This window comes from Bos mutus, chromosome 2 (assembly GCF_027580195.1).
Source record: "Bos mutus isolate GX-2022 chromosome 2, NWIPB_WYAK_1.1, whole genome shotgun sequence".
Taxonomy (NCBI): Eukaryota; Metazoa; Chordata; class Mammalia; order Artiodactyla; family Bovidae; genus Bos; species Bos mutus.
The window spans coordinates 7317615-7388883 of record NC_091618.1 but is presented as its reverse complement, the minus strand read 5'-3'; the positions used below and the strand labels follow the sequence as shown (position 1 = coordinate 7388883).

Genomic DNA, 71269 nt, shown 5'->3' with positions numbered 1-71269 from the left:
TGGGAAGATCCCCTGGAGAAGGAAATGGCAATCCACTCCAGCACTCTTGCCTGGAAAATCCCGTGGATGGAGGAGCCTGATAGGCTATACAGTCCATGGGGTCGCAAAGAGTCGGACACGACTGAGCGACTTCACTTCCCTTTCTTTTGCTTAGCATAATGTTTGCAAAGTTCACCCTTGTAGTTTGTATCAATACACAATTCCTTTCATTACTGGATAGTATTCTGCTGTATGGATATAGCACATTTTGTTTATACTTCCACCAGTTGTTGGAAAGTTGGGCTGCTTCCACTTTTTGGTGACTACAGATAAATGCTGTTCTGAACATTCGTATGCAGTGTTTGAGTGGAAACGTTTTCAGTTCTCTTGGCTGTATACCCCAGAGTGAAATTGCCGAGTCATATCATCACTCTATACATAACATTTTGAGGAACCACCAGAATGTGTTCCACAGCAGCTGAACCTTACTACACACGCATAAGCTCAGATTCTTAACCTTTCTGAACCTCAGTTTCTCACTGGCAAAGCATCAGTATTGATACTTACCTTATAGACTGGCTGTAAGAAGTAGATTTGATAAAGTAGCGAAGGCAGTTGATACATAGTAGGTGATCAATAAGTGGAATTATCATACTCAGAAAACCTATAAGATTCTGAGCCTGTTCCTTTTGTTTCTCTTCAAAGATGAGCATCAGCTCCACATTATCCCCATTTGTTTACCTACTTCTTGAATTTCCCTCCAATTAATTTTATTGTAGAGCAAAATTCCTGCTGATTGTTCCCTCCCTCCTCTCTCTCTCTCTCTCTCTCTCTCTCTCTCTCTCTCACACACACACACACACACACCATTTTAAAAGGACTGTGTGTCCTAAGTCACTTCAGTCATGTCCGACTCTTTGTGACCACATGGAGTGTAGCCCACCAGGCTCCTCTGTCCATTGGATTCTCCAGGCAAGAATACTGGAGTTGGTTGTCATGCCCTACTCCATAAAAAGGACTCAGTTCAGTTCAGTTCAGTTCAGTCGCTCAGTCATGTCCGACTTTTTGTGACCCCATGAATTGCAGCATGCCAGGCCTCCCTGTCCATCACCAACTCCCGGAGTTCACTCAGACTCATGTCCATCGAGTCAGTGATGCCATCCAGCCATCACATCCTCTGTTGTCCCCTTCTCCTCCTGCCCCCAATCCCTCCCAGCATCAGAGTCTTTTCCAATGAGTCAACTCTTCGCATCAGGTAGCCAAAGTTTCAGCTTTAGCATCATTCCTTCCAAAGATATCCCAGGGCTGATCTCCTTCAGAATGAACTGGTTGGATGTCCTTGCAGTCCAAGGGACTCTCAAGAGTCTTCTCCAACACCACAGTTTAAAAGCATCAATTCTTCGGCACTCAGCTTTCTTCACAGTCCAACTCTCACATCCATACATGACCACTGGAAAAACCATAGCCTTGACTAGACGGACCTTTGTTGGCAAAGTAATGTCTCTGCTTTTGAATATGCTATCTAGGTTGGTCATAACTTTTCTTCCAAGGAGTAAGCGTCTTTTAATTTCATGGCTGCAGTCACCATCTGCAGTGATTTTGGAGGGCAAAAAAATAAAGTCTAACACTGTTTCTACTGTTTCCCCATCTATTTGCCATGAAGTGATGGGACCAGATGCCGTGATCTTTGTTTTCTGAATGTTGAATTTTAAGCTAGCTTTTTCACTCTCCTCTTTCACTTTCATCACGAGGCTCTTTAGTTCTTCACTTTCTGCCATAAGGGTGGTGTCATCTGCATATCTGAGGTTATTGATATTTCTCTCAGCAATCTTGATTCCAGCTTGTGGTTCTTCCATCCCAGCGTTTCTCATGATGTACTCTGCATATAAAGAGGATTAAGCTAAGCTAAGCTAAATGGAAAGGAAAAAATTCTCCCACCCTGCAACCTGTATGCTAGAGCTGGAATCCATTACTATGGTGGTTCTCAAAGTGTGGAATCCAGACTGGCAGCACCTGAGAACTTGTTAAAATGCAAATCCTCAGGCCCCACCCCAGAAATACAGAATCAGGCACTCTGGGAATGAGCCCCAGCAATCTGTGGTTTAACAAACCCTCAGGGTGATTCTATTGCACACTAACGTTCCCAAATTACAGATGAGAAAACCGAGGCCCCGAGAAAGGATGTAACTTGTGTAAGCCCATGGAGTGGTTAAAACTGGAATCTTTGGAATCATGTGGTCCCGGCTGCAGATTGCAGCTTCCCCATTTCCAACTGTGGAACCTTGAGCCTGCCTCTCCCTACTTCAGTATCTGTCTTAGTCAATTCAGGCTGCTATAACAGAATACCACAGATTGGATGACTTAAACAACATTTATTTCCTCACAGTTCTGGAGGCTGGAAAGTTCCAAGTGAAAGTCACTCAGTCATGTCCAATTCTTTGCAACCCCATGGACTACCCTATGGAATTCTCCAGGCCAGAATACTGGAGTGGGTAGCCGTTCCCTTCTCCAGCGGATCTTCCTGACTCAGGAATTGGACTGGGTCTCCTGTGTTGCAGGCAAATTCTTTACCAGCTGAGCTACCAGAGGTTAGTTCAAGGTGTCAGCCAATTTGTCAGCCAATTGTGTCCCTGCTGAGATTGCTCTTCACAGTCTGCTGACAGCAGAAGTCTTCTCCTCTTACCCCCACATGGCCAAGAGGAAAATGATCTCTCTTGTGTCTCTTCTTCTTAGGGTGCTAATCCCATTCACGAGGGCTCCATCCTCATGAACTTATTACCTCCTAAAGGCCCCATCTCACAACTGCATCACTTTGGGGGTCAGGATTTCAACATATGAATTTGGGGTATAATCATCTATAATATGGGAACAGTGTACACCTGCTCCCAAGATGGCCATGATTCTGTGTTAAAGGCAGAACGGGGGCTGGAACTCAGGCCCCCAGATTTCCAGACTGATGCTTTTACCCCTAGAAAACTAGCTGTCACCCCAACACCATCCAATAAGAAGGTTCCAGAGATAACATTTGAAAAGTTGACATGGAAAGGAGGGCTTTGTTTTATTTTGAGAGGCCCCAAAAGGAAGAGCTAGAGGACAAGTGAAAAATTACAAGGTGGTAGATCAATTTAAGAGAAAATTTCCTACATGGAATTGTTCAGAAACAGAATTGGCAGCCCCAAAGGATTCAGCACTGGAGAATTCCAAGCCATGTCTGAATGCCTACATTTCCGGGGTAGGAAGTTGCTGTGGATGATCTCTGAGGTCTCCTCACATGTAACCCTCTGTAGTGGAAATGTGCTATCTCCTCCACATCCATTCTTTGGGGAACTGCCCATTCACCACCTCCACGTGGTTGGACGGGCTGTCAATCAGGGTGTTCCATTCATGCCTCACACCCCAGGGGAGGGCAAACTACCCAGACTAGTCAATTAGCCTGCCCCATGAGCCCCATTCCCAACCACCACCCCATCCCTATTGTTTTGTAGCTGTGTGCCCAAGAACTGATGCTTTTGCACTGTGGTGTTGGCGAAGACTCTTGAGAGTCCCTTGGACTGACAGGAGATCCAACCAGTCCATGCTAAAGGAGATCAGTCCTGAGTGTTCATTGGAAAGACTGATGTTGACGTTGAAACTCCAATACTTTGGCCACCTGACTCGAAGAGCTGACTCATTTGAAAAGACCCTGATGCTGGGAAAGATTGAGGGCAGGAGAAGGGCATGACAGAGGATGAGATGGTTGGATGGCATCACTGACTCAATGGACATGAGTTCGAGCAAGCTCCAGGAGTTGGTGATGGACAGGGAAGCCTGGCGTGCTGCAGTCCATGGATCGCAAAGAGTCGGACATGATTGAGTGACTGAACTGATCCTGACCACACTGGTTGGCTCAGGGAATAGCACCTGCCCCAAGCCAAGCCAATCAGAATCTTTTTCTGCCAGAGCCTTCTCAAAGCTACATCCATTCTTGAATTTCCCAATCTGGTGAGCCTGCAGAATTCCCTTTTGGCTTAAGATAGTTCAGGGTTTCTATTCCTACCATTGAAAAAAGTTTTAAGTAATACTACCATTAAAAGACGCTTACTCCTTGGAAGGAAAGTTATGACCAACCTAGATAGCATACTCAAAAGCAGAGACATTACTTTGCCAACAAAGGTCCATCTAGTCAAGGCTATGGTTTTTCTAGTAGTCATGTACGGATGTGAGAGTTGGACTGTGAAGAAAGCTGAGCGCTGAAGAATTGATGCTTTTGAACTGTGGTGTTGGAGAAGACTCTTGAGAGTCCCTTGGACTGCAAGGAGATGCAACCAGTCCATTCTGAAGGAGATCAGCCCTGGGATATCTTTGGAAGGAATGATGCTAAAGCTGAAACTCCAGGACTTTGGCCACCTCATGCGAAGAGTTGACTCATTGGAAAAGACTCTGATGCTGGGAGGGATTGGGGGCAGGAGGAGAAGGGGACAACAGAGGATGAGATGGCTGGATGGCATCACTGACTTGATGGACGTGAGTCTCAGTGAACTCCGGGAATTGGTGATGGACAGGGAGGCCTGGCGTGCTGCGATTCATGGGGTCGCAAAGAGTCAGACACAACAGAGCGACTGAACTGAGCTGAACTGAATACTACCATATACAAAACTGGACTTTCTGTCTTTGTTTTGAGGCCTGCCTGGAATTGCATTAAAACAGCAAGAGCAACAAAAACAACAGACAAAACAACAATAGTTTCAAACATTTAATATCTTTAGTCTCTTGAAAATGCCAAAAGAGATTCCAGTCCCAACACAGAACAAAAAGTTTTAAAATCTATTTTCTCCATCTCTCTCATCTCATAGTCACCGCGACTGGATCCTAAATTTGCTTCTTTCTTCTCCAAACACCTAAGGCCCAGTTGGCTCTTAGCTTTTTCCTCCTCATCAGCATTTTCCAGTGTCCACAGATCCTGATCCAACCTTGCTGGATCCTGGAAGCAGGAAGGAAAGAAGAAAGGTGTAACTCCTTGTACAGTAATGTGGATTTATGCAAATCAGTCTCGGAGTCAATAGAAGAGGTGTGATTATAAAATCCCATCTATGGAGCAAGGCATGACTGTGAAATCATACTTTCAGAAGAGATACTGAGGTCTTTCAATTATGAGTCATACGCCAAGTACAGCTTAATGAACATTTATAGAGTAACTACCATGTGCCAGCTAAGAGCCAGGAGTGGGGCTGAGTTGTCTCAGGCATCTGGAAATGTGTTGCCTGAACTCCAGACATTAAAAGTCTGTTTGTGAACAAACTTACGGCTGCTGAGTGGGAAAAATGGGGGGAAGGGATAGTTAGGGAGTTTGAGATCGACATGAACACACTGCTCTATTTTAAATGGATGACTAACAAGGACCTACTGTGTACCACAGGGAACTCCACTCAATGTTATCTGGCAGCCTGCGATGGGAGGGGAATTTGGGGGGAAATGGATACACATATATGCATGACTGAGTCCATTTGCTGTCCACCTGAAATGATCACAACATTGTTATAAGCTGTACTCCAATATAAGATAAAAAGTTAAGAAAAAATAAAGCCTGTTACTCATCATTGAATACCTACTATGTGCTAAGCTGTGAGGATATATCCAGGCAAAGAAATATTAAAGGTACAAAAATGATTTCTATGAAATGGTGATTAGTACTGCCAAAGGAAACATGTTTGAGGACTGAGAACAAATCAAAGTCAAGGGTTAAGGAAAGTTCCCTGAGAAAGTGACTCATGAGCTGAGACAGGAAGCAAGAATAGGAACTGGCTAAAAGACTAAAAGACGCTGGGGGAGATAAGCTGAGGAAGGGAATCCTGGGCACAGTATTTGAAAGATGAGAGAGAGTGAGAATGAGAGTGAGAGCGAGAGGAGGAAGGAGACAGACAGACAGAGAGAGGCTCCAGGAGGACTCTCTGTGTGGGTGGAGAACAGAGAACCTGAGGGAGGTTCAAAAGGTTAGTGGAAGCTCCCACTGTAAAAGCGTTTGACTGCCACGTAAGGGGTCATGAGTCTGGACCAGAGACTTCAACACGATCCCTATGGGCCACTTAGGTCTTGAGATATAGTTTGTTCAAAACATGGAGAAGCTCAGTTCTGGTTCTTCCACCCACCATGTGTTGTGTAGAAGCTGGCTACCACAGACTCAGAAGAGCCCACAGTGTGCATTTCTTCCCAACTTTGTATTCAGCGACGTCAAACTGAAATTGACCATGATGGAGGTATTTATACCACAGAAACTGGCAAGTGCTACCAAGCAGGGCTTTCCCCTGCCCCCAGAGACCCAGTCCTTAAACACTTAGCAGCACCTCTTCTTTCACCAAAGAGGAAGCTGGTATCCCAGCACTGGTAAGTTTAGTGCTAATGATCTTTGCAAATCAGGAAGTGATCAAGATCGGGGCATTTTATTTTCGTCTGCCCTTAACCATCAGGGGGCTGAGTAGAAGAAGTTTTAAACCCACAGGTCAGACTGAGATCCAAATGCCAGCCCCATCACTAATCCGCTGTGTGACCTTGGGCAAGCAGTGCAAGCTCTCAGTGTCATCAGTTAAAAGAGATATTGACACCCACCTCATGGGATTGCTGTGTGTACTAAAGACTATAATACATGTAGACTGAAGTGCCTTCTGCATAATAAGGACTCCAATATAGAGTAATGCTATTGAATGCTGTTTTAGGTAAAGAGATCTCGATAGAGACACACTCAGTTTACTCCAGAATGGACTTATAATCAGTGTTTGAGATACTGGAAAGACACAGAAGCAGCTCCCTGAGGACCTACATAGAGGCTAGGTCGTGGAAACTAGCTGAGATTTTCTCTTTCATCTTTCTTTTTTCTCAAGATGAGGTCTTTTAACATTTTGAGAGATGCAACTTACCCGACCTCTGTGGTCACAAAATGTCCTTTCGAACAGTTGCAGCAAGGCATTCAGATACACAACTTCCTAATTGGAAATTATGGGGTGGGGAGAAAGAGAACAAGGGAAAGCAAGCATGTGGCAGATTTTGTCAAAAAGAACAGGTGCCAGATTCAGATGAGCCACACATGTGGAACAGGTGGCAAAGGAAGACACTTCTGTGCCCCCTGCTAAACTGCTCCCAGTTCAGTGGGGTTCTGGGTCTGAAAGAACTGCAGTTGGTCAGATGAAGCCACAGTTCCAGGGACGATTCAAAGATACTTAAGTATGCTCCCAGATGAGACTGCTTCTATCTTGCTCACCTTTGAGGTCTGGACATGGCTTCTGTGAACCCATGTTAAGAAGTGCTGATTGAATTCAATACATGATGCAAATCCCAGAAGTCTCCTGAAATGTCTGAACATCTGCACCCAGGGACAAATACAGGGCAACCAGGTCCCCAGAAGATGCATTCTCTCTCCCAAGAACTGCTGGAACACAATCAAATGAGCCCCAGAATTCTCTCTGCAACATCATTGGTCCTAGTTCATGGGCTTGGTCACAACTGATCAACAGTTACCAGGCCCATTACTGAGACCCAGAGAATGAACAAAGCAGTTACCCAGAGGCAGTGTAGCCATGGAGTCAGACAGGCCTGGGACTGAATCCGGAGTTCAGCACCTGCATGAGCTCTCAAGGTTCTCAGAATGGCAGATTCCTCATCTGTAAAGAGGAAACAAAACCTTCTTTGAGAATTGTGGAAGAACAGAAAACAACAGAGTTCATAAAGGAGAGGTATGGTTTTTCTTTAGAATACAAGTGACTTTTCTTGTTCGAAAAGCAATATATAGTAATTAGAAATTAGTTTTGGATTAATTTAATTACTTAACTTTAGAAGTTAGACATAAACAGAAAGAAGAAAACTTAAAAAAAAAAAATCCTCACCATTGGGAGATAACAAAGGCTAACATATTGGTGCTCAGTACAGTTCAGTTCAGTTGCTCAGTCCTATCCCACTCTTTGCGACCCCATGGACTGCAGCACACCAGGCTTCCCTGTCCTTCACCATCTCCCAGAGCTTGGTCAAACTCATGTCCATTGAGTCAGTGATGCCATCCAACCATCTCATCCTCTGTCATCCCCTTCTCCTGCCTTCAATCTTTCCCAGCATCAGGGTCTCTTCCAACGAGGTGGCCAAAGTATTGGAGTTTCAGCTTCAATATCAGTCCTTCCAATGAATATTCAGAACTGATTTCCTTTAGCATGACTGGTTGGATCTCCTTGCAGTCCAAGGGACTCTCAAGAGTATTCTCCAACACCACAGTTCAAAAGCATCAATTCTTCGGTGCTCAGCTTTCTTTATAGTCCAACTCTCACATCCATACGTGACTACTGGAACATATTGGTGTTATACCCTTCCAAATCTCTCTATGCCTATGTGTGTGTTCCTGCTCAGTCATATCCGACTGTTTGCAAACTCATGGACTGTAGCCCGCTAGGGTCCTCTGTCCATGGAATTTTCCAGGCAATAATACCAGAGCGGGCCATTATTTCCTACTCTAGGGGATCCTCCCGATCCACGGGTTGAACCTGAGTCTCTTGCATCTCCTGAGTAGGCAGGCAGATACGTTACCACTCCTGCCACCTGGGAAGCTCACAAATGCTTATAGGCACACAGATTTTTAAAGCGCTCATATTTTGGTACTTGCTTTTCTGCTACTGAGTAAACATCCCCGAGTGACTATGTATGTCTTGGCAACATCTTTTTTAATGACTGTAGACTCTTCTGTGGTGAGGCTTGTTCCATTGTCTGGAAGCAATTACTGTTCCAGTGACAGGTACCACGCCACAGGCTTTGGCATCAGAGGGACCAGTGTTCCTGGGAACATGCCGAGGAAGCTCTGGAAGCTGTCACTCCCGCGTGAAGGATGTAAAGAATAACAGGACAGACCCCGCCCCCGGTTGTCGCTAGAATTAAAGTAAATAACCGGCCAAAGTGCTTGACCTGGAACCTGGCACTTGGAACGCGCCCGGATACAACCAGTGGTGTCTGGGGCTACGTTCTTAAATTGGCCCTGAACTAGTTCGTCCTGTTTCAAGTCCCGTGTTGAAATTCCTGTGGTTATTAACTATGAACAGTTTTCCTCTTCTCCCCTCCCTCCATAGGCGGATTTACTGATCGCCCCCCGACTCCAACCCCTCTCCCGGATCAGGCAGAAAAAAACGAAGTAGAGGCTTTGAGGAGCTCCTGGAGGGTTTGAGCGGGGCGGCCCCAGGGGAGCCCCTGGAGCCTCCCAGGCTCCGCCCTCGGAGGGGCGGGCCCGCGGCTCGGCCTCCTATTGGCTGCCGGTCGCATCACCTGCCGGGTGTGAACCAGGAGGCCAGAGGAGTGGGAGGCCTACCCGGTCCCACCCGGGGCCGTGGGAGGACCGGCATGACGGGGGCCCGACGCTGGGCCCCCCTGCTCCTGTGTCTGCTGCAGTCCGCTCCAGGTAAGGGCGGGGGGCCGCCGGGCAGGCGCGGGGCCGCGGGAGCGCTCCATCCGGTCTGCACCCACCTTCATACCGACCCAGGGAGGGAGTGGCCGGGCAGAGGTCTGTGCGGGGTAACCCTGGTCGTGCGAATCGGCAGAGCCCATTCTCCCCGCCTCCTCCAACCCGCCACCACCAGTTTTCTTCTAACCGGGGACTGAACAGACTCGAGTCTGAAATTCCTTTACGGGAAGGACCTGATCCAGTTTCCTAGTGCCAGCGCAGCCCCAGGTGAACAGAGAAAAATAGATACAGTTCAAAAGTCAGCTGCATTTGTTTATAAAGCGCTTTTTAAGGTTTCCTAAAAGCCCTGTCCGCTGCGTGAATACCACCACACTTGACCCTCATTGGACAGGAAACCAAGCTGAAGTGCCTTGCCCTCGCTGGCGGGGGGACAGGCGTCGGGGGTGGGGGTGGGGGTGTTGGGGGCTGTGGAGGGGTTGGGGGGGTTCCCTCCCCTCCCCTTCCTCCCAACTCAGGGTGTCAAAAGTTCCACCCAAGCCTGAGGGGAAGGAGCACCCGCTTAGTCTAAGCTGTGCTACCGTTTTAACAAGTCACCTTTTTTTTTTTCCTGCACCCTCGCTAGTAAATAAGGTGACAGGGTACAAAATACCTTGGGTGGTTGGGATCCAACCACCAAACCGCAGCCAATCCAGGGAGAAGGACCCCAGATTGGCCCCAGGATATCGCCCTGATCCTAGACTAATAGTTTAAGAGCTTAGAAGGGCCCTTGGACATAATCTAATATTAATGTTAAAAGCCAACATGTGTCTGAGCATCGTCTTTGTGCTGGGCACCACATTATTCTAGTTAAGCGTCGCAACCCAACTGTCCTACAATGTAGGTAGTATTTTCTCCCTTTTCAGATGGGGAAACTGAGGCTCAGAGAAGTTAAGGGAATTACCCCAGAAGGGAGGCATTGGTGAGACACACAGAACAGAGAAGCCTGAGGCTGAAGTGAGCATGGCCAGCTTTGGCTGTGGGGCAGGCGGCTGGTCCTTCTACCTGGGTCAGTCCAGGGACGCCCCAGCTCCTGGTTCCTTCACAGCAGTGTTACGGCAGCTGATGAGGAATAGGGTACCTACGTGGTGGGAGCGGAGGGGGTCCTCTGTACTCCCCTTTTCACCACCAAACTCCGTAGTTCTGCTGTCTAGCCCTAGCTCTCCTTACACTCGATGAATATTTAATGTACAGAACACAAGTTGTGGTGCGAAGGTTTAGGGTGAAGCAAAGCTGAATCCAGGTTCTAATCCTGGCTCCCACACACAATGGGTGTGTAGTCTCAGGCAGTTGGGTTGTGACACTTAACTAGAATAATGTGGTGCCCAACACAAAGAAGTTGCTCAGACAAATATTGGCTTTTGACATTAATATTAGATTATATCCAAGGGCTCTTCTAGCTCTTAAACTATTACTGTGCAATGGGTGTGTAGCCCCTTCTGTCTTAATGGGTATATAGCCTCTTCTGTCTATATATGGAAGGGGAGTGACGCCTACACCACAGAATAGTTTGTCCTGAGGACTGAATGAGGTTTTCATTGAATGTGGATTTGACTGAACTCCACCCTTGTGCCTGGCACCCTTTGAAGGCTCAGTGGAGGGCAACTGGGATTGCCAGGGGGCTCAGTGGTAAAGAATCTGCCTTCCAGTGCAGGAGACACAGGTTTGATCCCTGGGTCGGGAAGATCCCCCAGAGAAGGAAATGGCAACCCACCTCCGTATTCTTGCCTGGGAAATCCATGGACAGAGGAGTCTGGCGGGCTACAGTCCAGGGTCACAAAGAGTCAGACACCATGGAGCGACTGAGCACCTCGAGGGCAACTGCTGTCTGCTAGTTCTCCACTGTGGCCCAGCTCAGATGTGAGGCCTGTTCTCAGATAAGCCACTTGGAGACAGATTTTGGCCTCCTGTGGGCCACCTGCTGGGAAGTCCAGAAACGGGGAGCAGTGTCAGCAGCAGCATCCAGGTGATACAGTTCCAACGAGAGGACACAGGTTGGGGTGAGAGCAGGAGCCCAAAAGGGCGGGGGTGTGGGGCTGAACCGAGGGCCATCAGCAGAATGGGTCCCTCCCTCCCTGGTGCCCTTGTGTAAACTGTATGGATTTCTATCATGGTGCATGTGACCTGGCGCATGTGAATTCTCCGTGGGACCATGAGCACCTAAAGGGCAGGAGTAGAGTTGTAGCCCTCTTTGAAACCTCTGGCATGCAGTGATCGAGAGATGTTCTTGACCAGTAATGAGCCACAGATATTGGAAGAATAATGCTGAACATAGATGGAAACAGTGGAAACAGTGGCAGATTTTATTTTCTTGGGCTCCAAAATCACTGCAGATGGTGACTGCAGCCACAAAATTAATAGACGCTTACCTCTTGGAAGCAAAGCTCTGAAAAACCTAGACAGCATATTAAAAAGCAGAGACATCACTTTGCCAACGAAGGTCCGTCTAGTCAAAACTATGGTTTTTCCAGTAGTTATGTACGGATATGAGAGTTAAGCTCACATAAAGAAGGCTGAACGCCAAAGAATTGATGTTTTTGGATTGTGGTGCTGGAGGACTGTTGAGACTCCCTTAGACAGCAAGGAGATCAAACCAGTCAATCCTAAAGGAAATCAACCCTGAATATTCACTGGAGGGACTGATGCTGAAGCTGAAGCTCCAATACCTTAGCCACCTGATGCAAAGAACTGACTCATTTTTCGGATAAGACCCTGATGCTGGGAAAAATTGAGGGTGGGAGGAAAACAAAACAACAGAGGATGAGATGATTGGATGGCATCACTGACTCAGTGGACATGAGTTTGTGCAAACCCCGGGAGATATGACAGGGAAGCTGGGCATGCTGCAATCCATGGAATCGTAAAGAGCTGAACATGACTTCGTGGCTGAAGAACAACAGGCCCCATGAGAACCTAGGGGAGGAAGTGTGATCAAGAGCTCAGACTTTGGGGATTTCCCTGGTGGTCCAGTGGTTAAGAATCCACCTGCCAGTGCAGGGCACATGGGTTCAATCTCTGGTTGGGGAAGATTCCACATGCTTCGGAGCAGCTAGGCCAGTGAACCACCACTGAAGCCTTCGTGCCCTAGAGCCAGTTTGCCACAACAAGAGAAGCCAAGGCAATGAGAAGCCCACTCACCACAACAAAGAGCCCAGCCCCCACAACTACAGAAAGCCCTCCCATAGCAATGAAGACCTCAGCCAAAAATAAAAATAAATTAAAAAAAAAAAAAGAGCTCAGACTTTGGGATTGACTAGGCCTGCATGGATTTGAATTCCATTTCTGCAACTTATTAGCTGAGAGGGCCTCAGTTTCCTCATCTGTAATGTGATGCTCACAATTAGTACCTGCCTCCTGGAGATGTGGGGCAGATTGAAGGAGAAAGTGCAGATAACATAGTTTGCATCGTGCCTGGCACATAGTTAGGACACGATACACATTAGCTGCTATCACTAGCAGCAGCAGCATCGCCACCACTTCTGAAAGATGTCAGGAAGACTCCCCGGAGGAAGTGACATTTGAATCAAGTGTTGAAAAGATTAGATGGCGAATACCACGCTGTCAAGGACGCTTGGGTTCAAGGACACACAGAGGAATGGAGTGGTTTGAGAAGGGTGGGAAGGAAGATTGGTTGCAGCCTGGTGAGGTGTGTTGGTGAGCTGTCAGGAAGATGTCAACGAGATGGCCAGGCCAACCTGGGCAGGGCTTCACGTACCCTGATAAGGAGCATGGACTTTATTCTGAGAGCAAGGGAAGGGCGGGAACTGGGCAGCTGTGTAAGCAGATGCATATTTCAGAAGATGAGCAGTGAGAAGGAAGAAGTGCCAAGGAGGAAAGTTAGGGGCAAGTTAGAGGCGATCAGGGAAAGAGCCACTGGGACGGTGACATCTGAGCAGAGATGTGAAGGAAGCAAAGAAGTGAGCCAGATGGAATATCCAGGGGGAGAACAGTCTAGGCAGAAGGAACAGCTTGTGAAAAGGCCTGGAGGTGAGTGCAGGCCCATCACGCTCTAGGAACAGGAAGGGGCCAGTGTGGCTGGAGGGGACAGAGTCCTGGGGCATCCTGGGTCAGACTGGGTAGGGTCCTGTGGGTGACGGCAAAGACTTTGGTTTTACCTTGAGTGAAACAGGAGCCACTGGGGCTTTAAAGCAAAAGGGTGACATGATCTGACTTTCATTTTAACCCTTGCTGCCACATGCCATATGGATTGAGGAGACAAGGCTGGAAGCAGGGACAGCAGTTAGGTGGCCTTAGGGATAATCCAAGTCCTCACAGTATTCATTCATTCACTCAACAGATTTCACTGTGCACTTACTGTGTGCATAGGGACCTTTGCAGGCAGACGCTGGGGACATGGCTGAGGACAGGACAGAGCCTCCATTCCATGAGACCCTCGGGGCCATTCCCCCTGAAGTCCAGGGATCTATCAGATGGTCCTGCTCTGTGCTGTTTTGCTGGAACCCTCAAGTGCCAGGGTGGGCTTCCCAGCCTGGCACAGATGGGCTGCTGAGGTCTAAGGAGGGGAAGGGGCTGTAGGTCACACAGCTATAACTGGAATCATGCCCCCTGGATCCCCAGCCTACATCACATCCCGTCTGCTTCAGCCACCCCAGATAATGCCTGTTTCTTAAACTGAGCAAGCACCCGATTGCCTGCCATGCCACTCTTCAGCTCAGAATGGCTCCAGGCTTCATGACCTCTTTCTCCTCCACAGGGCGGCCCCTCCTGGCCCCTCCCCAGAATGTGACGCTGCTCTCCCGGGACTTCAGTGTGTACCTGACGTGGCTCCCAGGGCCTGGAAACCCCCAGAACGTGACCTATTTTGTGGCCTATCAAAGGTGGAGGGGTGCCTCTGGGCTGGTGGGGTGGGGGCGGTGGGCCTGAAGACGTGGACAGGGGCCGGAGGGGCTTCTCTGCAATAAGTAGCTGCATTCAGTGTGGACAGCACCCGCTGGTTCTCTTAGTCTCACAGGTGATAGCATGCGGCAGGTATTGGGAGAGGGTATTCATGAAAACTCTGGAGGTGGGGGTGATGCTGAATGGAGAACAGTGCCCAGGCGATGGACCTGCCAGGAGTGAGGCAGGATCCTTGAGAAAAGTCCGAGAAGGGCATGGATGGAGCTGTGAGGGCCCGACAATGGGAATCTAGAGGGCCTAGGTAAAGTGCTTGACATTATAGCAGGTAAAGGAGGCAGAGATATCTCTTGCAGAGCTGTGTTAGACATGGTGAAATGATCACCCTTTTCCCCACGGAGCCTGCACAGAGCCTTGGGGTCCTTCTCACGTTGGCAGCCCAGGTATCCATCGCTGATGCAGAGGAGTCTAAAAGTCTAAAAGTGAAGGCAGATTTGTCATCTTTGCACATAGGTGGAAGTCATCTGAAGATCTTTCATTAGAGAGTAAGCTAATAAAAGCAGCTACTCAGCAGCATTAATCTAGAATTGGTGGGAAGGAGGAGGCAGGAAGGAGAAGAACTGCCACATACTCAAGACTCTTCCTGTGCCAGGCTGAGTGTTAGGAGCCTAGCGTGAGTACCTCCCTTCTGCCTCCCTGTATTGCCAGGCAGGCTCTGCATTTCCCCTGCGTTAGAGGTGAGGAATAACTCAGGCCGTGACTTGAGTAAGGAAGTCAGTGATGGAAGCAGAAGAAAAACCCGCATTTGTCCAACCCCAAAGCTTGTGCTCTTCCTGTTCTATCATGGTGCCTCCATGTGTAGCCTCCAGATGTGAACGGTGGGGGCCTGGCTTGGGAAAGGACAGACTGTAGAGAGCTTTCCAAAGAAAGAATGGGAACTGCCCTGGTGGTCCAGTGGTTAAGAATCCGCCCGCCAATGCAGGGAACATAGGTTCGATCCCTGGTCCGGGAAGATCCCACATACAGCAGGGCAGCTAAGCCCATGGGCCACAACTACTGAGCCTGTGCACCCTGGAGCCCACGCTTCACTGTAGGAAACCACCATAACTGAGAAGTAGCCCCAGCTCATCACAACTGGAGAAAGTCCACACGCAGCAACAAAAACCCAGTGCGGCCAGAAGAGAGAAAGAAAAGAAAAAAGAGAATGACGCAGAACTGTATCGGAGGCAGAAAATACCCAGCGTGTTCTGCGTGTTGGCTGTGTGTCTGCACGTGTCCATTCATGAAACATATTTAGTCTCACACTGCGCTGCGAGGAAGGATTCAGGGACTCCGCTCTACCGGGGAGGGAATTGAAGCACTAAGAGGGTGTTTTGCTCAAAACCACACAGCTAGGCATAGTGGAGTTGGGATAAATTGATTAAAGAATTGAAAGCCTAACCTCAGACCTTTATGATATTTTCCTGTCCTTTTACACTTTTGAAACACCTGTGCGGATTCCAAAACTGTGATGTTCTAATAGTACTATTTTTTCATTTATTAGCTAGAATTATTTTACAAAGAGATGCTTCCTTTCATGTAGTATTTGATATTCAGTGGTACTGTTCATACAGGCAAGATGGAATAAATGCTTGAAATTTTTTTCTTTACCAGTTTGGAAGATAATGAATTGGTTCCCTATCATGTCCCAAAGATGACTGCCTTGTTTTTTTTATTATTATCACCAACTCAAGTAGTTAAACATATCTAATGGTTTAGTTCATTGCAATTGATTCTACTCATTGAAGCTTGAATTGTCTCATCTTTGGCCAATGAAAGTCTCTTCAGGTTGGCTCCTGAGTCCTTTGAACTTGACCCTAGTAAGTCTTGATATCTTTATTGTCATTTGTTGCAAACAGATGTTCCAGACTCATTTGCACAATTCCTGACCTAAAACCTGAAATCAACCATGTCTCCATTTGGTAAAAAATGGTTTTAAAGAACACTGTGTAGCTGTCTGATCACTACTGCCCTATTGCTTAGAGATCTTTTCAGTGAACAGAACTGGGTGATATGTATAAAAAATCCCATCTCTATTCCTGGCTTCTACTGAGATGGCTGATTAAATCTGCGAGTCACACTCATGATCTCTTTATCAAATGATTTTCCAGCCACAACTTTGGTGTTCTCTCCAGAACATGCTTTCTTATTTTTTTGCAATATCCATAGGCTGAGAATTTCCCTAATCTTCAAGTTCTGGTTCCTTTCGACTTAGCAATTCCTTCTATCTGTCTCTGTCTCTCTCCTCTCTCATTGTACTGTAAGCAGTCAGAAGAAATCAGGTTACATCTGCAGCACATTGCTTAGAAATCTCTACAGCTAAGTAACCAAGTTTATCACTTTCCACTTCTGATTTTCCATGAAAACACTGGGATGTAATTCAGCCACACTCATTGCCACTCTATAACAAGGACCAATTTTCTTCCAGTTTCCAATAAGATATTCCTCCTTTCCATCTGATCACTCCCAGAATCACATTTTGTTATAGCTCTTAACCATGACTCGTCCATCTTAGGTGACCCTGCATGGCATGGCTCATAGCTTCGTTGAGTCACATAAGCCCCTTCACCACGACAAGGCTGTAATCCATGAAGGGGATCTATATTCTTACCACTAGTCTTTTCAAGGCAATTTAGGCTTTTGCTCACATGAACTTCAAACCCTTGCAGCTTCTACCCATAACCCAACTGCAAAGCCACTAACTCATTTTTAGGTATTTGTTACATTAGCACCCCTGAGACCTTTCTCAGGAGATGATCACTTCCCTTCTCTCTGGGTCCTCATCTGGCCTTTTTTCCATGTGAGAGCAGCCATGGTGTCCCTTCCTCTTCTCCTAAAGGTGCTAGTCTTACTGGCTTAGGGCCTCACCCTTAGGACTGTGTTTAATCTTGCTGCTGCTGCTGCGTCGATTCAGTCGTGTCCGACTCTGTGCGACCCCATAGACGGCAGCCAACCAGGCTTCCCCTCCCTGGGATTCTCCAGGCAAGAACACTGGAGTGGGTTGCCATTTCCTTCTCCAATGCATGAAAGTGAAAAGTGAAAGTGAAGTCGCTCAGTCGTGTCCGACTCTAGCGACCCCATGGACTGCAGCCTACCAGGCTCTTCCATCCATGCGATTTTCTAGGCAAAAGTACTGGAGCGGGGTGCCATCGCCTTCTCCGGTGTTTAATCTTAATTACCTCTTTAAAGGCCCCGTCTCCAAATACAGTCACACTGGGATGTTAGGGCTTCAACATATGAACTGGGAAGGGGGGTGCTGTACGATTTAGCCAATGATACTGATAAACTGGATTTCAGTAAATTTAAAACTTTTGTTCTTTAAAAAAATAAAATAAAACCCCAAAGAAAATGAAAAAGTCAGTCATTGAGAAGTATATATTCACAATACATACACTGACAAAGAACTTATATCCAAAATAGACAAAGAACTCCTACATCTCAAAAATAAGATGAATCACCCCAAAATATTTGAATAGTCACCTAACAAAAGAAGATATGTAAATGGCCAAAAAGCATATGAAGAGATGTTCAACATCATTAGTCTTTAGGGAAATGCAAATTCAAGCTACAAGGAAATACACACACCACTAGAATGGTTAAAATGAAAAGATGTGACAGTACTAAATGTAGACAAGCACGTGGAGGGCATTTTGTTGTTTAGTTGCTAAGTTGTGTCGACTCTTCACAACCCCGGGATTGTAGCCCACTGGCTCCTCTGTCCCTGAGATTTCCCAGGCAAGAATACTGGAGTGGGTATGGAGGGCATATGGCCCTCCATATTTGGAGGTTTTGCAGCCACAGGTTCAACCAACCATGGAACAAAAATATTAAAAAAAAAATTCAGACAGCCCCAAAAGACAAACTTGAATTTGCCACACAGTAGCAAATATTTATGTAGCATTTGCATCATATTTACAATTATTTACATACTGCTTGCATTTATGTTTAATATCATAAGTGATCTAGAGATGATTTAAAGTATATGAGAGAATGTACATGTGTTGTATGCAGATACAAAGCCCCTTATGTAAGGGAACTTAACTCTGCAGATTTCTGTATCGGTGAGGGGGCACTAGAACCAATCCCTTGTGGATACTGATCCACAACCAATCCCTTGTGGATATATATTGTTGGCGGGAACTACAATGATATAGTCACTTTGGAAAACAGCTTTACAGTTTCTGGTAAAGTTACACATTCAGTGACCACGTTTCCCGAATTCCACTCCTAGATCTATATCCAAGAGATGTGAAAACATATGTCCATATGAAGACTTGTGTGTGAACTTTCATAGCAGCTTAATTCATAATTCCCTGTTACAGACTGAATGAATTGTGTTCCACCCCTTAGTCACTCATGTGTTAAAGCTCTAATACCCTTGGGACTATATTTGGAGATAGAGTCACAAGTATACCGTATTTAGGATGTAAGAGGCAGTTAAGATTAAATGTGGTCCTAAGGGTGAGGCCCTTAGCCAATAGGATTAGCACCTTTATGAGAAGAGGAAGGGACACCAGGGCTGCTCTCACACAGAGAAAAGGCCAGGTGAGTACACAGGGAGAAGGAAGGTGACCATCTCCTGAGAGAGGCCTCAGAAGATAGCAAATCTGCTGACACCTTGATCTTGGACTTCTCGTCTCCAGAACCGTGAGAAATCGGTGTATTTGTATCATTTAAGATTACACATATAAGTGACTTCATATGATATTTGTCTTCCTCTGTCTGGCTTAATTTGCTTAGTATGACAATCTCTAGGCCCAGCCATGTTGCTGCAGATGACAACTACCACCACCATATTTCATAAATGAAGAATAAATTAAAATAAATATAAGAGCAAATCAAAACAACAGATAATGCCTTAAAAGAAACAGAAGGTGAAAAGAGAGAAACTTTTAAAAATCAAAGAGAACTGGAATGTAAATGCTCAAGTTATAAGACTGACAGAAGAAAGCACAGGAGAGGATCTTCGTGGCCTTGAGTCAGGCTCACATTCTTAGGACACCGAAAGAAAAGAAAGCTGAAGTGTTAGTCTGCCAGGGCTGCCGCAACAAAATGCCAGACTAGGGGCCTAAACTCTGTTTAAACACTGGCTTATCACAGTGATATTTTAAAAACATAAACTGGATAACCTCAGTTCCCCTGTTCAGAACCTTCCGGCGGTTTCCTATGACATACGGAATAAAATCCAAACTCCAAACCAAGACGGTGAGACTCCGCCTGCTCTGCCCACCCCCCTCCCTCCTCATCTCCTGTCTGCCCACCCTCTGTGTTCCTTGTCCACTGGGCTTTGGCCACCCTGGTCTTGCTTTTTTCCTGGACTAATCAAGTCCCTTCCCATCACAAGGCTTTTGCTTTTGTGATTTCCTTCCCCCCACCCCTTCTCCTGGCTCCCTTCTCAGCATCCCAGCCTCAGCTTCAGCACTGTCTTCCTGGCCTTTCCTGAGCTGCCTTCAGAAAGTAGTCACCCCACCTTCCCCTGTTATCACTGCACTTACCAGCTCCTGGATTTGTCTTGTCGATTTGCCGATGGTGGGAAAGCCCCTCCCTCCAGAGCATCAGTTCCTGAGGGCAAGACCTTGTCTGCCAAGAATTGCAGATTCCCCAAGAACAATGCCCAGCAAGCGGGTCCCTCCTTTGCACCTCAGTGCTCTCAGGAAGTTGGAGTCATGGACTTGGGTGTCCCCTCTGACATTCACGTAGCAGCCAGCACTGAGTGGGACACACAGCAGGGGGCCTGTAACTGCCTGGATGAATAAACGTGGTGGAGAATGGTTACTAGCAGGGCGGCCCTGTGAGGGAGACATCACAAATGAGGAGACTCAGCCTTAGGGGCGTTAAGGTCCCAGAGCTAGTGATGGGCAGAGCCTGGGTTCCACCCTCATCTGTCATTCTTGAGCCCAAGCTCCTAACAAGACGGTCCTTCTTCTTTCTCAGCCGATGGCTGGCTGGCTGGACAGATAGATGGATGGACAATCAGGTGGGATGGAGGGGCAAGTAATCATGCATTCTCCAAGTTTCCTCACCCCAAGAGGCCGAATCCATGACCTACACTCTTTTGTCTCCTCTCTCAGCTTTGCACCCCCCAGACGGTGGCGGAGAGTGAAAAAGTGTGCAGGAACCAAAGAGCTGGTGTGTTCTCTAATGTGCCTGGAGAAGCAAGACCTGTGCAACAAGTTCAAGGGGCGTGTGCAAGCAGTTTCACCCAGCGCCAGGTCCCCCTGGGTAGAGTCCAAGTTCATGGATTACTTCTTTGAAGGTAGGGAAGGGACCTGTGAGAGGGAGGCTGTCTGCCCAGGAGCTCAGCTCGGTGGCACTGCTATCTGTCCTAGCCATCTGCCCTCCACTTCCCCAAAGCGGTGGGCAGCTCTGGAGCCACCGCCACGGGCCCCAGCCTGTAGTCCAAGTAGTCTGACTTTGCAATTGGGAATCAGAGTTCGCCAGCGCCAGCAGTTCAGTCTGTGTGTGTGTGTGTGTGTGTGTGTGTGTGTGTGTGTGTGTGAGTCGCTCAGTGGTGTCTGACTCTTTGCAACTGAATGGACTATAGCCCACCAGGTTCCTCTGAGCATGGAATTCTCCAGATAAGAATCCTGGAGTGGGTAACCTATCCCTTTTTCAGGGGATCTTCCCAACCCAGGGATCAAACCCAGATCTCCTGCATTGCAGGCAGATTCTTTACCATCTGAGCCACCAGGGAAACCCAGTTGCGCTTGAACCTCCAACTAATGAGGTTCATGATCTTCTACTGTGTACAACCTTGGTTATGAACGGCACAAGGCATTTTATTTATTCCTATTTTTGTTAATGTTCAGTCTCTCTCTTTCAGAAACAATTTTTAAAAAATTTTAGTTGCAAAAATAACTTCTGTACACCACAGAAATTTCAGGGGAGAGAGAGATAAGAATAGGGAGGAAAACATTCCCCATGCTTATAACCTTCAGGAACCACCACTGTTAGCATTGAGTGAAGAGGGCAATGTTTTCTCCAGTGTATTTTATTTCTGATCCTCACAATAGGCCTGTGAGGTTCATTTTAATCCACCCATGTTTTAAAAAAATTAAACAATTAAAACTCAAAAAAGTTAAGAAACTTACTAGCTCGTAAGTGATAGAGATGTGATATGAAATGGCTCTTTCTGATCTTGGACAAGATGCTGGATTGGGTCAAGAGTAAGAAAGGGAGTATAAATACTCACACAATAGCTTCATGGAACTACAATCTGTAATTTATCACTCAGGCTTCTCAAAATGTTTGAGGACAAAATAGGGCTTGAAGGGAGGGGAGGAAAGGATTGGATGAAGGATGGCGGGAAATAATGACAGAGAAGGAAGAAGCGGTGATTGGGATGGGAGGAAGCTGGCAGGGCAGATGGACAAATGGACAAAGGAATGGATGGATGGATGAGAAGAAAGGAAATGTGGAAACGATAGGGAGGAAGTGATGGATGCGTGGAAAGGAAGCGGTTAGAAGGATGGAGAGATGCTTACAGTGAAGGAGCTACTATGGGTGGAGAAGTACAGGATACAAACGAAACTCAGATGGCTGGGTCAGTGGCTAGAGAGCATAGAAGGAAGGCTGGGTGCCTGGCAAGGGAGGGAAGGGGGAGAGGGAAGGAGAGGCAAAGGAGAAAGGAAAAGCAAGAAGAAAAGATACGTGGAAAGAAAAAGTGGATGGATAGGAAAGATGGGGGATAGCAAAGAAGGCTGATTGGCTAGATGAAAGGAAGAAAGAAAGTATAAATGATTAGGAAGACAGGATGGATAGGAAGGAAGAAATGTCAGCTGGAAAGAAAGCAAGGTAGGAAAATTAGGAAGAAGGAAGGACGGCTGAGAAGGATGTGTGGGTGGGAAGGAAAAGAAGCATAGTCACGAAAGATGGATAGGTGGATGGAAAGGAAAAGAAAGCTGGGAAGGCAGACAGAGAGATTGTCTGCCTAGAAGAACGATGGATGAATATGAATAAGAATTAGAACAATAAAGGGACAGATACAGAGAGGTGCTTACTTTTTTATTTTTTTAATTAATTTTTTTGTTGTTGTTTCTTCCTCCCTAAAGCTCTTCTGATTCTCTCTTAGACCACACCTCAAACTTGAATGATCCTTCCTGCCTTTTTTTGCCCTCAACTGTGACCGTGGTCACTTTCTCTCTTGAGTTTTTTTAGTTTGAATATTTCATTTCCCTCTAATTTCCTCCAACTCCTTGAGGTCAAAATTTGTGGGGGCCTCGTCTCCCCAGTTCTCTCAGCTCCCTACCCGGGGCTTAATACATATCAGAGTCCAGTGGGTGTTTCCTGAACACGTAAGTGGTGGCACCTTGCAGAAGCCCCATGCTTTCCCTGAGCACAAACACAGAGCAGGGAAGGCCAGTGTGGTCAGGGCTCCTGCTGTCTGGTACTCAAGGAAGGCTGCATGGAAACAGTGGCATTTCAGCTGGACCTGGAACAATGGTATATTAATTTTCTCTTGTTGCTTTATTCCTTGTCACTGCCCCCTCCATCTTCAAACCATCAGTCAAACCTATATAACCTTGATCAGACTGTCCGTAGAAATGGACATTAAAGATTCTGCCAGTGAGGGCTCAGAAGGAAGTGAAGAGCGTCACAGAGGAAACCTACATCCCCTTCAGGTATGTGTGTGTGCTCAGTCACTCAGTCATGTCCAACTCTTTGAGACCCTTTGGGCTGAAATCCACCAGACTCTTCTGTCCATGGGATTTTCAAGGCAAGGATACTGGAATGGGTTGCTATTTCCTCCTCCAGGAGATCTCCCCAACCCAGGGATTGAACTCGCATCTCCTGCCTCTCCTGCGTTGACAGACAGATTCTTTACCACTGAGCCATCTAGGAAGCCATAAATCTCTTTTAAGAATAGTTAAATCATCATGAGCAGACTGTTAGTAGAAGTATGGATACTAAAGGTAATGCCTCACAGAAGGAAGTGAGGAATATGTTACTGAGAAATTTGGGAAGGGGGATGCCTCTTATATACTGGAAAACTATGAGCAAAATTGTGTCTTGCATGTGCATGGAAAACAGAACTTATAAATGATTAATTTGGTCATTTATCAAGGAGATTTCCAAGCAAAATACTGAAGGCATGGTCTGGTTTATCATTGGCAACTATAGCAAAAGGCAAGGAGGAAAGAGAGAAACTGAGGAAAGAGCCTAGACAAAAAGGAACCAGGACTCGAACGTCTGGAAAATTCTCAACCTATCCAGATGGCAAAAGATACTAAAATTAAGAGTGTGACGCAGAGAAATAGCCAAGGACGTGACTGTACACCGGGACTTCCTGGTGGCGCTAGTGATAAAGAACCCGCCTGCCAAGGCAGGAGACACAGGTGACGTGGGTTTGATCCCTGGGTGGGGAAGATTCCCTGGTTGAGGGCACAGTACCCCACTCCAGCATTCTTCCCTGGAGAATCCCCAGGGGCAGAGGAGCCTGGCGGGCCACAGTCCACAGGGTAGCAAAGAGTTGGAAGTGACTGAAGCAACTGTGCACTCACACACCCACATGATTGTACAACCATTTACTAAAACCTCAGAAAGATCGAAGCGTTCGGTCCAGAAAACAAGGCTCTTTGAAGAGATTTAAGGGTATGACGTACAGTTCCCTTCAAGCAAGAAAGCTGTTTTGATATTTGGCAAAACTAATACAATTATGTAAAGTTTAAAAATAAAATAAAATTAAAAAAAAAGAAAGCTGAAGTGTTATCCCTCAGCCAGCTCAGCTAAAGCCAAAAATAGAAACGGCTCTTCTCAAAAAGATATGTGGAACTGGCTTCTGTCGAATGCAGTAGGTCCCCGTGACATCTGTAGGAGATCCATAAGCTTCTTGAGAATTTTATATCAGCAGAAACAGTGTCAGTTTGGATGAAAAGGAGCAGAGAGAATATGAAATGAAAGAAGGTTATTGGTCCCCCAATTTCTACTGGAAAGAAGCAGACTGTAAACTATTTACCTGCAAATATCTTTCATGAAAAAGAAGGATTATTCAGAGAGTGGAACCAAGATCCCAGAGGGCAGTGTTGAAAGCCAAGGAGATGTAGTTCCCAGGCCTAAAAATCTAATACAGTTTGTGTAGCTAGATTTCAAAACTGCTTGGGCTCGGTGAGTTTTTTACCTCCTGTTTCCCCCTATTTGAACCAAAATGTCCGTGATTATTGTCCGCTGCCTATCCCACCTCCTTGTATTGGGAGCAGATAACTTGTACTTTATTTTCACTGGTCCACAAGAGGACAGGAATTGAGTCCAGGAGTCATGCTGAATGCATTGTACCCAGACTCTCACCTGAGCCTGATTTAGATACTTTAGAAGATGAGATTTTGAAATTTGAGTTGATGCTGTAATGGGATGAGACCCTGGGGGGCCTTGGGATGGGGTGAGATGGCTCAATGGTAAAGAATCCGCCTACCAGTGTGGGAGATGCAGGAAATGCAGGTTTGATCCCTGAATTGGGAAGATCCCCTGGAGAAGGAAATGGCAATCCCCTCCAGTATTTTTGCCTGGAGAATCCCGTGGACAGAGGAGCCTGGTGGACTACAGTCCATGGGAGTCACAAAGAGTCGGACACAGAGGAGTGACTGAGCCTGCACGCACAGGATGGGGTGAATGTATGTTGCTGTTGAGAGAGACAGGAATTTCAGTCTGTCTCTCAGGAGTCAGACGGAGGACCACGGTAGGCAGAATGACTCCCCCCATAGATGTTCATGCTTTAATCCCTGAACCTCTGAGTATGTTAAATGTTAATATTAGATGGCAAAAGGTATTTTAATTAAGTTTATGGGTGTTAAAATAGTGAGATTATCTTGGATTATCCAAATGGGCCCAGTCTAGTCCCTTGAGTCCTTAAAAGCAGAGACCTTTCTCCAGCTGGAGGCAGAAGAGGTATAGAAGAAGGGGGAATCAGAGAGTTGAAATGTGAGAAGGATTCAATGTGGTGTTTCTGCTTTGAAGATGAAGGGGTTACGTGATTAGAAATGCAGGTGCTGGGACTTCCCTAGCAGTCTGTTTCAACTACAGGGCACATGGGTTCAGTCTCCGGTCAGGGATCTAAGATTCCCACAATGCTATGCAGTGTGGCCAAAAAATTTTACAAGAAGAAAGAAGCGCAGGTGTCTTCAGGAGCTGAGAAAGGCTCCCGGCTAACAAACAGCATGGAAATAAACCTCAGCCTCATAGCTACAGGGAACTGAAATCTGCTAACAACAATAATGAGTATGGGAGTGAATTCTGCCCCCAAAGATCCCAGAGGAGAGCCCAGGCCGGCTGACACCTTGATTTCCACTGAGAACCCCATCAAGCCCGCCCAGACTCTTACCTCTAGAACTGTGACATGATAAATCTGTGTGGACATGAGCCACTGAGGTTGTGGCAATGTTATGGCAGCAACAGAATACTGATACAGACGGGCAGGATGCTGACAGACCAGTGACAGGTGAAGGGCACCCAGGGGGAAGGGACAACGCGAGTCAAGGCGGGTTAACTGTCTCCGTGCTGGGTGAGGAGCAGGCCTGCCCGGAGGCAGGGGCATGCGTGCTCTGTGGCCTGCGGAAGGTCCTGACAGGTCCCGTTCTGTTTCCGCCAGTGGAGCCAGCCCCACCTGTCCTGGTGTTCAACCAGACAGAGGAGATTCTGATTGTCAATGCTACATACCAGCTGCCGCATTGTCTGCCCCAACCAGATATGAACTATGAGGTGAATTTCTGGAAGGAAGGGACTAAGAACAAGGTGAGAAGCCCCTTTCATGCCCCCACAAACTGACTCCCCTTCCCCACTCTCCCAGCAGATCCCCATGCTCTTCACCCTCCAAGCTTTGTCCCTGAATGCCTCCTCCAGGAAGCCTTCCATGCCTACCACTCACTGCTGCAGTCACCCCTTGACTTTGCAGTGTGATTGACTTGTGGCTCACCTCTGCCCCAAGCCCCCACCCAAGGGGCCAAATCCAGGATATCCTTCACCTGCATATTACAGCTAGTAACAACAGAGCAGTTTTTTTTTTTTTTATTATGAAACTTAAAAAAAAAAAATCTGATTGAAGTATGATGGGCTCTGGGAGGCCTACTTGCTGAGGCACCAGATTCATTAGGAAAAAAAAACTAGAAAATTCAGATAAATTCTAGGAAGAAAACCAAAAGTATCCAAAGATGATTTCAAATATCTCTTTGGTATATATACAATTTCAGACTTGTTTCTGTGTATACATGTGCTTATGTCAGTATCTATTTGTTTATGGCAGGGGTTAGCAAATTTTTTCCGTGGCTAGAGAGTAAATATTTTTGACTTGGCAGGCCATATCGTCTCTCACATCTATTCAGCTCTATCTGTAACACAAAAGGAGCCATAAGTAAATAGGTAAATGAAGAGGCGTAGCCATGTTCCAGGAAAACTATTTTCAAAGAAAGGTGAGGTTAAAGTCTATGGACCCCTGTTCTTGTTCATTCTGTCTTTTACTGGACCCAGACTCTCACCCCTGACCTCTGCACACTCTGGGTCCCAGATCTTCATCTAATGTGGTCCTTGCCTTCAAGAACTTCACAGGTGTTCTTGTGCTCTTTCTACTGTCCAGTAGAAAGATAATGTAGAACATATCCTGTCATTTAAATGTTCCACATTCAATTAAGTAGAAAGAAACAAGTGAATTTAGTTTTCATAGTAGATTTTATTTCATTCACTAGAATGTAAACATCTCAACATGTAGTTAATATAAAAATTACTGAGATTTTGGTTGGTCTCCCGTGAAATTTGGTATGTATTTTATACTGGAGCGCATCTTGGTTGATACCAGCCATGTTCCAAGTGCTCAATAGCCCCATGTGGCCCGGTGGCTACTGTGTTGGACAAGCAGCCCAAGAGTTTTCTGTGTCTGTAATGGCTGAGGGACTACTCCAATGTTGTTCTTTAGTCACTAAGTCGGTTCCAGCTCTTTGCAGCCCCATGGACTGCAGCACACCAGGCTCCTCTGTCTTCCACTATCTCCCGGAGTTTGTTCAAATTCATGTCCATTGAGTCTGTGATGCTATCTAACCATCTCCTCCTTTGCTGCCCCCTTCTCCTTTTGCCTTCAATCCCTTCCAGCATCAGGGTCTTTTCCAATGAGTCGGCTCTTCGCATCAGGTGGTCAAAGTATTAGAGCTTCCGCTTCAGCATCAGTCCTTCTGGTGAATCTTCAGGGGTGATTTCCTCCACCCTAATATTTTGACATGCCCTAAGGGTGGGAAACCTGAGGCATCTGTCCCCGAAAGTGAGGACCCCTGGGCCTTGGTGGGGTGTGCCTGGGAGTGACCCTGAGTGGCAGGGCTGCTTTTGAACCCAGACCATCTCTACCTTGAGACTCAGTGAAGAAGAGAAGCCAGATAGTGTTGGGAAGTGCTCTCTGAATGCTTAAGCCTTAATGCAAGTAAAGAAGTTGTGGGAATCCCAGCTGTGCCACACCTGCCAAGCCCACCCCACCCTGACTGCATGGAGCCAGTTCTCCCCGCAGGTCCATCCTCCTCTTTCTCTCTCCCCACAGACCCGGTTTCCAGACACTCGCCATGGCCAGCCAGTCCAGATTCCTCTCCAGCCAGACACCAGTGGGCACCACTGCCTCAGCGCCAGAACCATCTACTTCTTTGGCAACCCTAAATACAGCGAGTTCTCCGAGCCCACCTGCTTCTTCCTGGAGGCCCCGGGTGAGTGCCAGGTGGTACAGAAGTGAGGACTTTCCCCTGGGCCTTAGGATCTTCCTGGTGGTTAAGAGCCCAGGTCTAGAGACAGACTTGCCTCCATTAAAACCCCAGCTTCACCTCCGCTTGCTATGTGTCTTTGGGCAGTCTACATAACTTCTCTGAACCTTGCTTTCCACCATCTGTAGGATGGGTTTAATTAGGTTTTTTTTTTTCTTTTTAAGTTTTATGTATTCATTTATTTTGGTTGCACTGGGTCTTCACTGCTGCTAGAGGTTTTTCTCTAGCTGCTGCAAGTGGGGCTGCTCTTTGTCGGGGCACAGGAGCTTCTTGTTGCGGTGACTCCTCTCACTGAGGAGCCAGGCTCTAGAGGGTGGGCCTCGGTGGTTGTGGTGTGCAGGCTTAGTTGTCTCGAGGCATGTGGGATCGTCCCAGACCAGGGGTTGAACCCGTGTCACCTGCGTGGGCAGGCAGATTCTTAACCACTGGATCGCCAGGGAAGTCCCGGGTTTATTCTTGTGAGAATTAAACAGGATGATGTATGTGAAGCCTCAGCTCCGATGCAACTGATAGACAGGAGCCCCATTTTCTCTAGTCGCTTTCTCTAGTCATTCTTTTTTTCTTCCTAGGATCCAACTGGGCCCTCTTGTTGCTGCTACCATTTCTGCTTCCACTGCTGTTGGCTGTTGCCATAGGGCCTGTGATGTGGAAGACCTTCAGGGAGAACCCCTGGTTTCAGCAGACAAAGATGCCACAGGCCCTGGTATGGCAAATCTGGGGGTGTGGGACAGAGAGGGAGGGTTATCCAAGAGGAAGGAAGTGGAGCTAGACTTGGTAGATAGTTCAGGTAGAGTATTAGGATGGCCTAGACTGCAAAACGTCTATCTATCTACCCATCTAAATTTTCACCATTAGTGATTCATTCCTTTGGCACCAAATTAAAATAGCAGATATGCCTGGGAGGGACAAGTGCCTTAAGTCCCTTTTTAAAATAGTTTCATCTCTGGTAAGGATTTGTCAAGTGCCAAAAGCAGAACCCCCAGCCTTGGGACTCAGGAGAGATGCCAGGAGGGGAGGCAGGGAGGATGGGATCAAAAGGAGACATCTTAAAAAGATCCCAGCACTTTGTTCACCATCTAACCGAGGGTAAGTCTTACACAGGCAGACCCTGCAATTTCTTCATTGATCTGCTGGCTCACTCACTTAGAACCTGGGGCCACAGGGACAAGGGAAGCCTGGAGAGGTCAGATCTGTTCAGTGAAGGCCTGGGAAAGGAAGCTGAGTCATACATGGGGCTCAGGGTGCACTTGGGTTGTGTGGGAACTTTGAGGATGGGCTCTGAGGGTTTGCCAGACGGAAGTGTTTGACATTCCTGGGCCTGCAGGGAATTCCCACTAACTGGAGGACTACCTCCTTGTTAGACATATCCACACCTGCCCCATCCCTCTACCTTCCCGAGCATGTATGCGTGTGAAGTCGCTTCAGTCATGTCCGACTCTTGGCGACCTTATGGACCATAGCCACCAAGCTCCTCTGTCCACCTTCCCGTTACATGGTAGATCACCAGCTCGACCTCCTGAAGCCAGCGCCTGCAACCTGGACGCTTTCTCTGGCCTCTGGTGCCCTCTGCCTGTGCACATCACAGGCTTCGTGTCCCAGGGAGTTCACGCCACCACCCCTCCATCCCTCCCCCGCTGGTGCTCTGAGGCCTGAGTGCTGCAGTGGCTCCAAGTCCCCAGCAAGGCTCAGCTCCAGCTGCCCTCGAGGTGACCTGATTCATCATACCCCACTACGGGCTGCTGTGCTTTGCTGTCACTTCCTGGGATCACTTCCCAGAGAAACGACTTCCATTTGAATCCCTTGTCTATTTCCGGGGGAACCCAAATTAGAACAGTCATGCTTCCAGAAAGCCTGAATCTTCTGTTCTTCTCTCCTCTCCCCAAATCAGAGCTTCTCCGGACACAGACTCTGCGGGGCAACCTTTCAGCCCGGTGGCCCAGAGTGCCTGCACGACTTGATCGTATGTCCCCAAAAGGAAGTGACCAGAAGGGTCAGGCTGACCTCTAGAGTCAGGGCCCCAGCCCCCGTCCAGGCCAGACCAGAGAAGGACAGCGCTGAGGAGAAGGACGGTGAGGAGAGCACAGATGAAGAGGACCTGGATCCTGGCGTCAGCTTCCAGCCCTATGTTGAACCGCCGCCCTTCCTGGGGCAGGAAGCCCAGAGCCCGGGGCCCACCAAGGCAGGAGAGCCCTGGACTCCTCTGGTCCAGGGGGAAGGGTCCTCTGCCTGCAGTTCTTCAGGCAGAAGCTGGGTCAGCACTGCGGGGTCCTCCTCCCCCTGGGATGAGGCTGGATCCTCGGGCTATTTGGCCAAGAAGGGGCCAGGCCAGGGGATGGGTCGGGAGGAACACCAGAAGCCTCTCCCACCACCCAAGGACTCCAGTTCCCTGGGAGAGCCCTCCAAAGACAACCTCTCCTCCTGGACCAGCTGGGGCTTATCATCACCAGGGCTGAATCTAGTCCCCGGAGAACCCCCAGTTTCTCTTCGGACACTGACCTTCTGCTGGGACAGTAGTCCTGAGGATGATGAGGGGGAGGAAGAAGAGGAGGAAGAGGGCTGGAGGGAGTCAGAAAGTGAGGACAGCGGTGCTGGCAGCTGGGGGGCTAAGAGCCTCCAGAGGACCGAGGTCAGACCCTTGGGGCATTACTTGGCCAGGTGAGCTGTGCCTCCGAGTCTGGTTGCTGCTGAGCTTTCTGGGGACCCAAGACATCATCAAGACTTGAAATCCTGGGAGCATCATTGCTGGGGCAGCAGAGGGTCCTCAGAGCACCTCGGAGAACCCCAGCTATTAGAAGCCGTCCACCAGCCTGAGCCGTCAGAAGCCACCTGCCCTATGACCTGCTTGCTTTGCACCAAGCACCAGGAGGGGTGGAGACAAGAATGGGTGGAGGTCAGAGGTTGGTTGGGTGTAGATCACCCCACTGCCCCTGGGGTGATAGGCCAGCTGGAAAGATTATCTCTGGACAACGTGAAACGGGCAACGTCAGGTCCCAGCGGACATGAAGGCCGACAGCACAAGGGCCCATCCGGCTTTGGGGAGAGAAGGACTTGGAGCGCACCTGGTGGAGCGGAGACTCGCAGCTTTCTCCAGCATCCGCTGGGCTTCCGCCTCCGCAGAACTTAGCCTTCTGGTTTATGAGTTCCCTAGGGTGGGCCCCGGTGAAGAAAAATCTAGTTGGCCGAGGGTGTTGGAGAGGCAGAGGAAGGGGAAGGGCGTCGTCATTGAAGGCCCAGTCTCTGAGTCACGCGTTTCACAATCTAGAATATCAGACAGACCTGGGTCCAGATCCCAGCCCTGCCATTCACCAGTTGTGTGGCCGGCGGGGAGACACCCTCCTCCGTGCCTGAGTCTCCCCACCGCAGCTACCCCCTGGGGCGTGGCGAGAGGTCCGACAGACGCGTGGTGCCTGCCGCATCGTTGGCACTCATCACGCGGTGACCAGAGAATTCTCCCATCCACCCAGGCTCCAGGCGGGTGGGGGCACCACTGGGCATCTCCCACCTGTGACCCCAAACTCAGAGTGACTGGCTTCTCACTCCAAGTCTCCCACCTACCTCCTGCCCCCACTGCCCCCCGTCTTGTGGTCAGGAAACTGAGTTCTCAAAAACTGAAGCCCAGTCAGGGGCGTCTCTGGTCCCTCTCCCTTTTCACGGCAAAGAACCAAATGGTGCACTGTCTAGGGAGTCTGATTAATGGTGGTGGGGAGCAGCCCAGCAGGGAACTGGGCCCCGGGCCTGTGATCCCCAGCTTAGCACTTTAGACCCTTCAGTTGCCCATTCTGGTTGTAAAGGTGTCCCATTTCCCTTCCGATTTTGAGAAACCACTGTCTCTGGAAATAGGTTCTTGCCCGGGGGTAGTGATGGATGTTCTCAAACAACTGCTTCGGTAACCTAATTTTGTCAGCCTTGTGGCCCTGCAAGAACCACAGAGATCAGAGCAAACCTTGCCTCTGCCATTTCACCTGCCAGGACTTAATACATTTTTCCATTGATGCAAAAAACATCTTCATAAGCTTTGTAGCCACAGGGCTGTGCTGTTTAGAAGTCAGCATAAAGGTATAGCATTGAGAGAATGATCTGGAAAAGCTTCTCAAACTTCCAGGGCTTCTCAAACTGTGCTCCCGAAAGACCTGGGCTTCACAGGAGGAGGAGTCTCAATCTCAGGGGAAGCTAGAGGTTCCCCCAGGTTCAACCAGAGCAGCCTCCCCAGACCCCTCATTTTCCTCCAGCACTCTCCACGTGCAGTGGTGCTTGGGAGTCTCCACTGCTAAAGAAAAAATTAGCAAACCCCCTTTGAAGTTGAAAATCCTGTCTTCTGTTTCAGATGAGGAAGCGGAAATGTTGACTTCACTGTATACGTCGCTAAGAGTGAGGTTGGGTCTCTGGCCAGCCTGGGCAACCCCGATCCCCTTGGCCATGTAAACAGTACCAAGGTCTCGGCAAGGGGCACGGGGTTGCAGGGGCCTTCCCCACTGCTGGGAGGCATGCACACGCTTGCGTGCCCAGGCACACACACGTGCCTGTCTGCAGGGGGTTCTCTCCCATGAGGCTTGTCTGCATCCATCATGCAACACAGGAGAAGAAAAACGAGCTGTGCCTGTGGCACTGGGGAAGGCCCAGGGCCGGTTCCCAGGGAAATACCCAGACCAAGCCCGGTGTCCTTTCTGGAACCTGTCGAGCTGCTTCAAGGAGGTAATTCCAAGTCCCTAAAAGCGATCATCACTGTTGTCCTAGGCTGGTGTCAAGTAACTAACCACTGTATTCTGAAACCTTGTGTGTTTTCTAAGTATTTTTTTCAAAGTTTAATTTCTGACATAGGCTGAACCCTCCTTGAATTCTAAAAGTCCAGCTCCTTCATGGTCATTAGGTTATAAACAAAAAACTATGGGCAGCATTAGGAAAGAACATGCTGGCCAGTATTATCATTTGTTAGGTGTAGTCAGCACTGAACTGTTTACAAAGCCCTTTCATAGACTCATTGGCCAGGAACTGCATAGCTTGAGCTCCAAAGCCACATGTGAAGGACAACGGGGGTGGAGTAGGCGATGCCCTAAGTAAAAGCAACATTCCGATTCTTTAGGGTACTGAGAAGTTTATATGTTGCTCTGAGATATTTGTATTTATTTCTAGCTTTATTTTATGTTTATATCATATTTAAATAATTTCCTAATGTTTGTTGGGACCTACCCTAAACTGTTTTAAATAAAGAGCTCTATTTTTAGAGAAAAAGGCAAAATCGAATGGAAAAGTGTGTGCTCTTATTTCTCAAAGGCTTTTCACCAGTCTTGACTGTTAAGACTAGAGTAAGTCCTCTACATACGAATGTGTTCCATTCTGAAAGCACATTGGTAAGTCCGATTTTTTCATTAAGTCCAAAGAAGTTAGCCTAGGTACCCAGCTAACACTATCCGCTATACTGTACTGTAATAGATTTATAGTATTTCTCATACAAATAATGCATACAAACAAACACAAGAAAGTAAAATATATTTCACCTTACAGTACAGTACCTTGAAGCTTCCCGAGTGGCACAGTGGTAAAGAATCTGCCTGCCAATGCAGGAGACCCAGAAGACGAGGATCCGGAAGATTCCCTGGAGCAGGAAATGGCAACCCGCTCCAGTATTCTTCCTTAAAGAATGGACAGAGGAGCCTGGTGGGCTACAGTCTATGGGGTCTCAAAGAATCAGACACAACTGAGAACTCATGCACAGTACCTTGAAACGTACAACCACTGGCATACAGGGCTGGTATCAAGTGGACAGGAAAAAGAACTACTGACTGGAAGAGAGAGAAGAGATGGGAGGTGGTAGAGCTGAAGGATTGTCAGCAATAGGCGATGGAGGGCATGCTGCAGTTTCGCTTATGTCTGACGCTGATGGCATAGGTTGTGGTTCCTTGCTGGAATCAGATGCATGTTCGCAACTTTGAAAGGTCACAGTTTGAAGATTCATATGTAGGGGCTTTCCTGGATAAGGTCCTCGGTTGGGTCCCCAGCAGCAGACCAGAGACAAGGACTTGGGGGTATACAGCAGTGCAGTGATTTCAGAAAGCACCAACAGGAGAGTGGAAGAGAGGGAGGGGAGGCAGCCAGCCCAGGCACAACCAGACAGGTAAGGCCTCTGAGCAAGTGGGACTCAGTCTTCCCAGGGAGCTTTGGGAGTTCAGTATTGGGCCCTCTGGATATGTTCCACTACCAGGGACAGGAACTGGGGAATTTATCCACCAACCCCCAACAGTCCTGTGTAGAGAGCCACTCCCTCCCAGAGAGGTGCGGGTACTTGCAATTGGAATCCATCAAACTGAGTGCACAAGAAGACTGCTCCAGTGCAGCCAGAGCTGTGCCTACCACCCCGGCAGCTTACCTTTTTGCAACAATGGCCTATGGAAGGATAGAGACTATCCTATGTGGCAGCCTTACGAGCCCAAACTCATTCTAGTAGCTCTCTACTGGGGAAGGGTCTCCCAGCTCCCACCAATCCCTCAGGATAACTTCGGAAAACCAAAAAAAAAAAAAAAAAAGGCCTGTCATTTTACCAGCTAAATGGATTTATTCAGAAAGAGCAAAGAATTGCCATTTATGACATGCAATCCGTGGTGAACAAGCGAGTCCAAAGAACAAGGAGAGGAATGTTCCTTTATAGGGGAAAGACAGGCCGCTATAAGTCATCTATTGCAGGAAACTGGGAGTTCCGAGGGTAGTGGCTCTTCATTGGCTGAGTTAGGACAGTCTCTCATTGGCTAGGCTGTTGCCAGGCAAAGAGAAATTCCTCCTCCTGCTGGGTAGTAACATAGTAGCCCTCTTCCTGTTGGGCATGCAAGGTTATGTCTCTTTCTGGGGAGTCTGTGATTCACAGCAAGAGGTAGAGCAGGAGAGTTCTCCCTTCTGTCCTCCCAAGATTAGTCACTCAGTCATGCCAGGCTCCTCTGTCCCTAGAATTCTCCAGGCAAGAATACTGGAGTGGGTAGCCATTCCCTTCCCCAAGGGATCTTCCCAACCCAGGAATCAAACTCAGGTGTCCCTCATTGCAGGCACATTCTTTACTGTCTGAGTCACCAGGGAAGCCCTTAATCCCCTACCTGTAATCTTTTATTTTCTGTAAACTTAGCATCTATGACTGTTTGCTTACAGCTTCCTGGAGTTCATTCCTGTGTGCACAAAATCAAGCTAAAGTGATGGGAGTTTGGGGGCTTAAAAAAAACCCAACAACTTCCCTGCTGGTCTAGTAGCTAGGACTCCATACTCCCAATACAGGGGTTCAATCCCTGGTCAGGGAACTAGATCCCACATGCCACAACTAAAAAAAAATACCCCGTTATGCCACAATGAAGATAGAATATCACACATGCAGCAACCCAAATGCAGTGCAGCCAAATAAATATATATATATATATATATATATATAAAAAGATGAGAAGTTATCAGTTCAGTTCAGTTGCTCAGTCATGTCCAACTCTTTGTGGCGCCATGGACTGCAGTACACCAGGCTTCCCTGTCCATCACCAACTCCTGGAACTTACTCAAACTCATGTCCATTGAGTCAGTGATGCCATCCAACCATCTCGTCCTCTGTTGTCTCCTTCTCCTCCTGCCTTCAATCTTTCCTAGCAACAGGGTCTTTTCTGATGAGTCAGTTCTTCGCATCAGGTAGCCAAAGTATTGGAGTTTCAGCTTCAGCATCAGTCCTTCCAATGAATATTCAGAACTGATTTCCTTTAGGATGACTGGTTGGATCTCCTTGCAGTCCAAGGGACTCTCAAGAGTCTTTTCCAACACCACAGTTCAAAAGCATCAATTCTTCAGGGCTCAGCTTTCTTTATAGTCCAACTCTCACATATAAGTCAAATAAGCAGGGTGATAATATATAGCCTTGATGTACTCCTTTCCCTATTTGGAACCAGTCTGTTGTTCCATGTCCAGTTCTGTTGCTTCTCGACCTGCATACAAATTTCCCAGGAGGCAGGTCAGGTGGTCTGGTATTCCCATCTCTTTAAGAATTTTCCACAGCTTGTTGTGATCCACACAGTCAAAGTCTTTGGCATAGTCAATAAAGCAGAAGTAGATGTTTTTCTGGAACTCTTTTGCTTTTTCAAAAAGTTATATCTTTGTCTAAATGAGTGAGTCAGTTCCATGAATCAGTTACTCAAGAGATACTGGTTAGTGCTCGGGCCTATTTCTGCCCAGGGAGCCGCACCCCCTGGCATGTGATGTGATGATATAGGATGCAGAGGTGTGACTACACTTTATGAATTATCAGCAGTCTGTTTTTTCCCTTACTGTCTCTTTAAGTGGGCTTGGGAGAAGAAGGTGGCGATCCCAAAAGAAGAATGCCTTAGAGTACACGGTCCTGGTGGGACAAACCATCAGCAGGGAATGGGAGGCTGCTCTCCAGGAGCCAGTGCCTCCAGGGTGAGTCCCATCCATTCTTTTAGGTTGTTCAGCACATCCCATCCCACTCTGAGCCTAGACTTCTCTGGGCACTAAATGGATGTCTTGGAAGCCAGATTCCAACAGGGGCTCAGACTCCACAACTCCAACTCCTATCTCTGAGTTCCAGGCCCTTTCAGGGGATGCATGCTAAGCTGCTTCAGTTGTGTCCGCCTTTTTGTGACCCCATGGACCATAGTCCACCAGGCTCCTCTGTCCATGGGATTCTCCAGGCAAGAATACTGGACTGGGTTGCTGTGCCCTCCTCCAGTGGATCTTCCTGACTCAGGGATCAAATCTGCAACTCTTATGTCTCCTGCATTGGCAGGGGGGTTCTTTACCACTAGCGCCACCTGGGCAGCCCTTTCACGGGATGTGTGCAGGCATGCGTGCTCAGTCGCTTCAGTCGAGCTTCCTCTGCTGCTTGCTACTGCTGCTAAGTCGCTTCAGTCGTGTCCGACTCTGTGCGACCCCAAAGACGGCAGCCCACCAGGCTCCCCCGTCCCTGGGATTCTCCAGGCAAGAACACTGGTGTGGGTTGCCATTTCCTTCTCCAATGCAGGAAAGTGAAAAGTGAAAGTTAAGTCTCTCAGTCGTGTCCGACTCTTCCGTGACCCCATGGACTATAGCCTACCAGGCTCCTCCATCCACGGGATCTTCCAGGCAAGAATAGGAGCCTCCTCTACATAGCTCTAATCCAGCCTCAACGCCTAAACTGCAGAATGCAATCCCTTACTTCTCCCATCTCTGGAATTTGGCCTCACAAACTACTGCCAACTCAACCTTCTAAGTGGATATTTATGACTGTCCTGATTGCCACCTCCTGCCATCTCCATGCCTACATACCCAGGAGGCTGGTTTTTTATGAAGGTTTTTAAGGCTCCTCTCTTGATCCTTGGTTCCTCATTTTGTACCAGAGAAGACTCACTGCAGGAAGTGTCCTCCAAAACTGCCCAGAGACATCAGCTTGTTTAATCCTCCCAGCATCACTGAGAGTAGAGGCTCTTTTTCTCTTTTGTAAATGAGAAAGCTCAGGGTGAGAACTTAAGCTACCTGCACACTGCAAGCAAGTGGCAGAGCTAGGATTTGAACCTAGGTCTGTCTGCCCAAGGCCCATATTCTTTTCACTTCCTGACTCCCAGGGTATGTATAAACCTGTTTCCCCAATCCTGGCATGTGATGCAGGGTATTCTTAACGTGTTATGAGGAAGCATGACCTTGTTAGCATGTAACAAGCTGCTGGAACTCCTTACCCTGAGAGAGACAGCTAAAATTCTAAGCAGAGTCAGTGACTGCTGAGCTGAATTTGTGTTTGTGGTCACTGACAACAACTGGATAAGGAATTCCAGGATGTCAGGAGAGGATTCCAACGTCAAAGTGACATAGAAGCAGAGGCCATTTGAGCTCCAGGGGCCCTTAGAGGACTCCTAGACCCCAGCCTCCTTCATAGACAGAGGCCCAGAGAGGGACCAAAGTCTACTCAAGGTTACCTGGAGTCAGGTGTAGGGGTGGGAGCAGACCCAGGCTCCCAACTTGGAACATCTAAGTCAATGTCCCTGATTAACACAGCCAGGCTTGGAGGCAAATGACTCCAAAGTGAATATGATGCTTCTTTTCTTTAATAAAAGGCTCTGGGGTGAATTGTCAAAGATTCATCCCTTGCTCCTCCCATCCACGAGTGGTCAGGGACCCCTTTCAAGCATTTCACTGCTGAATCACCATGGAAACAGCACTCCCCTCCCCCAAAGCACACCCCACTCCCTGCTAATGTTCTTGCTTCTACAGAACAGGTTCTGGCATCCCCAGGTGTTCAGAGATGGGACAGAAGCAGGTCATATCCCTGAGTGTCATTTTAGGAAATGCTTTTTCCACAGCTTAGGGGTATTCCACAGCCAGTATTGAAGCCCTGGCCAGCTCCCTCAGCACATTCATTCATCCGGCAAATATTCCTGGGTATCTGCTTGGTGTCAGCTCGTGCAGGATGCAAGTTACATGCTCTGTCCCCCAAATGGTGAGATACGTACCAGGTTGGAGGAGAAACAGGGGGCCATGGGAGCTGTGCCTCCTAATCTACCCAGGTGAGCTGATCACATGGGGAAGGATTCCTGGAGGAAGTGAGCTTGAGAAGCAGTCAAGGATGAAGAGGAATTAAAGTGGGATGGACATGGTGTTCTGAGCAGTGGGTACAGCTTGTGCAGAGGCTCAGCGGCAGGACAATGCAAGGTGTAATTGGAAAATTTTATCAGAGGGAAAACAAGTGCATTTTTCTGGCTGTCTGAGTCAAAGAGCTAGCAAGGGCAATCTGCTGAGATAAAGGTCAGTTCTGTAAGTCGGTGCTGGAGAGCTGCTCTGTGAAGGATACGAGAGAGTACAGAGGAGGCTACCGAGAAACACAAGGGGTGCTCTGTGCGCTCAGAACATTTTCTTCCTCACTGGGGAGACAAACACCTTAAACCTGAGAGGCCAGAGAAGGAGGTCATCTAGGGGGCCTCTCCCAGTGCCCTACCTTCTCACTGAATACCCCCAGCAGCCAAGTGCAGCCCATCACAAAATCAGCCACACCTTCATGGGGAGAACGGCTTCCTTAAACCGAAAGGAACTTGCCTCTTTAATACGTCCCCTTACTCTGTACTCTGGTTTTCCTGTTTGGAGGTGGTTACCAAAAAGGGGCTCAACCCTTCTCCATGCAGCAGCCTGTCTGATATTTGAAGATGATGCTGGCACCCCACTTTGCCCCCACCAGACCTCTTTTGTCCAGTCATAAACATGAGCACAACTCAAGAATAATATTGGACAATGCCAAGTACACAGCAGACCAGAGTTCAAGGAGGATTTTTTTAATTTTTAATTTTGTATTGGAGTAGAATTGATTTATAATGTTGCTTTCTTTTTTTAATATATAGTGTTGCTTTCATTTCAGGTGTACAGTAAAGCAATATAGCTATACATACACAAAAATCTCTTCTTTTCCAGATCCGCCTCTCGTATAAGTCACCACAGAGTACCGAAGAGCCACACTGCAGAGTTCCTCGTGGGATACAGTATGTCCCTGCTGATCTTCTATTTTATATATAATAGTGTGTATATGCCAAGCCCAACCTCCTAATTTATCCCTCTCCACCTTTCCCCTTTGGTAACCATAAGTTGGTTGTCTAAATCTGTGCGTCTGTTTCTGTTTTGTAAAAAAAACTTTATTTGCATCATTTTTTTTTTAGATTCCACATGTAAGTGGTAGCGTATGATATTTGTGTTTCTCTGTGTGTCTTCACTTGGTAGGTAATCTCTGGGTCCATCCATGAGTTATTTCATTCTTCTTTAAGGCTGAGTAATATTCCATTATATATATTCATATATATACCACATCTTCCAGAAGGAGTTTTTAGAGTGAATCTGTGATAGTCTGGCGCTATCATGAGCAGAGGAGAAACCATCCCAGCTGGCTGTGAAGAAGGGGGTCTCTGGTTGAGGGAAAAGAAATCCCAGAGACAGGCCAGCCCAGAGAAAGGCCCTGCTTCAGTGGCCACTTGCGTTGTGCTGCCACCGTACTTCTCCTTAATATTTTGTTGTTCTGTCACTCAGTTGTGTCCAACTCTTTGTGATCCCGTGAACTACAGCACGCCAGGCCTCCCTGTCCTTCACCATCTCCCGGAGTTTGTTTAAACTCATGTCCATTGAGTCGGTGATGCCATCCAACCATCTCATCCTCTGTCGTCCCCTTCTCCTCCTGCCTTCAATCTTTCCCATCATCAGGGTCTTTTCCAGTGAGTCAGCTCTTCACATCAGGTGGCCAAAATATTGGAGCTTTAGCTTCAGCATCAGTCCTTCCAATGAATAGTCAGGGCTGATGTCCTTTAGGATGGACTGGTTTGATCTCCTTGCTGTCTAAGGGACTCTTAAGAGTCTTCTCCAGCACCACAGTTCAAAAGCATCAGTTCTTCGGCCCTCAGCCTTCTTTATGATTCAACTCTCACATCCATACATGACTATTGGAAAACCTTAGCTTTGACTAGATGGACCTTTGTCGGCAAAGTGATGTCTCCGCTTTTTAATATGCATCTAGGTTGGTCATAGCTTGTCTTCCAAGGAGAAAGCATCTTTTAATTTCATGGCTGAAGTCATGCTGGTGCTGCTGCTAAGTCGTTTCAGTCGTGTCCGACTCTGTGCGACCCCATAGACGGAAGCCCACCAGGCTCCCCCGTCCCTGGGATTCTCCAGGCAAGAACACTGAAGTGGGTTGCCATTTCCTTCTCCAATGCATGAAAGTGAAAAGTGAAAGAGAAGTTGCTCAGTCGTGTCCAACTCTAGCGACCCCATGGACTGCAGCCTACCAGGCTCCTCTGTCCATGGGATTTTCCAGGCAAGAGTACTGGAGTGGGGTGCCATTGCCTTCTCCGGCTGAAGTCATAAAATAATATATTTCCTGTAAGAACTTTAGAAAATGCAAATGAGCAAAGGAAGGAAAATAAAAATACATTTAATTCTACTACCAGCCAGAGTTAATTCCGTGAATGTTTTCATATATATCTTTCAGACTGTTTTCTCTACGTGTGTATGTGTTTTAACAAGCCTTATACTGGGCATAGTTCATGCCACGCTTCTTTTTGGCCGGTTTACGGGATGTTAGTTCCCCAACCAGGAATTGAACCAGCGCTGTTAGCAGTGAAAGCGCAGAGTCCTAAGCACTATACACCAAGGAATTCCCCAGGCTTCTTTTCATTTAGCAAAATATGGTGACCCTTTACCTGGGTCACAAAACAGTTTTCTCCAGCGTTGTTTTGACGGCCGCATTCATCCTGCGTTGGATGGACTTAACAGTTATGTGTTTAGCCAAACCCCTAGAGTCAGATATGAATGCTGTTCTCTTTTATTTTTTACTATTAGAAATGATGTCTGGATGTTCTCAAGTTCTTTAACAATCCAGGTGTCTTCCTTGTCATTAATAGTCCCATAATCATAGTCCCGCCTAAGTATGGGGGGCCTAGTTCTCGCACAGGTTCCTTCTTCCAGGTGTTTCTGAGTCCCCAAGGAAGACTTCACTTTCCACAGACCTTCAGGCTTGCAGCCTGTCCTCTCATCCAACCAGCCCAGATTATTCCAGCGACTGCTCCTCTCCTGACGAGCCCTTCTTGGCATTTTTGTAACCTGTTTCTCTGACCGTGATCTCCCCACACCCCCTTGTCCCTAAAGTCACCAAAGGCCCTCCAGCCATCATAGTCCACTCAGGAGCACAGAAACCTCTTGAGTCTTTCAAACCAAGAGACTTTCACATAAGGGAGTTGGTTGCCCAGGTGATGAAACAGCTGAGAATTCACTCAAGAACTGAGAAGCAGCCCAGAGAGGCACCACAGCAGGAAGTTGCTCCATCCTTTGAACTAAAGGGGAAAATGGAAGGAGACGTTATCAGAGCCCAGGCCACCTGATGGAAAGATGGTGGCGGCTGCCTGGCTGGAGGCAGCAGGAGCCCAAGAGGAGACACTGCCTTTGGGGGAGGCCACTCAAAGCAGAGGAAGAGGGGGAAAAATCCCCTGACTTCTCTCCTCCAGCTCACCTCCCAAGGCACTGAACCTAGCAGGAAGTCGTTGGCAAAGGAGTCTGGGAAATGCAGTTTCCTGCAATTAACAGGACAGGACTGGCACAGTTCAGTTCAGTTATTCAGTTGTGTCTGACTCTTTGCGAGTCCATGAACCGCAGCACTTGAGGCCTCCCTGTCCATCACCAACTCCTGGAGTTTACCCAAACTCATGTCCATTGAGTCGGTGATGCCATCCAACCATCTCATCCTCTGTCATCCCCTTCTCCTGCTGCCCTCAATCTTTCCCAGCATCAGGGTCTTTTCAAATGAGTCAGCTCTTCGCATCACGTGGCCAAAGTATTGGAGTTTCAGCTTCAATATCAGTCTTTCCATGAACACCCAGGACTGATCTCCTTTAGGATGGACTGGTTGGATCTCCTTGCAATCCTAGGGACTCTCAAGAGTCTTCTCCAACACTACAGTTCAAAATCATCAATTCTTCTGCACTCAGCTTTCTTTATAATCCAACTCTCACATCCATACATGGCTACTGGAAAAACCATAGCCTCGACCAGATGGACCTTTGTTGACAAAGTAATGTCTCTGCTTTTTAATATGCTGTCTAGGTTGGTCATAACTTTCCTTCCAAGGAGTAAGCATCTTTTAATTTCACAGCTGCAGTCTCCATCTGCAGTGATTCTGGAACCAAAAAAAAAATAAAGTCACAAGCCATACCTTAATTCCCCCAAAATACACCTCAACTGTGGCTGTTTAGTCAAACAAATTTTGCCAAGGACTCGGAGCTGACAGAAAACAAGTACAACACAGAGAAGAAAAACTTAAATATAGATCCCTGGCCGTCACAGCCTACTACATCCTAAAACCAAGGCCTCTAACCCTCCCTGAGGACCCAGCTGTCCCTGCTACAGGACTCAGCCAGCTGTTATGTGACTGGGGCAGGCCAGACTCTCCACAGAGGTAGAGATCTCTGATCAAGTCCACCCTAACCAGAGTCCAGGTCCCTTCAACCTTCTCTTGAGGCCCAATGAGAAGGGGAAAATCATTGCCTAAACACCCATCCCAGTGGGTATCACGTAATCCCTATAGATCCAGCTGCATGTGGTGAGACAGCCTGGGTGAGCAGTTTGAATCTTCATGGTCCCCAGTCAAAAGCCCATTCCTGAGTTTTGCCCCCATCTCTAGCACAGTAGAGTCACTGAAATCTCAGACCCTTTTTTCCCCCCTAATGTTTTGCAGGTTCCTAAGTCCAAAGGCTCAAGGTAGGAGGGCCTGGGCTTCTCGCCCCCAGCAGCCTCTCTGGGTGGAAAGCTGACCCCAAGCCCAATGTACATCGTGGCGGGCCAGCATCAACACAAGCAAATACACTTATCTCTTCTTGCCAGAACAAAGCCAAGGGGTCTAGCTTTTCCTCTGCCACAAGGAACATTCCAGAACATATCTTCTGCTCCTGCCTCTGCTCCAGTTGCTTTCCTCAGGGTGAATCCCTGTGGATGGAATCACGGGGGCAAAATGTGGTTTGTAAGTTGCAAGCTTTTGATACCCAGTGCCAACTTGCTCCCAGATAAGGCTGTACATCACGGATTATTTTTGTCTTTTCTGCCTATCAGTTCCCTAATAAAGCACTGAAGAGTCTTAGGATGAATCAGCCACCGGACCAGATAAACAAGCCAGTCTGTCACTGTTGCTGTTTTCTGCAATTAGGAAGGGAACTCCCTTGGGTCCCGCCCAGGACCTGGAATTCTGAAGCACACGGACCAGGCACCTTTGTACCCAGCTCCCCACTGCCCAGGTCCCACCTTTCCTCCTTTCCCCGCCCTCGTGCCTGGGTGGAGCCAGCTGCCAAGGCGCCAAAGCTTCTCAGCCCTCCCTCTGGGCTCAGTCTGAAGTGGAGACCGAGAGAGGGCCCTGTGCCCGGCCCCGATGAGGACGCTACTGACCATCCTGGCGGCGGGATCCCTGCTCGGTGAGTGCCCATCACCCTGCGGTCAGACGTGCCCCTCCCCAGGAGTTGATGATCAGGGCTATCCCCCCTGGAACCCCATCCAGCCCCAGCATGACCAGTTTCAGTTTCTTCTCTGCTGGGCTGCAGTGTGAGTTTCCGGGGAGAAGTAGATACCAGCTCAGGTTGCTGGGGCGGGGGGGAAGAGGGGGTCCCTCAGCTCTTGGGTTCTTCCAGAGACTCAACTGACCCTCAAGACTCTCACCCGTCTGAATCTGTGGATGCTCCCACCCCAGCGGATGGAGAACTAGCTTGAGGGAGACAGACATCCTTGGACAACTCACATCTTTCTGGTAGAAGTTGTGCTTCTGTTCCTCTGCTCTGGCTGGCACTGGCCTGACATGGGGAGGTGAGGAAGCATCAGGATGGACAAAGCTTGAGTCCAGCCATTGCCTCCTTCCATGCTACCCAAGGGAGCCTCTGCCAGCCCCTTGTGCCAGACCTGAAAGAGCCCTTTCTCACAGAGTGCTCAGGTCTGTTGCTCTAAGAGGTCTTCAAACACCAGCGCTCTTAAGAAAACAGGACTCAAGGGCATAGTCTTCACAGCCAATAAAGTAGATTCTTTGATGTATGGTTATGGAGAACTTCAGGACCAATGCTTGAGATCCTAGATTGTCTCTCTGCTCCCTGAGATGTTTAATAAAATTCAGGGAACTTTCTGAGAAAGTGAAAGCATAGTCCCAGCTGAAGAGTGGGGAGGGGTGGCCGCCACAAGGTCCCTTCAAGCTCAAGTGCAGGGTGAAGGCCATAAAGGGCTGGAACTTCCAGCCCCTCCAACACTGTGCCCGCTGTGTGTTGCACGGATCCACGGGGCTTCCAGCTGCTGTCCCAGCCCTCCAGTTCACCCTCCCCTGGGCATCAAGCTGGGCATTCCCAGCACACTGAACTCATGATAAGTTCAGGAGACTTGATGCTTCCCCCTCAAGAGACCCAAGATCTGTCCCTCCAGACCCTCATCCATTCTGGCTGGGGGCCATCAGCCCTTCACGATTCTGGACCCAGGGGTACCAGCCTTTAGGAAGTTGTTAGGAGTCTATAAGTTCACTCTGGAGAGACGCCTTCTTTGGAATTCTTTGGCTGATTCCAGAGCAAGTTGAATTGCTTTTGCTTGTTTGTCCTTAACTTCCCAACTGATTGACGTAGAATTGTTTTTCCTAGGAAATGCAAAAACTTGCTTTGATCAGATCTCCCAGGCTGTCAATCTCTAGACAATACACGTCTCCCCACGATTTCACAACATAGACTTTTACCCAGGAAGCACAGAGATGACGTGGGCTGAGGAGCCGATGATGAATTTGAGAGGGAAAAGGAATGAGTAGGCAGGAGAAAAGGGGGAGATCTTGTTATCCCTCAACAGCCCCTAAAAGAGGGGGGATCTGCCAAGGTCCACCCACCTGACTTCAGGAAGCCAACCTCACTTCCCTCTTGGAAATGGGTCCCCGTCTCCGTCCAACCTGGGCCCTTCACCTCCCTAGCATGTCCCAGCCTCAGCCACCTGCCTTCTCCAAACCCACATGGCCCACCCAAGATACCGACTCCAACCAGCAACCCTCCCCCTGCAGACCATAGCTGAGCCCACCCCCGGGCACACCCTGCCCTTCTCTCAAATCCCTCTCTGTTGCCTGCTCTTGACCTCACTGCCTTGCCTGAAGTCACCCTTGAGTTCTGACGTCAAGTGGGCTCCCTGCCTCAACTTAAGACCCGGTTCTGAATCCAGGACCCCTCCCTTCAGTGAGTGCATGCTCAGTCGGTAAGTCATGTCCCACTCTGTGTGACCCTATAGACCGTAGCCTGCCAGGCTCCTCTGTCCATGGGATTCTCCAGGCAAGAATTAGAGGAGTGGGTTGCCATATCCTCCTCCAGGGGATCTTCCCTACCCAGAGATCGAACTTGCATCTCTTCTGTCTCCTGCATCGGGAGGCGGCTTCTATACCATTAGCGCCATCTGGGAATCCCTCGCTCCAGAACAGACCCCAGTTCTGCCAAGACTCAGATCCAAACAAGATCCCAGCCACACCGTGGGACTCAGCACCATACCCATCACATTGGCTAGAGGCAGGAAGAAACCCCCCGCCCCTAAGACCTGAGTCTGGGGGCTCCGAGAACACAAAGAATTCTGCAGTTGCTGGGCCTGCCTGACCCACCCAGATTCAAAGAGGGATATGGCCTTAGATTTAGCAGACGGATACACAGCAGAGTCGGGCTGTCCTGAGATACTTTCCTTTCCCCACAAATGCCTCCCAAGCCCATGGACCCCTCTTGCAGAAATCCTGTATGTAGACTGGGAGTAGAGGAGTAAATAACTCTCTACTCCCTCACTCTCTGGACCTTCTGGCGGCCATCGTCATTGACTGGGTTGGGGGCGGGGAGAGGGCACACATCACATCAAAGACATGTACACATGGGCCTCACGGCCTTGACTCAGCTGGGTCTGCACCTGTTCATTTCCCTCCCCGGCCAACCAGGCCCTCTGAGCATGCGCAGAGCCAGCTGCCGCTCTGGTCGCCATTTTCCTGTGCTTTCCTCCTTTCCTCAGACCAAGCTGGGAGGGCTGAGAGGAGATCTATTTGTAAGTCAAGGGCTCTCATTTACAGTGAAGATTTGCTTCAGGGTCAGTGCCTCCTCCTGGGTCCTCTTCTTGGGGCTCTGGCCTTTGCTCCGCCTTCCTTGGCCCATTGTATCTGACCCCAAAAGCAGGCTAACTGCTGTGACAAGTATTGCACCCTGCCTCTCTGAGCCTCAGTTTTCCTCATCCATAAAATGGGCATAACCTGCCTCATCAGGTGGTCAGGAGGACTGGATGAGGAGACTTAGCCCAGTGCCTGGCACTTGACTTGCATTTCAGACATGGTAGTTGCTGCTGTGGTCCAATTATTTCCATTTTAGAGCTGAAGAAATTGAAGTTCTAATGGCTTAAACAGCTTCCCCAAGGACACGCTGCCTGTTCGGTTCAGTCACTCAATCGTGTCTGACTTTGCAACCCCATGAATCTGTATGTGGCCTCAGTCAGCATCCTGCCCCTATGAAACCCGTGGAGCTGGGGAAGGAGCCTGTGCCCTCCTCAGCAGGTGTGTGGTGGGTGGGCAGGGACTGGACCCACCAACAGATAGGCAGGGATTCACAAACATCTTCTCCACCCTTGCTTGAAATTACTGGTTCTAGGAAAGTTACTTTTTAGACATTAGTTGAGTACCTCTAAAATATTCCCTTGGTGAGAACACTGATTTCAGATGGTGCTGAGAAATGAATGAACAACAATAGCAAGTGTCGACAAGGATGTGAAATAACCACACCCACTCAAACATCGCTGATGGGAATGTGAGATGGTGCAGCCACTTCTCCGGAAAACAGTTTGGCTGCTCTTCAAAAGTTCAACGTAGAATCACTGTAGGACCCAGAAATCCCACTCCTACCCAAGGGAACCAAAAGCTTATGTCCACTTAAAAAACTTGTGCACAACCATTTGCAGCAGCATTACTCAAAATAGCCAAAAAGTGGAAACAACCCCAGTGCCCAGCAGCTGATGGAGGATAAACAGAATGTGACCTATCCACACGATGGAATAGAATTCAGCTGCAAGAAGGAAATAAGTGCCAATCTATGTAATACGGATGAGCCTTGAAAACATGATGCCAAGTGAAAGAAGCCTGACACAAAAGGCCAATTGGATAACTTCATTTATAGAAAATGTCCAAATAGGCAAAGTCATTGAGACAGGAAGTAGATTATTGGTTGGTTGCCTGGGGCTGGGAGGAGGGGAGGGATGGGAATGACAGCTCACGGACACAAGATTTGTTTGGGGGCGACAAACACGTCCTAGAACTAGACCTGCGGCCGTGGTCTACACCACCTTGTGAATATATTTAGAATACCACAGAACTATATGATTTTAAGCGGTGAATTGTATGGAATGTGAATCATAGCTCAATAAAAAGGAAAAAAAGAAGTGAAGGGGAGCGGGAGGGTCAGTTAGCACCGTCTCCTGCTAAGTGGTTGCTGGCTCACCCCCTCGGTGGGCAGCTCGAAAGGGGGCTAGGGCAGGGTCTATGCACCCATCTGCTCACCCTGCTCCCACTTCTGGCAGCTCACATCACTGAGGACACCTCAGATCTCCTTCAGCACGTGAAGTTCCAGTCCAGCAACTTCGAAAACATCCTGACGTGGGACGGCAGGCTGGAGAGTGCCCCCGACACCGTCTACAGCGTCCAGTATAAGACGTAGGCTCCCCAGCAACATTACCCCTTTGACTCTGCTCTGAAACGAAAGAAAACCCTCCCCTCTTCCATATGTCCCCATGTCCCCCTCGGACCCAGACTGGTGTCACTCAGCAACTCTCCCCCAAGGCATGGCTTTGCTCCTTGATGTTTCTTCTGCAGGGAGAGGTTAGAATGATGGTTACAAGTATGGGCTCTGGAGGCAAACGCCAGCCCCTCATCCTATAACCCTGGGCAGGTAGATAAATTCACCAAGCCTCCATTTCCCATCCAAGAAGTAAAGATAGCAATAAGATTTTCCTCCTAGGGTTGTTGGATGGGTTAAATGAGTCATTAGCATGTGTTTCTGGCAAAAAACAAATGCCCAACCATTGCTTTGTTATTTGGGGAAGACTAGGTCAACAGCCAGGTAGCGCTAGTGGTAAAGAACCTGCCTGCCAGTGCAGGAGACGTAAGAGACGTGGGTTCAATCCCTGAGTCAGGAAGATCCCCTGGAGGAGGGCATGGCAACCCACTCCAGTATTCTCGCCTGGAGAATCCCATGGACAGGGGAGCCTGGTAGGCTGCAGCCTATAGAGTTGCACAGAGTCAGACACAACTGAAGCAACTTAGCACGCATGCACGCAAGTCAACAAAAAGTCATGTTCACCCCCTCCAGCCCCCCACCAGCCCCATTCCCGCTCATCTCCCTTCCCAGGCAGGAGAGGGGAGTTGCATGGGCTCAGAAATCTGTAAACCTGGGTTCCATTCCTGGTCCTGCCACTTCATCCTGTGGCAAGTCACTTGCCCTCTCCGAGGCCCAGGTCCCTGGCCTGTAAATGGGCCTAACAGTGCCCAGAACATGAACTCAAACCATCTGAGTTCACATCCGGGCTCCCTGCATGCATGATGCAAACACCTGGGCAAATTTTACTTCCTTAAGCCCCAGCTTCCTGACTTGAAAAGGAAGGAAGATATTAATAATGTGTGAGCCTCACAACACTGTTGTGAGGTTGATCTGAAGACTAACAGATCATCTGCATAAAAGGCCTGGGACACATGTGCTAAGTAAATATTCGATATCGTTATCAATATTAATAAACCACAGGCTGGCTGCCAAACCTGTTCATGAAAGGTGTGCTCCAGCCCCTCCCTTGCCCACAGGTATGGAGAGGAAGAGTGGTTGGAAAAGGAGGGCTGCCAGCGGATCACCCAGAAATCCTGCAACCTTACCATGGAGACGAGCAACCTCACTGAGCTCTACTACGCCCGGGTCACCGCCACTGACGGAGCAGGCCGGTCTGCCACCAAGATGACCAACCGCTTCAGCTCACTGCAGCACAGTGAGTGGGGCCCTCTCGTTGCACGGGATGCGGGTGGGAGGATGGCCTTTTACCCTCTGGAGTGGGTGGAGCGTCCAGAAGGGCTTTGCCTCTCGGGGCCAGTTAAGGATGTGGCTTTTAGGGAAGACCCCCCAGACTGGACAGCATCTCCCGTGTGGTTCTCCATTTTTCTCCATCTCTAGACCTCTTGTATGCAGACCTTCACCTTGCCACTTGAGCACAACCAAGGCCTCCTAACTCCATCCACCTACTCCTTCTTTGACTCTTTTTCAATCCTCAGTCATGGTTTCAGTTTCAACATCACCTCCTAAGTGAACATCCCTGCCCCACAGCCCCAACAACTCCCTTGTACTATACAGGTCATCACCTGCTATTTTCCATCACCATAAACTAGTCACTGACTTCAGAGCTCAGATCATAACCTGTCTTTATTGTTTGCGTGCATGGATATCATCTGAATTGAAATGTGAGCTTCAAGAAGGCATGCATGGGCATAGGACCCATTGGATTCCTAGTCCCTAACATAGCGCCTGGCACATAGGAGATGCTCCATACATAACTGATGAAATTAGATGGATGGGTGGATAAATGGATGAGTCGCCAAACTCCTCACACAAGTTAAGCAGGTGATGTTCACTAACTGACTTAAAAGTCACATGGTGTTTTAGGAAAATAAAAAATAAAATTCAGCAAGTTATTTTATATTGTCTCTCAGCTTGTTCAATTAATGCATAGTTACTGTAGGAAATTTGGAAAATATAGAAATATGAAAAGAAAAATAAAACTAAGCCCAAATAATCTGAACACTTAAACATAACCGCAGTTACTAGCAGCTGTATCTCCACTTTTGTGATCTGGTGGTTTGTTTTTCATATCATGGTATCATGAACATTTACCCATGTCATTAAATGCTTTTCCACATCATGATATCTCACAACTACAAAAATGATCCATTCTATGGAGGTACTTTAACTGACTTCCCTGATTCCGTTTTGGAAGGAATCAGGATTTTGTTGTTTTTAAATAAATAACTGAAGCAAACATTCTTTTAGTGCAGATCATTTTAATCTTGGAGGTCAATGGACCCTTGAGGACTTTTTATAAGTTAGGTTCAGGGGGAGACATGAATCCCTGAAATTGTTTGCAAGATTTTTGTATATGTACATTTTGGGGGAGCAAAGAACCATAGCATTCACCAAATTTACAAAAGGTTCTATAAACCAGGAAAGGTCATTTGGTTAATTTGGAAAATTCATCTTGAGAGAGACTGAAGTCTTAGGCCTTGCCTTTGAGGCTACACAATGATATCGGAGAAGACGATGGCACCCCACTCCAGTACTCTTGCCTGGAAAATCCAATGGATGGAGGAGCCTGGTAGGCTATAGTCCATGGGGCTGCTAGGAGTCGGACACGACTGAGTGACTTCACTTTCACTTTTCACTTTCATGCATTGGAGAAGGAAATGGCAACACACTCCAGTGTTCTTGCCTGGAGAATCCCAGGGACGGGGGAGCCTGGTGGGCTGCCGTCTATGGGGTCACACAGAGTTGGACGTGACTGAAGCAACTTAGCAGCAGCAGCAGCAGCAATGATATTGGAAACCACAAACACTCTTCAGGATGCACAGTTGAAACATCACTCCCCAAATCTCTCATTGCCAGTAGACTGGGGGTGTGTGGAGGCTGGGGGATGTGATCAGCCTGGGGGGACAGGCCCCTCTCCCTGGGCTCTTCCCACCACCCTTGGTTACCTCTTCGCCAGCCTTACGCCCAAGCACCAGTCGCTTCTCTTCTCACCTGTTAACTTAGGTGATGCTTTCAGAAGCATGGCTGGGGTTGGAGTGGGAGGCAGTAGGAAGGAATCATTTCCCAAGGTCCATGGCAGCCTCTCAGACACTTCTGGCTGATTCCAACTGTTTCATTTCTTTTTGCTCTCTCCCTTTTCTAGCTAGCATCAAACCACCTGATGTGACCTGTATCCCCAAGGTAAGATCCATCCAGATGATCGTCCATCCCACCTACACACCAATCCGCGCACAGAATGGCCACCAGCTGACCTTGGAGAACATCTTCCAGGACCTACTCTACCACTTAAAGCTGCGCATCAACCACACCTATCAAATGGTAAATGAAGGGTAAATATACATACCACCATGGTCCTTCCCTGCCTCCAAAACCCATTTTCCTCTCTGCATTGCTTTAAGTAGAAGTGAGATGTATTATATAAATCAGCATTTCCCAGAATACATCTACAGCCTACTCTTGTAGATTCACAAACACAATAGCGTGCTAAAGACTCTGACAAGTCCTGCAAACTCAAGACTCCAGTTTCAGTTTGTTTAATACAACTGTTCCCACATATATTTGATCAGAGAAAGCCCCCTTATTTTCATTACATGTTTTGATTTGTTTTGTCTAATGCCTTCTAACATTCTGAAGAACATCTTCTATTAACATTCGCACATGTCCATTTTGGAAAATACTGGAATCAATTTCTTTTGTTGTTCAGTCCCTAAGTCATGTCCAACTCTTTGCAACCCCATGGACTGCCCCACAGGATTCCCTGTCCTTACGATCTCCTGAAGTTTGCTCAAACCCATGTCCACTGAGTCAGTGATGCCATCCAACCATCTTACCCTCTGTCATCCCCTTCTCCTCCTGCCTTCAATCTTTCCCAGCATCAGGGTCTTTTCCAATGAGTCCACTCTTGCATCAGGTGGCCAAAGTATTGGAGCTTCAGCTTCAGCATCAGTCCTTCCAACAAAAATTCAGGGTTGATTTCCTTTAGGCTCGACTGGCTTGATCTCTAACTTCTTGCTGTCCAAGGAACTCACAAGAGTCTGCTCCAGCACCACAGTTCAAAATCATCAATTCTTTGGCACTCAGCCTTCTTTATGGGTCAGTTCTCACATCCATACATGACTATTGGAATCACCATCAGTTCAGTTCAGTTCAGTCACTCAGTCGTGTCCGACTCTTTGCAACCCCATGAAGTGCAGCACGCCAGGCCTCCCTGTCCATCACCAACTCCCGGAGTTCACTCAGACTCACGTCCATCGAGTCAATGATGCCATCCAGCCATCTCATCCTCTGTTGTCCCCTTTTCCTCCTGCCCCCAATCCCTCCCAGCATCAGAGTCTTTTCCAATAAGTTAACTCTTTGCATGAGGTGGCCAAAGTATTGGAGTTTCAGCTTTAGCATCATTCCTTCCAAAGAAATCCCAGGGCTGATCTCCTTCAGAATGGACTGATTGGATCTCCTTGCAGTCCAAGGGACTCCCAAGAGTCTTCTCCAACACCACAGTTCAAAAGCATCAATTCTTCGGCACTCAGCCTCCTTCACAGTCCGACTCTCACATCCATACATGACCACAGGAAAAACCATAGCCTTGACTAGATGGACCTTTGTTGGCAAAGTAATGTCTCTGCTTTTCAATATACTGCCTAGGTTGGTCATAACTTTCCTTCCAAGGAGTAAGTGTCTTTTAATTTCATGGCTGAAGTCACCATCTGCAGTGATTTTGGAGCCACAAAAAATAAAGTCTGACACTGTTTCCACTGTTTCCCCATCTATTTCCCATGAAGTGATGGGACCAGATGCCATGATCTTCGTTTTCTGAATGTTGAGCTTTAAGCCAACTTTTTCACTCTCCAGTTTCACTTTCATCAAGAGGCTTTTTAGTTCCTCTTCACTTTCTGCCATAAGGGTGGTGTCATCTGCATATCTGAGGTTATTGATATTTCTCCCAGCAATCTTGATTCCAGTTTGTGTTTCTTCCAGTCCAGCGATTCTCATGATGTACTCTGCATACAAGTTAAATAAGCAGGGTTACAATATACAGCCTTGATGTACTCCTTTCCCTATTTGGAACCAGTCTGTTGTTCCATGTCTGGTTCTAACTGTTGCTCTTTGACCTGCATACAGATTTCTCAGGAGGCAGGTAAGATATTCCCATCTCTTTAAAAGTTTTCCACAGTTTGTTGTGATCCACACAGTCAAAGGCTTTGGTGGAGTCAATAAAGCAGAAGTAGAATGCTTTTCTGGAATTCTCTTGCTTTTTCTATGATCCAAAAGATATTGGCAATTTGATTGCTGGTTCCTCTGCTTTTTGTAAATCCAGTCTGAACATCTGGAAGTTCTTGGTTCATGTACTGTTCAAGCCTAGCTTAGAGAATTTTGAGCGTTATTTTGCTAGCATGTGAAATGAGTGCAATTGTGTGGTAGTTTGAGCATTCTTTGGCATCTCCTTTCTTTGGGATTGGAATGAAAACTGACCTTTTCCTGTCCTGTGACCACTGCTGAGTTTTCCAAATTTGCTGGCATATTGAGTGCAGCACATTAATAGCATCCTCTTTCAGGATTTGAAGTAGTTCAGCTGGAATTCCATCACCTCCACTAGCTTTATTCGTAGTGATGCTTCGATGTCTGGCTCTAGGTGATAGGTGAGTGACCACACTATCATAGTTATCCAGGTCATTAAGACATTTTTTGTACAGTTCTTCTGTGTATTCTTGCCACCTCTTCTTAATATCTTCTGCTTCTGCTAGGTCCTTGCTGTTTCTGTCCTCTATTGTGCCCATCTTTGCATGAAATGTTCCCTTGGGATCTCTAGTTTTCTTGAAGTTCAGTTCAGTCTAGTCACTCAGTCGTGTCCGACTCTGTACGACCCCATGGACTGCAACACTCCAGGCTTCCCTGTCCATTACCAACTCCCTGAGCTTACTCAAACTCCTTGAAGATGTCTCTAGTCTTTCCCATTCTGTTGTCTTCCTCTGTTTCTTTGCATTGCTCACTGAAGAAGGCTTTCTAATCTCTCCTTGCTATTCTTTGGAACTCTGCATTCTGTTGAGTAAATTTTTCCCTTTCTCCTTTGCCTTTCACTGCTCTTCTTTTCTCAGCTATTTGTAAGTCCTCCTCAGAGAAACTTTTTGCCTTCTTACCTTTGTTTTTCTTGGGGATGGTTTTGATCACCACTTCCTGCACAATGTCACAAACCTCCATCCATAGTTCATCAGGCACTCTGTCAGCTCTAATCCCTTGAACCTATTTGTCACTTTCACTGTATAATCATAAGGGATTTGATTTAGATCATACCTGAATGGTCTAGTGGTTTTTCCTACTTTCTTCAATTTAAGTCTGAATTTTGCAATAGGGAGTTCATGATCTGAGCCACTGTGGGCTCCCAGTCTTGTTTTTGCTGACTGTAGAGAGCTTCTCCATCTTTGGCTGTTAAAAAAAAAAAAAAAAAATCAATCTGATTTCGGTATTGACCATCTGGTGTATCCATATGTAGAGTTGTCTCTTGTGTTATTAGAAGAGGGTGTTTGTTATGACCAGTGCATTCTCTTGGTAAAACTCTGTTATTCTTTGCCCTGCTTCATTTTGTACTCAAAGAATCAATTTCTACTGCTGCAATTCTTTTTGCTGACTCTCCACTTTTTGAAGGAACTGTATACAAGCAGTGTCTTAAGATCAGTAATAATGAAAGGTGGAAGGCAGGGGCATAAACTGTCAAATGTTACACATTTCTTTTTGTATTCAGAAAAAAAAAATATGAAGTAGTCCCCCTACCCCCTGCAGTGTGAGCCGCTAATCCATAATTCCATTGAACAGCTATTCCCGCACTCAAGGAGTTTATAATCCAATGTGTGTGGCAAGAATGAAAGCAAGAATTTATACAGCTAGAGGTAGAGGGAAACAAGAGTGTGTGAGAGACAGGGCAGCTGGACTGAGAGAGGAGGTGTTGGCACAGAGAGACGGGAAAGAACCTCTAGAACAGGGGACTTCTTGTGCCAATACCAGTTTCTGAGGTGTACCAGGTAATATATGCTGACTGTGTCATTTATTGCTCATCGCAACACTATGAAGTAGGTGATTCTAGCTCCATTTCCTGATTGAGAAAACAGAGGTTCAGAGAGGTTAAGTCACTTGCTCAAGACTGGTCAGCAAATAATAGCGTAGTCAAGACTCCAAGCCAGCTTTGTTCTAAGCCCACATTCCTCCCCTCCCCCTTGCACCACCTTGTCCCACTACGATCAGAGAGAAAAGCAGGGAAACTTAGGGTAGTGTTCGAAAGCGCCAAACTACCCATTTGAGCTGAATCATAGGGACATGTAGAACAGTTTCTCAACAAATAAACCTGGCCCCAAACCAATGGCATCACAATCTCCTACCTCCTTGGCTTAAAATGCATATTCTTGGGCCCCCTTATAATCTGCTTCATCAAATTCTAGAGTTTCACCTCTGGGATCTGAATTTTAATAGGAACCCAATGATCACTACTCACCCTAAAGTTTAAGAACCACTGATGGAGAGGAACAATGCTAACCCCAAAAAGACAGGCTGGGGCCATGCTATAGATGTCTGGAAGGCAGACGGAGGAATCAGGAGTCTTTATTTGCTTCAGTCATCAAGGGGAGTGAGTAGCGATTACTGAGCAGGAAGAGGCTTTATCACCACTCATTTTTGGCAAATATTTGGGGTTTGAATGAATATTTTATTGTTACTGATTTACAGTTTAATTCAGTTTGTGACCAGAGAACATATTCTGTATGAGTTCACTCCATTATGGAGACTTGTTTTATGGCCCAGCGTATGGGCTATCTTGGTGAATGTTTCACATGCCCTCAAAAAGAATATGTGTTTTGCGGGTGTTTCGTGGAGTGCTCTACAAATACCAATTAGATACAGGTGGCTAAGAGTGTTAATCAAATCTTCTATGTCCTTCCTGATTTGGGGGAGCTCTATTGTTCTCTTAATTGCTGAGAGTATTACAATCTCCAGCTGTGATTATGGATTTGTCTCTTTTCCCCTTTAATTCTGTGCATATGTGAAACTTTATTATCAGACAGTTACAAATATGGTTGTCATAGCCTCCTGGTGAATTGACCCTTCCATCATTATGAATTGTTCCCTTTTATCTCTAGTAATACTCTTTTATTGAACTCTACCTTATCTACTATTAATATAGTGACTCTAGCCTTATATTTGGGGCTTCGCTTGTGGCTCAGCGGTAAAGAATCTACCTGCTAATGCAGAAGATGTGGGTTTGATATGTAGTTTTTTCATATATTCAAGAAATTTTCCAACCATCACCACTATCTAATTTTGTCTGTTCTATTGATCTGTTTTCAAGTTCTTTGATTCTTCTGTCATCTCCAATCTGTTGTTCAGACTATTCAGTGCGCATTTTTATTTTAGATTTTTTTTTTCAGTTCTTAAGTCTCTAGTTTTTATAGTTTCTATATGTTACTGCAAAATCATTCATTCATTATGAGCACATTTTCCTTAACTTTCTTAGGCACACTTCTATTAGTTGGTTGTCTGAGGAGGCCTTATAAATAGCTGAGAAAAGAAGAGAAGTGAAAGGCAAAGGAGAAAAGGAAAGATATATCTATCTAAATGCAGAGTTCCAAAGAATATCAAAGAGAGATAAGAAAACCTTCCCAAGTAATCAGTGCAAAGAAATAGAGAAAAGCAATAGAATGGAAAAAACTAGAGATCTCTTCCAAAAAAATACAGATACCAAGGGAACATTTCATCCAAAGATGGGCACAATAAAGCACAGAAAAGGTATGGACCTAATCAGAAGCAGAAGATATTAAGAAGAGGTGGCAAGAATACACAGAAGAACTATACAAAAAAGACCTTAATGACCCAGATAACCACAATGGTGTGATCACTCACCTAGAGCCAGACATCCTGCTACAGGAAGTCAAGTGGGCTTTAGGAAGCATCTCTATGAACAAAGCTAGTGGAGGTGATGGAATTCTAGCTGAACTACTTCAAATCCTGAAAGAGGATGCTATTAATGTGCTGCACTCAATATGCCAGCAAATTTGGAAAACTCAGCAGTGGCCACAGAACTGGAAAAGGTCAGTTTTCATTCCAATCCCAAAGAAAGGAGATGCCAAAGAATGCTCAAACTACCACACAATTGCATTCATTTCACATGCTAGCAAAATAACGTTCAAAATTCTCTAAGCTAGGCTTGAACAGTACATGAACCAAGAACTTCCAGATTTTCAGACTGGACTTACAAAAAGCAAAAGAACCAGCAATCAAATTGCCAATATCTTTTGGATCATAAAAAAAGCAAGAGAATTCCAGAAAAGCATTCTACTTCTGCTTTATTGACTCCACCAAAGCCTTTGACTGTGTGGATCACAACAAACTGTGGAAAAATTTTAAAGGGATGGGAATACCAGACCACCTTACCTGCCTCCTGAGAAATCTGTATGCAGGTCAAAGAGCAACAGTTAGAACCAGACATGGAACAACAGACTGGTTCCAAATTGGGAAAGGAGTACATCAAGGCTGTGTATTGTCACCCTGCTTATTTAACTTATATGCAGAGTACATCGTGAGAAATACTGGGCTGGATGAAACACAAGCTGGAATCAAGATTGTTGGGAGAAATATCAATAACCTCAGATATGCAGATGACAGCATCTTTATGGCAGAAAGCAGAGAAGAGGTAAAGAGCCTCTTGATGAAAGTGAAAGAGGAGAGTGAAAAAGCTGGCTTAAAACTCAACATTCAAAAAAATAAGATCATGGCTTCCGGTCCCATCTCTTCATGGCAAATAGATGGGAAAACAGTGGAAACGGTGACAGACTTTATTTTCTTGGGCTCCAAAATCACTGCAGATGGTGACTGCAGCCATGAAATTAAAAGACGCTTGCTCCTTGGAAGAAAAGCTATGACCAACCTAGACAGCATATTAAAACCAGAGACATTACTTTGCCAACAAAGGCCCATCTAGTCAAAGCTGTGGTTTTTCCAATAGTTGTGTATGGATGTGAGAGTTGGATCATAAAGAAAGCTAAGCACTGAAGAACTCTGCTTTTAAACTGTGGTGTTGGAGAAGACTCTTGAGAATCCCTTGGACTGCAAGGAGATCCAACCAGTCCATCCTAAAGGAAATCAGTCCTGAATATTCATTGGCAGGAGTGATGCTGAAACTGAATCTCCAATACTTTGGCCACCTGATGTGAAGAACTGACTCATTGGAAAAGACCTTGATGCTGGGAAAGATTGAAGGCAGGAGGAGAAGGGGACGACGGGGTATGAGATGGTTGGATGACATCACCAACTTGATGGACATGAGTTTGAGCCAGCTCCTGGAGTTGGTGATGGACAGGGAAGCCTGGTGTGTTGCAGTCCATGGGGTCGCAAAGAGCGGACACAGCTGAGCGACTGAACTGACTTTAAAATCATTGTCTGCTAATTCAAACATTTTGGTTATCTTGGGAGTAAGTCATAATTAACCGTCTTTTCTCCTGAGTATGGATTATATTTTCTTCTTTTCTATATGCCTAAAAATTTTGGAAAGCATCCCAGACATTGTGAATGATATGTTGAAAGGACTGGGTTCTCTTATGTTCCTCCAAAGAGTACTGATTTTTGTTTGTCTTGCTGCTGCTGTTACTGCTGCTGCTGCTGCGTCGCTTCAGTCGTGTCTGACTCTGTGCGACCCCATAGACGGCAGCCCACCAGCCTCCCCCGTCCCTGGGATTCTCCAGGCAAGAACACTGGAGTGGGTTGCCATTTCCTTCTCCAGTGCATGAAAGCGAAAAGTCAAAGTGAAGTCGCTCAGTTGCGTCCGACTCCTCACGACCCAATGGACTGCAGCCCACCATACCAGGCTCCTCCGTCCCTTACGCACTTAATTTGGCTGAACTTCAAGCTCCAAAATCTCAGCTATGTGATGTTCAGTTCAAACGTCACCTGGACTGCTTGGAGTCTACTCCAGTAGTGTGTATTTAGGCGTCAGCCAAAAATTTGAACAAAATTTATACATAGAATTCAGGCCTCCCTCTCTAGGAACTTCTCCTATCTGTGGTTTCTCCCCTCACTTTCTAACTTTCATGACTGCCCTAAACTCTGTCTTCTGGCTATTGAAACTGGTAAGATTACAAGGTTTTGTCTAGCTGTTACCCATCCCACATGGTATAAATGGGGGCCTGTCCTCAGGCCCAAAGATACTAAAGAGAGAGAGAAATTCGTTCAGTGCCACCCCTTTCTCCTTTCTCCAGTATCTGCCTGCTTTATACACTTTCCAATACCTAAAAGTAATTTTTATTTTGACCAGAATTTATAGTTGTTATTTAGGGGAGACTGGTCCAATAGAAGCTGTAAATTACTGAGAAAGAAGAAAGATCAAACTTAGAAATGAAAGAGTGATCAGGGTGGGAAGTCAGAAGGCCATCACAGTGGTACATGCTGGATGTGGTAAGGGCCTGAACCAGGATGGAGGCAGTAAAAAACTGCAGAAGGAAGGACTCTTTGGACCTTGAAAACTCTGCTGGAATTGTATCACATGATCATTTCAACCATATGCGTTCCATAAAGTAATAACCTGTTAAATCCTTATATGTGCTTCTTCACCCCCTTCAAAAAAAAAAACCGTAAATACCCTAAATCTTGGCCTCCACATGCCTGGAAAAGGGAAGGCATAGCTGAAAGGCAAAGAACCAAAGAAGAAAATTCTTAGCCTTTAAACTCCCAAGAACATAGGTCCTAGACCTTTAAAGAAAAGTTTATGGATTGTTTCAGGGCAATTATATACAAAGGATATGAGAGAGCATTTGTCAAAAAATGGCTTTAAGATCTATGCTTTGGATATTAGAACAAGAAAGACATTATTAACAGATTGAAGACAGGAGAAGGGGACTACAGAGGATGAGACGGTTGGATGGCATCACCAACTCAATGGACATGAGTTTAAGTAAGCTCCGGGAGTTGGTGATGGACAGGGAAGCCTGGTGTACTGCAGTCCATGGAGTCTCAAAGAGTCGGCCGTGACTGAGCAACTGAACTGAACTGAACTAGGGAATCAAATACAGTTGCCAGTTTGGGGTTGGGGATAGGACAGACCCGAGAGAGAGGAGATCAGGATGTTTAGACATGTGAAGTTAGAGAAGCCCACAGACTGATGTTCAGGAGAGAGCTGACACTGTGCCCCAGGAATTCCATAGATCTTACTGAGATCAGTTTGGAGGTTATCCACACATTGATGATCACAGGAGCCACAGATCAAGAAAAGTATTAACAAAAAATACTTGGTGGAAGAAGAAAAACAATAGATAAAGAGTGAAACTTTCAGAAAAACAACACTGAGGGGCTGAAAGCAGTAAAAGAGCGATCAGAGAGGCAGGAAGAGGGCCAGGAGGAGGGAATCAGGTCAGAGAGGCAGGAAGAGTCAGAAGGAGGGAATCAGGTCAGAGAGGTAGGAAGAGCCAGAAGGAGGGATGAGGCGGCCAAGGAAGGAGTCAAGGTCAGGGAGTTTCGAGACACACAAGCGGGTAAGAACTGAAAAGCAGCTCCAGCAGGGGGATGGGCAGACACAAAAGGCAAGGGCTTGCTTCCGAAGCAAAGTGTCTGCAGGAGTGGCAGGCATTCAACATCACCAGAGGCTAAAGTACCAATTAGGTAAGCTGTAAGGAGAGGTGAGTGAACAAAGTGGGCAGGGGCCAGGGGTTTTCACTCTGTAATGTGACCTAGACCATCAGAGGATTTTGAATAGAGGAGCTTTGCAATTATATTAATTGTTTAGAGCGATCACTGTGACACAAGGTTAAATTTGGAAGTGGACAGGGCCGAAACCAGAGACCAGTGACTGGTAAGGAGGCCACCGCAAGAGTCCAGGACAAACATATTGAGGTCCAGTCAAGACAGAAGCAATGAGGAGGCAAGAGACTGATGGATAGTCAAAGGGTTTTGTTATTTTATTTAAAAAAAAAAAAAAGGAGGAAAAGAAGAACTAGAAGAAGGAAGAATGGAGAGGTGATGGTGATGATGGTGGTGGTGATGGTGATAGTGATGGTTCAGTTCAGTTCAGTTTAGTTACTCAGTCGGGTCCGACTCTTTGCGACCCCATGAATCGCAGCACACCAGGCCTCCCTGTCCATCACTATCTCCTAGAGTTTACTCAAACTCACATCCATCGAGTTGGTGATGCCATCCAGCCATCTCATCCTCTGCCATCCCCTTCTCCTCCTGCCCCCAATCCCTCCCAGCATTAGGGTCTTTTCCAATGAGTCAGCTCTTCGCATGAAGTGACCAAAGTATTGGAGTTTCAGCCTCAGCATCAGTCCTTCCAATGAACACCCAGGACTGGTCTCCTTTAGGATGAACTGGTTGGATCTCCTTGCAGTCCAAGGGACTCTCAAGAGTCTTTTCCAACACCACAGTTCAAAAGTATCAATTCTTCGGTACTCAGCTTTCTTCACAGTCCAACTCTCATATCCATACATGACCACTGGAAAAACCATAGCCTTGACTAGACAGACCTTTGTTGGCAAAGTAATGTCTCTGCTTTTGAATATGCTGCCCAGGTTGGTCATAACTTTCCTTCCAAGGAGTAAGCATCTTTTAATTTCATGGCTGTAATCACCATCTGCAGTGATTTTGGAGCCACAAAAAATAAAGTCTGACACTGTTTCCACTGTTTCCCCATCAATTTCCCATGAAGTGATGGGACCAGATGCCATGATCTTCATTTTCTGAATGTTGAGCTTTAAGCCAACTTTTTCACTCTCCAGTTTCACTTTCATCAAGAGGCTTTTGAGTTCCTCTTCACTTTCTGCCATAAGGGTGGTGTCATCTGCATATCTGAGGTTATTGATATTTCTCCCGGCAATCTTGATTCCAGCTTGTGCTTCTTCCAGCCCAGCGTTTCTCATGATGTACTCTGCATATGAGTTAAATAAGCAGGGTGACAATATACAGCCTTGACGTATACTGAACTCCACGTCCAGTTCGAACTGTTGCTTCCTGACCTGCATACAGGTTTCTCAAGAGGCAGGTCAGGTGGTCTGGTATTCCCATCTCTTTCAGAATTTTCCACAGTTTCTTGTGATACACACAGTCAAAGGCTTTGGCATAGTCAATAAAGCAGAAATAGATGTTTTTCTGGAACTCTCTTGCTTTTTCCATGATCCAGCAGATGTTGGCAATTTGATCTCTGGTTCCTCTGCCTTTTCTAAAACCAGCTTGAACATCTGGAAGTTCATGGTTCATGTATTGTTGAAGCTTGGCTTGGAGAATTTTGAGCATTACTTTACTAGCTTGTGAGATGAGTGCAATTGTGTGGTAGTTTGAGCATTCTTTGGCATTGCCTTTCTTTGGGATTGGAATGAAAACTGAAGTTTTCCAGTCCTGTGGCCACTGCTGAGTTTTCCAAATTTGCTGGCATATTGAGTGCAGCACTTTCACAGCATCATCTTTCAGGATTTGAAATAGCTCCACTGGAATTCCATCACCTCCACTAGCTTTGTTCATAGTGATGCTTCCTAAGGCCCACTTGGCTTCACACTCCAGGATGTCTGGCTCTAGGTCAGTGATCACACCATCGTGATTATCTGGGTCGTGAAGATCTTTTCTGTACAGTTCTTCTGTGTATTCCTGCCACCTGTTCTTAATATCTTCTGCTTCTGTTAGGTCCATACCATTTCTATCCTTTATAGTGATGGTGGTGGTGGTGATTGTGGTGGTGGTCGTGGTGGTGGTGGTGGTCATGGTGGTCATGATGGTGGTGGTGATGGTGCCAGTGGTGGTGGTGGTGGTGCCACCCTGATGGTGGTAGTATAACAGCAACTAGTATTTATGGAGTGCATATTAAATGCCAGATGCTGTTCCAAGTGAAAGTACACTGAGCTTGCAACTCACTGGCTTTAGGGAGAAACCAGAAGTCAGGGGACTGGGAATGGAGCACTGCAGACTGACCTACCAGTGTATGGTTTGGGCAGCTGGTCGTACCATTTTACTGAGCACAATGACCCTGGCAGAGCTGTAAGCAGGCTCCTTATGGAGGTTGGTGTATAAGAGATGTTGCTCTGCGTTCTCTGTCAAATTCAGCACCTTGAAGGGAAGCAGAGAGAATTTGAGTTTGTCGGCCTGACCCCTGACACGGAGTTCCTTGGGACCATCATGATTTGTATTCCAAACTTGTTCAAGGAGAGCACCCCCTACATGTGCCGAGTGAAGACGTTGCCAGGTAAGTTCTGCTGAAGCCAGAGGGAGGGGGGACTGCTGAATTCACACCTTGACTCTGTGCTTTCCGCCTGATAACCCAGATGAGGCTCGAACGCACTCTTAAAAAAACACACACAGAAGGACGGCCAGTGTATTATTAAAGGCAATCTTTGTTTATCCATAAATGAGTTAGCTGGTGGGTTATTATAGCAAATGTTTACCCTCCAGCCTACATCCGAATTTCCTCTCTCTGGCAAACTGCGTGTGTATCCTGGCAAAGCAAATTCAACTTTATATTAACTCAAGTGAGACATCCTGGGAAATAATCTGCTGATGGGAGAGCAGAAAAGATAAAAAGACCCCTCGTTACCTTCCCAGGTCAAATAAAAATAGCAGTGATTATAACAGCACGTCTGCAGTGCCAGCCAGGGACCAGACACTACAGAACACAGTTCTCATGAGCTATCCATGAAGCATCTTGGTTCCACTGAGAAAGCTGAGGTACAGAGTGGTTAAGTAACTTGCCCCACATTGCACAGGTGGTGACAGACAGAACGAGGCCTAATTCCAGGGAAGACACTCTCATCACTACGCTTCTATAGAAATAGTTTTGAGTCACTGGCTCAAGGAGGTGGTATCCCATGTTCCTTTCCTCTAGCACAGTGAAACTCGACTCTCATTGTAGCATCATGATATTTTTATTTGCGTTTATTTTCATAGAGATAGAAATGCAATGCTGTAAGTTTAGAGGATGAAAGCGATAGCACTGGATTGGGTGGATTTGGAAAACAGTTTCCACCCTAGTCATCATCTTCAGGTTAATGATGTCAGTGGGTGACTTCTGTTCTGATGGATAGAGGCCAGGCAGCTTAGAGGCTGGACCCAAGGGTGTAACTGCAGCTTGGTAGAATCATCATCAGTTAGGTTCTGGTCCTCAGCTTTGTTCAGAAAATCAGCTCAACGGTTTCTCCAAGATCCTGTAAGAGACTGACTTCTCCACCCGAGTCCCAGTGCTTTAGTTTTCCTGGGAAGATATGCGTGGTGGACCAGCCGGCTCCGGCCACTTGCAGGGGGTGCGCCCTTCCTGGGGAAAGGGCCAAACGAAGATGGGAACAGAACTTGGCAACGGAAGAACTAGAAAAAAGAAACCCATGTCACAGGCACTGAGCTGGGAGTGTATATATGATTTGTGACCCTCTCCTCGGACCCTACTGGCTGAATCTCCTCCATTCCTGGCTCGCCCCTGTCCCCTTGCTTATTGACAGCTTGCAGACCACTCCACCGTATCCTTCTGATCTGCCCATATCCTACATGATCTAACTCATGATATCGTTTTCTTCTAAGACTGTAGCTGCTTTTATAAGAATCATACTTTTTGGTGACTGTTTCTTGGTGACATATGGAAGGTGCCTTATCCTTTATAATCAAGAATATTAATAAGAAGTCCTACCATTTATTAAGCACCTACTCTAGTGCCAAACACTGTGCAAAATGCTTTACATATATTATCTCATTGAATCCTTACAACAATCCGGCAACTTGGGTTACCTCATTCCCATTTTACAGAGGAGGAACTCTGGCTCTGAAAGGTTAGGCAACTTGCCCATGATCACACAGCTGGTCAGTGAACCTAATCAGGTTCATCTGATTTTCAAGACTGGGCTCTAATCACCACTCTACAGTTTTGTTTAGAGCCAGTCCTCTCTGCTGTACATTTATTCCTCTTACTTCCATTTCAGGATGAAACATCCTGCCCTTGACCCTGTATCCAGGAGTCTGTCTAACCCCAGAGCCCAGGACCCCTCCTTTATCTACCTCTCCGAATGTCTTGGACCATCATCCCAGCATCCTGATGCTGGAAAGGGGTCTAAGGGTTGGGTCACCCCAAATTTAATAGACAAGGAAACAAAGGTATCATTGTGTAGCAGCTGTGAGGATGAGCTTTAGAGTTATACGTGTCAACCCTGGCTTCGCCACTGAGTAGCTGTGTGACCTTGTTCAAGTCACCTAACCTCTCTGAGACTCAGCTTCGTTATCTGTAAGGAGGGGGCATACATAGCCATCTGTTTGGTAGGATAGCATTGACAGAACACTCTACACAGTGCCTGGCATGTAGTAAGAGTTCAGTCATCACTGGCTACTGTTATTATTAATAATAAATCTTAGACTGGAGATGGTCATACAGAAGAGAGTAGGCTCAACACATCAGTGACTGAACCAGACCTCTAATACCCCACTTTCCAGTGCTGTTTCTGTCATGTCTTCCTACTTCCCCATGAGTGAGATGGCAGAAGTGTTCCAAGTCCCTGTCCTGGCACAAGGAGCTGCAGTTTTCCAGTCACGTTAGGCATGTCATGTAGAATGTCATCTCCTGTCCTCTCCCCAGTAGAATGATGGGAGTATCACGTGGCAGGGGACAGGTTATCGCTCAAGTGGGAAGCTACCCAGAGAGACCCAAGCTACAGGGGCTTGGGAAGGAGTAAGGAGAGGGCTGGAAGTAAAGTCTCCAACAATTCCCAGGGTTCACAGTCATTGCCAAGGTCACTGGCAACTGATGATCACCCAAGCTGAAGCCACACAGGCGCCAGGAACCGAAGGAGGGTGACTCGGAAAGCCAAGACCACTGGGTAATCCAAATCACCACTTTTTGTGGTTTGTTTTGGCCGTGCTGGGTCTTTGTTGCAGCGCACAGGCTTTCTTTACTTGTGGCACAGTGGTTTAGTTGTCCTGCAGCCTGTGGGAGCTGAGTTTTCCAACCAGGGATCAAACCAGCGTTCTCTGTATGGGGAACAGATGGCTTCTCAACCACTAGACCACCAGGGAAGTCCCAAATCACCAGTTTTAACAAAAACCCCAGCTACCTCTTCTTTACCAAGCTACTTCCCAGTCCCACTTGGGTTGGTGACAGGAAGTGTGTCATGCCAAGAACTGGCTGCAGGCACCCATTCCAAAGACCCAGGACTGTAGGGAGGAGGCTCAGCACTAAAGCCCTCATCTGTCCTCTCCTGCTGCTTTAGAAAGGGTGATGCCTCCCAGGGTCCCTCCTGAGTGAGGTCTTCCCAATACCCAGCTCAGACCTTGATTGAGATGTGGGCAAGTCAGGCCCCTCTCATTGTCCATCTCCCCTCCCGTAGCCTCTTTCCTAAGCCCCCACCAGAAAGGCAGGACTTCCTTTAGACCTAGACAAGAGGGGCCCTTGTAAGGTCCTGCTCCAGCCCTGCCCTGGCCATGGCCCTCCCCACAAGATGAAGGGTCCTTAAGTCCAAGAGGGCAGATCCCTGTGGACTCTGTGAGCCCCAAAATTCCCTGCATCAATGGCTGGAGCCTGTGTCCAGTCTTGGCAGGTCTCCTCCTTGGGTCTTTCCTCCAGAGGACAAGCCCGCAGCCCAAAGGGTGGCCAAAGGATGGGTATTGTAGGGGCCATGGATGAACTTGAGCCCATATCCTTATGCATGAGGCCCCTGGCAGGGTGGACTGAAGCCAGGCTGGGCTTGCAGGAACTCCCCCCTGCACTTCCTTCTTTCCACTCTGCACCCCGAGGAGTCCAAGAAGCAAGCTTCAAGCCTTCCAGGTTGTTATGAAAAGTATACTTGTCAAGGAGGGGGCACATAACATATTTTACTTAACAATGCAAAAACACGATTTATAAATTCTTAATATTTAGACGTATGGTGTATGGCCCTCCATTTGTGCCCTCACCCTGGCCCCATAAGTCTTGGGGTAGAAGAGGCCTTCCCAAGCCTGTCCCGAGAGGTGGGGTTGGGGATTGAGGCCCGAGTTGCCAGCACCCACACTGACAGCCTCAGTCTTCCTGCTCTGCCTCTCATTGAACCAGATCGGACGTGGACCTACTCCTTCTCCGGTGCCTTCCTGTTCTCCCTGGGCTTCCTGGTCGCAGGGCTCTGCTACCTGAGCTACAGATACATCACCAAGCCGCCTCCACCTCCCAGCTCCCTGGTGAGCAGGGGCCCCGGGGAGGGCATGGGCCCAGGGACTCCCGGCTCTCCTTCGCTTCTCCCGCCAACCTAGAGACATGGCTGGCAGCCCCTGGGGTGGACTGACAAGAGCTAGGGGATCAGGAAGAGAAGGTATGGAACAGAAAAGCCATGTCGTTTTCAAGGGGGCACACGCCCCGTCTGAATGGGCAGCCCAGGCAGGCTCTGCCACCTGGGATCGCAGGCCCAGCGTGGCCACATCTTTGCATTTTTTACCAATGAAGTCAGAAGTTCAGATGGTATTGTGAACTCTCCCACGTTTCAAGTCTTGGCAACTAATTTTTCTAAATTAAGCCTTAGCAAACCACACGTGTCACATCAGCAGCCTGAGTCTGGCCCCCAGCGTGGCATCTCTGCCCACTGCAGAGCCTGAACAGTCTGGGGCTGGAGGAGTTGGACCCATAGGCCCCTCCGAGTCAAAGCCCATCTGAGCCGTTTCCTGTAAACTCTCCCCGCCTCCACTTTCCCCCACCCTTCCCCTCCTTTCTCCCTCCATGAGGCCCTTCGGGAGCTGAAGAGCAGTTGAAGCACCTCCTGGGGAGCGTCACCCAAGGTCATTCCAAATCTGAGTCAACTCCTTCCAGAATACCCACCTCCTGGGAAATCACAGCCTGACTCACCGCTCTCCCTGGCCAAGCCAGACTCTGGAAGTGGCCCTCAGCTAACAGGGCCAGAGCCCTGTTCCTTCACAGAGGCCCCAGCACTTAGAGGAAGCCCTGGGAAAGGAGGAAGGGTTTGTGGATCTTGGAAAAGCCCTCAGGCGGTCTGCTCTTGCCCTCGCCCCCACCCTGGGGAGGACCGTGGCGCCCATGGCATCCTCGGGGGCGGGGGGCCGAGAAGCCACTCTAATGGGCATGCTGTTCTCCCTGCCTAGAATGTCCAGCACATCCTGCCCTTCCAGCCTCTGCGGTTCATCCAGGAGCACACCCTGATCCCCGTCTTCGACCTCAGCGGCTCCGGTGGTCTGGCCCAGCCTGTCCAGTACTCCGAAGTCAAGGTCTCCGACCCCACGGAGCCCCTGGGACCTCCACCGCGGCACAGCCTGCCTGAGATTGCCTACCTTGGGCAGCCAGACTTCCCCGTCCTCCGGCCCTCCGGAGGACCCTCACCAGGCACTCCCCGTGCTCTCCTATGCCCCCCAGGCTGCTCCCGAGGGCAGGCCCTCGTCCTATGCACCTCAGGGAGCTCTGGAAGCTAAACCCCCCTCCTACACTCCACAGGCTGTCTCAGAGACCCAGCTTCCCTCCTACACCCCACGGGCCACCCCGGATAACTGGCCTCCTTCCTACGGGATGTGCGGGGAAGGGTCTGGGAGAGACTCCCCCCCTGTGACACGCTCTGGTCCCAAACACCTCGGAACTAAGGGGCAGCTCCAGAAAGAGGTGCCAGCTGGAAGCTGCAGCCCAACTGGCCTTTCGCTACAGGAGGTGACCCCCCTGGCCATGGAGGACCCCCAAGAAGCAAAATCCTCCCACCAGTGTCTAAGGGTTCACACCGACTCAGACTCTGACTCTGATACCATAGGCCAAAGGGAGCCAGGAACACGAAGCTCCCTAAAGGGCCAGCTGCCCCTCCTCTCCTCTGTCCAGATCGAGGGCCACCCCGGGTGCCTCCCTTTGCAGACTCCTTCCCTCCCATGTTCCCCCACAGACAAGGGTCCAAGTCCCTGGGGCCTGCTGGAGTCCCTCGTGTGTCCCAGTGATGAGGATCCAGTGTCCAAGACTGAGGCCGAGAGCCCAGGCCTTCAGGCCCCAGACCAGGAGTCGCCCACGGAGCTGGACTCTCTGTTCCGAGGCCTGGCCCTAACAGTGCAGTGGGAGTCCTGAGCGGAGAACAGGGCAGGCCTGGGGCTTCCTCCTGTCCCCACCACCCCCCCAGCTCACATCCTTGGCCGTCACTCCTGCACCCAGGGATGCTGCTCACTCTGCAGCCACGCCCTGGGTGGGTACCCTCGAGGAACCAGCAGAGGAGGAGGCTGGACCCTCGCCTCGGCTGAGATCCCTTTGGAGCAAAAAAGACATGAGAAGAGCTCCAGCCAGAGTTTCAGAGGTCTATCATGTGCAAACGAGCTTGAACACGCCGAGCTCTGCAGGGCAGGACACAGTCAGAGAGAGAGAGTTGATGCGAGGACACCTCCCAGAGATACAGGGCCCCGGCTCCTAATACACTGGATACAGAGTTCTGGAGCTTACCCCTCTTCACTCCTTTCCTGGCCAGTTTCATAATCTGATTCAGCAGACTGAGGTCTCTGCCTCCTCTGTGATTCCCCAAAGAGGGGAAAAAGGAGCCTGAAAAGGGATGCCTCCTAGCAGACTGGGCAGAACCAGAACAACCTGCGAGATGGCAAGACTCCAGGGCCGAGTGCGGCCTGTGGCTCAGCCCCACCCAGGCCTACTGCCTGAAACTGCACTGTTTCAACTTCCATCCTCTGCTGGAGGCTGGACCCCAGGTGAAGGGCAGGTCCACCAGGGAGGGAGAACACAGAAACCCTCTCTGTCAGCAGGAGTTTCAGACCCTATCCTGGGAGCAGGGTTTGAAAGGAACATGGGGCCATGGGGCGCCTGAAGGAGACACAACTACAAACTGTACTTACTTCACAACTTTGGAAACTCAGCCTTGGGTTCAGCCCGCCTGGGTTCCAACTCCAGCCTTAACACTTCCCGGCCATGTGACTACCAGCAAATGAATCGCTGTTAGAAATCTCAGTTTCCTCATCTGTATAATGGGGATAGTAACACCTACTGCATGGGGTTGTGGTGAGGCTGAGATTAAATCATGTCTGTAAAGTGTTTCACAGTGCCTGGCACATGGGCAGTGCCCAATAAACTAGTAGCTGTCTCCTATTGTGATTTTTTTTTTTAACCCCCAATTCAGGTTGATTTTGGATCAGATGTTTTCTCAGATTATCTTGATTTCCTCAGAATGGCTCCAGGCCAAGCCAGAGGGGCTAGACTGCCTAGGAGGAGGCCAGGGAAGGGGCCACAGGAAACAGGGTCCCAGAGACACATGGAACCTCTTCCTTGAGCTCTTCAATTCAGGTCAGGTCACTCCAGTCGCTCAGTCGTGTCCGACTCGTTGCGACCCCATGAATCGCAGCCTCCCTGTCCATCACAACTCCCCGAGTTCACCCAAACTCATGTGTATTGAGTCGGTGATGCCATCCAGCCATCTCATCCTCTGTCGTCCCCTTCTCCTCCTGCCCCCAATCCCTCCCAGCATCAGAGTCTTTTCCAAGGAGTCAACTCTTCGCATGAGGTGGCCAAAGTATTGGAGTTTCAGCCTCAGCACCAGTCCTTCCAATGAACACCCAGGACTGGTCTCCTTTAGGATGGACTAGTTGGATCTCCTTGCAGTCCAAGGGACTCTCAAGAGTCTTCTCCAACACCACAGTTCAAAAGCATCAATTCTTCGGCACTCAGCTTTCTTTACAGTCCAACTCTCACATCCATACATGACCACTGGAAAAACCATAGCCTTGACTAGACAGACCTTTGTTGGCAAAGTAATGTCTCAGCTTTTGAATATGCTATCTAGGTTGGCCATAACTTTCCTTCCAAGGAGTAAGCGTCTTTTAATTTCATGGCTGCAATCACCATCTGCAGTGATTTTGGAGCCCCAAAAATAAAGTCTGACACTGTTTCCCCATCAATTTCCCATGAAGTGATGGGACCAGATACCATGATCTTAGTTTTCTGAACGTTGAGCTTTAAGCCAACTTTTTCACTCTCCACTTTAACTTTCATCAAGAGGCTTTTTAGTTCCTCTTCACTT

At 47.7% G+C, this 71269-nt stretch overlaps 2 protein-coding genes across 2 annotated transcripts; both read left to right on the top strand.

Annotated features, from left to right (window-relative positions):
* Positions 1-9245: 9245 nt before the first annotated feature.
* IFNLR1 (interferon lambda receptor 1) lies at positions 9246-33261 on the top strand. The gene is made up of 7 exons (XM_005900718.2): positions 9246-9379; positions 14133-14256; positions 20383-20567; positions 25893-26035; positions 27819-27978; positions 28602-28735; positions 29921-33261. The coding sequence occupies exons 1-7, from the start codon at positions 9322-9324 to the stop codon at positions 30689-30691; spliced, it is 1575 nt and encodes a 524-aa protein (XP_005900780.2). The 5' UTR covers positions 9246-9321; the 3' UTR covers positions 30692-33261.
* Positions 33262-43692: 10431 nt separating this feature from the next.
* Positions 43693-70319, top strand: IL22RA1 (interleukin 22 receptor subunit alpha 1). Its single transcript, XM_005900720.2, is given in 8 exon segments — positions 43693-43955; positions 48076-48208; positions 49349-49527; positions 51475-51650; positions 63387-63525; positions 67339-67460; positions 68373-68608; positions 68610-70319. Coding segments are annotated over 8 exon segments (1743 nt in total). The 5' UTR covers positions 43693-43912; the 3' UTR covers positions 69325-70319.
* The last annotated feature ends 950 nt before the right edge of the window (positions 70320-71269 follow it).

Coding starts and splice junctions, on each gene's coding strand:
- IFNLR1 (XM_005900718.2), top strand. CDS start 9,322: ATGACGGGGGCCCGACGCTGGGCCCCCCTGCTCCTGTGTCTGCTGCAG. Junction 14,257..20,382: donor TATTTTGTGGCCTATCAAAG/GTGGAGGGGTGC, acceptor CTCCTCTCTCAG/CTTTGCACCCCCCAGACGGT. Junction 26,036..27,818: donor AGGAAGGGACTAAGAACAAG/GTGAGAAGCCCC, acceptor CTCTCCCCACAG/ACCCGGTTTCCAGACACTCG.